We start from the raw sequence: 72,089 nt of genomic DNA on the forward strand, positions 1-72,089 counted from the left end.
TATCTGAGACCTAAATGTAAGACCTGAAACAAGAAATTATATAGAAAAGATATATAAATACTAAACTTATGGACCATGATCTTAGACAGTTTTGTGTTTTTGTTTTTGTTTTCATTTGACCTCAAAGGCAAGGAAAGCAAAAGCAAAAATAAATGAATAGCACTATATCAAACTAAAACACTTCTTCACAGCAAAAAGAAACCACCAAAACACAAAAATGCAACCAACTGAATGGGAGAAAATATTTGCACACATCAGCTCTGATAAGGGATTAATATCCAAAATATATAAATAATTCATGCAACTCAACAACAAGAAAACAATCCAATTAAAAATAGGCAGAGGACCTGAACAGACACTTCTCCCAAGAAGAATACAAATGGCCAACAGATATATAAAAAGATTCTCAACTTCACTAGATATTAGAGAAATGCAAATCAAAACTACAATGAGATACCTCCTCACACCTGTTAGAATGGCTATTATTAACAAGACCTGTAACAACAAGTGTTGGAGGGGTTGCAATTTGGATTTTGTCCTAAACTTTACTCTTTCTCAGTTTAGATCAATCACTTGTTTTACTTTACCACAAAATTACATGTTCCCCCTGACAGAAACATATTTAGCATGCCTTTCATACAAAGTTGCTTCCTCTACCATTGTACAACTCCAATTAAATCCATCTACTTGGTCTATGTAATTCTACCTTCATTGTGGTGGCACGAAATGAGCAGCATAGTGAACACACTAAAATAACTCTTTCATCTGTTAAGCAGCTGGCAAAGCTGTGGGAGAAATTTTGCAACAGATGTTGGTGGCAACTTAGTTTCATTATAAAATTTCATGTGAGAATTTTTAATTTTTTTGTACAGACTGAAAAATAAGGCTGTTTTTCTTATATTTATTTAATAAAAAATGTATTTTTACAATATTTATTGTGTACCAGTGTATAACTATCATAACTAGACAAAGGTACTTAACATCAGATATCTGATAATCATATTTTTATTTATTAAAAGATTAATAACTTATCATCTATAACTTATCTTTAATCTGATTATACCAGCATCATTTAGCACAGTGCCTTTCAGGCACTGCTTAATTATTGACACAGAGTCTCTCACAGAAGTTTATAAAAAATTTCATCAACTTTTTGTTGGCTGAATATTTAGTAAGATTTTCAATTCATTATTAATTACTGAAATGACAATAGAGTTGGTATTACATAAGAATTAATGAACCCTGGGCGGCTGGTGTGGCTCAGTGGCTGAGCGTTGACCCATGCACCAAGAGGTCACGGGTTTGATTCCTAGTCAGCGCACATACCCAGGTTGGGGGCCAAATCCCTAGTGTGGGGCATGCAGGAGGCAGCCAATCGGTATTGTTCTCGGTCATTGATGTTTCTATCTCTCTCTCCCTCTCCCTCATTTTGTAAAAAGAAATTTAAAAAAAAAAATTAATGAACCCTGGCTGGTGTGGCTTAATTGGTTGAAGCATCATCCTGTGAACCAAAAGGTGGCAGGTTCAATTCCCAGTCAGCACATACACATGTTGTGGGTTTGATCCCCAGTCAGGGGTGCATGTGAGAGGCAAGTGATGAATGTTTCTCTCTCTCACTCAAATAAAAAAAAAAAGAATTTGATAAAAATTAAAGGACTTTTTTTTTGTGAATTGTAAATATAATTAGGTAATAGTAATGTAAATGTTAATGTGAGTCCTATTAAAAGCAATATCTACTCTATGATTACGTTGACTGTATATTCTAACAAAGAAAGTCATTCCAGAACATATTTGATATTTAAACAAATATGTGTTAGGATAAAATAATTTTCACCTTTCTTTTTTCATCTAGGAAAAGGTATACAGCTCCACTTATCTTTTATGGCATCCATTCTACCCTGATAACTTTTGTAGGGATTTACATTTTTACTTTTACAGACTTCTAAGGTAGTAAGAATATATTTCTAACTATAATAAAATGTAATTTTTGCTTTGCTTGACATTTACAAGCTTTTAGCTTATAGGTTTCAACTCTAAATGAGATGAATATTAAATGAACTACTTACTAAATTAACATTATCATTTATTTTAACATGGGGGATGTTTTCTAGTCAGCATAATTTCACTTCAGTAAAATAAGTATTACTCAAACATATTTTTACCATTTGGACATAGCAATCTGGGAAATATTTGCTATGTTCAGCTGTTATTTTGATATGCACACTGTATTAAATTTTAAATTTTAATTCACTGTGAGTTTATTAAACCACATGCATAGGCTGATAACCTCAGATTCATGCATTTATCTCTGAGTCAAGTGGTGCTTTGCTTGTTTTGGCTTACGTCCTTCTCCCAGACCAAATCCAGGCGAGAGCCACAGATGAATGATTAAAAATTAAACACTGAACATATTTAGCAATTCATTCCTGTATTACAAATTTGAGGTAGATGAAAATAGTTTGGAAATGTACTTAGGATTTTCATAAAAATATATCAAAATAGTTTTTTATTTATTTGGTTAAGTCTGCTTTCCCTTTTACAAAAGTTATTATGTGAAACTATGCTTAAATTTCTTTTCTTCTATATTTATAGCTGTCATTCTTCTACAAAAAACACTATTCATTCTTTATCAGGGGTTATTTGATTACCCTCTAGTAGAATTATTTGTAGAAAGGCAAGATAAACACTTATAACATTCCCCTTATTTACCTACTTTCAGAGTAAAAAGATGATGTAAAAACTATTTTAATATTCAAAAATGAGACTTTCATCTTTGATCTCTTTTTGTAATATTGTTGCACATGCATGAATTTTTTTTTGCACAGTGCATTCCAAATATTTACATCTTTTCTTAATATAAAAGTTTCCCTAATTGAACTGTGAGGGTCGATTAAATTTGTTTTTATGATGTGGACAAGTGTTCATTAGTTTTATTCCCTGGCACAATATTCCCTTGCTATATTTTCTGCCCCAAATCTAGATTCAGTCATTTCTCCACAGAATTTGCAGCACTTCAAATGTATTTCTTACAAAAACACCCCATTAATGATTTTACATTCTGTATCATTTAGAATAGAAGAGAGAATCGGGGGGTTGACTCTCAGTGATTTACCACAACAAAAGTTTATTTTTAACTCATTTATTTTATTTTCTTTCAGTCCTCACCCGAGGATATTTTTTCATTTATTTTCAGTTAAAGTGGGTGGGAGAAAGAGTGGGAGAGAGAGAGAGAGAAACATCAATGTGAGAGAGACACATTGATTGGCTGCCTTTTGCACCACCTTGACCAGGACTGGGGGCCAAACTGCAACTGAGGTATGTGACCTTGACTGAAATCCAACCCAAGACTCTGGTCCAAGGGCTGACGCTCAAATTGCTGAGCCAAATCGGCCAGGGCTTTCACTCATTTCTTATATACTACACAGTTCAGCTGTCCTTTGTCTACAGAGTTGCTTACGTACCCTGAGTGATAAAGGCTCTAAAGTAGTTTAGCTGTATTGTACAGAAAATAATTTCTCCACAGACACTATGACTATTGAGCAAATTAGCTATTGTTTCTCAAATAAGCTCCTAAATGTATATGCAGGAAATTATACTTTTGCTCAGAGTTCTATGGGCACAGCTCATTATATGGCAACTTGTTTCACGGTAAGGAGAAATGCACATTATAGGAAATGTATACATCGCCGCCATTTCAAACTTAGCTTAAAATCCACATAAGTGAATAAAAGTGTTGGCTTGAAGAAGTCATGAGAGAATGTCTTTGGAGATCATTGTGGGAGTGCAATCATGCATTGATTAGACAAATGTATTTCGCCTGTGAAAGAAAAAAATGCACACAATGCATGGCATGTCTCTTGGATTTGAGGATCAGAGAAGACTGGCATGTGACCAAGGCCATAAAAATCTAAAACTGAGAAGCTTTAGTTATTGACTACAATTTTAAAAATAAGAGAAAGAAGGCTTCATGAAGAATGAAATGTGCCTTCATTTAATAAGAGGGCCAAGGATACAGGAGACTTTCAAATGAATATAAGTATCCTTTTTCTGTGTTTACATCCTTGTTTCACTATATATATATATATATATATATGAAACATATATAGTTATATATATGGTTATTTTCATTTAAATTTGTTTTCTTCATTTTACAATTACAGTTGACTGTTGTGATATACTTTTTTTAAGAAAATGTCCATTTATGTAATTTTTTAAATGTATTTGCCATGTTTATTTGTATTATCTCTTACAGATCACTCTAACCAATGTAGTTGACCTTTCTCAAATATCAAACATTTTTTATACTGATCCATAAGAAAGATTATCAAAATGGAAGTAAGTCATATGCATTGTGTGATATATCAGTTATACGACTTGGGAAATAGCCCTGCAGATAATGTTTTTTCAAGTGTCAATTTTATGTTTTCCCTAAGAATTAATGATATTTAATTGAAACTGCCTGTTTCCCCAAATTCTATCCTAAAAATATTGTTAATAAATACTGACTCAATAAATGCAGTTTTCATTCCTTAAAAGTATACATTTAATGTTAAATATTATTAAAACATTGTTTTAAGTTTAATATATATGTTTATGTATACTACCTAATATATAACTGGACTTGTGCTATTTCATTACTGATTTAATTGCTTTAGAAATCAACTATCTTATTAATTTTCTTGAGACTGTTCAACAGTGTGTATATAGCATCACTTTGTTATATGTATTGTTATTTAGCTGGAAAATAAATCATTAGGTTTGTTGAATTAGATTTCAATGTTAACCATTTATAAAGAACTAGAAGCTTTTAGTACTTAAAATTTCTTGGATGTGTTGTGTCTTCTGGTTGGGCCAACTTAATAGTGTAGGAGTGTTTTCACTCATCCTGTGCCATTATATTTATAACCAGCCTTCTAAGACTGTGGAGCACGTGCATTAATAAAGCATGTCTTGGAGCAATGTATTTGTTTTCACAGGCGGAAATCAATTCACCTTGAAAGCACTGCTAATATAGGATGAACAACTTTAGAGATAAGAAGATCTATCCTATTAGCAATGAAAAAAAAATAGGCTCAGAGAGTTATAAATTTAAAAGCAAGTATGTTTGCTGGTATTCAGTGCCTCTATACATCTTTAACTGGTTAAGCTATTAGTATATTAGATGGAAAGTAAGATGCTTTGAGTGCCAGAGAGACAAACTGGACACTAGTGCAAGAGAAAGAAAGGTAAGTCACGCAGGTCAGTCAGTACACCGAACAAAGGAACATACGAAATTGTATTCGTATGACTCAGATGCAAAAAGCAGTTTGACATTCAGAAATAACTTAATGCACAAATGAGTTTCAATAAAAATTAATTTACTAAAGAGAAGTATGCGCACAGTTTATTGGAGGCATTTAAGAATATGTTTTTATTTCTTTTTACCATGTAAATAGAGTCATAAAGAAAATATCAAGATATTAGTCAGCACTGTCTTGAATACATCAGCTGGAATATTACTGTGTAGCTATGTAGTTATGTACAGATGGTCTTCCTTCCAAACACATGTAACCATGTTCCTGCTTCCTTTACCACTCTTAACTAATTCCCCAAAGACAATATAATATTTTCTTAAACAAATTTAAGCATAAATTGAGTGAAATTAACACTTTAAATGGATTTCCATACTCTGGTTCACTATTACCTAAATCAGTTTAATAATAACATTTTAGGAATAAATCATATTTGAGATGAGAATTAAATCTCATGGAAAATAAGTTCTATGTTCTACAGTAGTCATAGAGCCATCTGAACTACTATGATTTTTATTTTAATTTTCAGATAGCATGGGAGGGAGGAAGGGAGGGAGAGGGAGAGAGAGAGAGAGAAACATCAATATGTCTCAGATTGACTGGTTGCCCCCCACATGACCCCAACCAGGGTCGGGGACGAACCACAACTGGAATATGTGCCCTTGACTGGAATGGAACCTGCAAATCATCGGTCCATGGCCAACGCTCTAACCACTGAGCCAAACCAGCCAGGGCTGAACTATTATGTTCTTAACCAACTCAAGTGTAGTTTCTTCTCCCCACTCCCTCACCCAGAGGAAACCTTAACAGCAGTATAAACCAGAATTCACACAATGTTTCTATGAAACCTTCAGAACAAAAGCCAACGTTATAACAAATTTTAATTTGCATTAATATAAATACATATTTAATTCTTTCACATAGTAAATATTTCAAAATCTGGAGTAAATGCTATAAAACATATCTAAATTTTCAATACTTCGGATAGATATTGTCAAACTGCTGTCCTCAAGTTTTATACAAATTTGCAATATATTAAAATAAATAACTCTTCAGTCTTTATTTGATATCATTTTATTATGGAAAACTTCTAATAGAGACCATAGTGGAAATAATTTTATAATGAACACCATTTGGTAACCAGCTGGATTCTACTATTATAATATTACAACACTTGTTTTACCATTTATTTACCCATCTATTATTTTCATCTCTTTCAATATAACTTACTTCTTTCATGCATTTGAAAGTAAAATGCATACATAGTACAAATGTTTTCTTTAAAAATTTTTTTCCCTTTATTGATTTTTTACATAGAGAAGAAAGGAAAGGGAGAGAGAGATAGTAACACTCATGAGAGAGAACATCGATTGGTTGCCTCCTGCATGCCCCCACTGGGAATCAGGCCCACAACCTGGGCATGTGCCCTGATCTGGAATTGAACTGGCGACCCCTTGGTGCATGGGTCGACACTCAATCACTGAGCCACACCGGCCGGGTTATAGTACATACATTTTCAATAAATACTTCATCCTTTATAAAATTTACTAAAGTTCAAGTTTTGTTTCCACTGTAATATTTGCATGTAATTAAATGTACTGTGCTTTGACGAATGTATGCACTATATGTCAAGAACTGACAAGGGTCTCAGATTTTTATTTTAGTTGCAGGACAACAGATTTAATGGATGTTGGTGGAAAACATAATAGTCATTGTTTGGAGTAAAATAGTTGTTTATTATGGCGACAGCAACGTCTATAGAGCAACGTTATTTGTTCTGGTTCCCTGAGCGCAGATCAGTCTCTAAATGGACGCACATAGAGGGTCGGTGAGTTTGGCACACATAGTGAGGTTCATTAAAAGAGAGGAAACCTGAACTAAAGAAACCTCAAACTTTTAAAGAGGCTGCTAGCAAATTTTTGCACAGATGGAGATATTATGTTATTATGCTGGACAGAAAACAAATCTATCTTCTCTGAAGATAGAGATATTATCTGTATTATCCAAGGCTGTTGCTATATTAACATTGTTTAAAAGATAGTATGTAACAAAACAGTATCAAACTTTTGTTTAGAAAGTAGGCAGAAATGGAAGACATCCAAGCAGAATTGTTTCTTATAATATGTAATCCTTGGTTCTATACTGTATTGATTTCCAATGAATTGCCTTTTATACATATATACCTGTGTGTGTGTGTGTGTGTGTGTGTGTGTGTGTACATATATATATATGTATAATATGTGTATATGTGTGTGTGTATGCCATTTATCAACCACTCCAATTAATCTGCCCAACATGATTTGAGATTTTTAACAAACTGTTTGATTTGTGTCCCGCACTAATTAAGTCTCCTATTAATAGATCTAAAAGCAGCAGGAGGGATCCAGTTTTGACCATATCTATCCCGCTTGGGGTCCAAGTAAAAACACCCATAAATGATCAAGACTTACTTTAAAAGTCTAGGTGGTTTCTTCTTAATTTTCTGTATAAACTTTCCACTTGGTCCAAGGTAATTACCCAGGTATGGCAGTATGCATTTGTAATTACACAGACTTCACTTGGCCCACAAAGAATAAGTGTGGGTGCTTCCACCCTCCATAACTCCTCTAGCCAGTGAACTGGGGTGACTGAATGCCTTCCAGGTTGAGATGGCTTTGTTTAAACACATTTGTTCTCTCACATTCACTCTTTAAGTGTCACTGGAATTTAGGGAGGGGAGCAAGTTAAATCTTGGATACTGCAAAAAAGTGCAGTCCTAAAGATGTACGTGATATGCTTGAAAAAAAAAAAAGTGTTTACAATTTTTGGAGTGTGAGTAGAAACCACATCATTTATGAGGAAAAGGCCCTAAAGATGCCTTTAATTCCAGAAATCAGCCACAGCCTAGGACCCAGCTGTCATGGGCGGATACACACCACCTGTCATTGCCATTTTAGTTTATGTGCATATAGCAGAGACGTCGCAGGTCCTGGTAACTGTTTTAGAACAGGTGTTCAGAAAAGGCAAGTTTTGTTTAAAGTAGAGGCCTTGACACACAGATGCAGGGAGCTCGTGCTGTCTCAACTCTGAAGGAGTCAGTGTCATTGCTTCCCCTAGATGTCCCCACGCTGCTACACCGCAGCATAAACTGTGCACCAAAGGTGCTTTTTACAACAAAAGAAATAGAAAAAAAAATGAATGTTTTTTTTTAAGAAGTCCAGAAATCAACTCACAATTTCTTTAAATACAAAACATGTAAAATATTTTATGAAACGACTATATGCACCCATTAGTCTCCATCTCCTTTTATTTTTTATAAATTTTGTGAAACTTTTTACATGTAGATTCTACATATACTTTATTCAAGTTATAGATAATAACATCAAAATTCCAATAACCTCATCCTACTTTCTGTATTCTGAGCTTGCTTGGATTTATGACTTGGTCTCTGCCCTCAAAACTAAAAGTTAACAGCTATTTATTCACATAAGTCCTCTGCACCACTCTCTCTATTTGCTCTTTGTGAATGCCAATCACCTGCATGCTCTACAGTTTGATATTTTCCACAGATTTTGGATACACTGTTCTGTTCTTAATGTTGTTCGTTTTTTCATTCTTTTCAATCTTTTTATTTTAGAAGAGTAATTCCTTTTGACATACAATCAAGTTCACTATTTTTGCTTGGGTTTGTCTAATCTACAAACGAACCCATAAAGCACACTTCTTAATTTATGTTACTTTGTTTTTTGTTTCTAACAATACATTTGATTCTTTCTTAAATATTTCATTAAAAAGAGACACACAGAAAAAAGGAACAGAATTGAGAGCCCAGAAATAAAATCACTTTTATATGGGCAAATAATTTTTGACTAAGGAGCCAAAAATATCCAGTGGAGAAAATAAAACCTCTCCAATAAAAGGTATCGAGAAAATTGGGAAGACATGTGCAAAAGAATGAAACTAGAATGCTCTTTTCCACATATATAAAAATTAACTCAAAATGGATCAAATACCTAAATATAAGACCTGTAACAATAAATTACATAGAAGAAAACACAGGCACTACACTTATGGACCTTAGTCTCAGTGAGGAGTTTATGAATTTGAGCCCAAAAGCAAGATAAAGAAAATCAAACATAAATGAATGGGTCTATATCAAACTAAAAAGCTTCTGCATAGCAAAAGAAACTGCCAACAAAACAAAACAAAAAAAAAACCCACCTGAATGGGAGAAGATATTTTTAAACAACAGCTCCAACAAGTGATCAATATCAAAAATATAGAAAGCACTCATACATTTTAACAATAAAAAATAAACAATCCAATTAGTACATGGGCAGAGAACCTGAACAGACACATTTCCCAAGAAGACATACAAATGGCCAACAGATATATGAAAAGATGCTCAGCTTCACTGGCTATTAGTGAAATGCAAATCAAAGCTACAATGAAATACCAACTCACAACTGTTTGAATGGCTACTATGTACAAGACAAGTAATAACAAGTGTTGTGGAGAAAAAAACCCTTATTCACTACTGGTGGAAATGTAAACTGGTACAATCAATATGTAAAACAGTATGGAGGCCAATCAAAAAATCAAAAATAGAATTACCATATACTCCAGCAACCCCTCTTCTGGTTATCTAACCCCTAAAACTTGAAAACATGTATTTGCAAAGATATATGCACCCCTATGTTCATTGCAGCATTATTCAACCAGTTCCCTCCAGATGCAGAATTTGATGAATACCACACCCCACCACCACACATTAAACCTTTTATTTTCTAAGAGAGATAGAGAAAATGGATCCTAGCATAGTTTAGCAAGACTTCCCCTGTTCCAATCATCATCATATGGATCATTTCTGATATTCCCTTTCAGAGCCTGATGAGGAGATTCCAAAATGGCGGTGGAGTGAATGGAAACTACAGAGACCATCTCCCAGGACCAAACTGAAATTACAACTAAAATAAAGACAAATCATTGGGAAAAAGCAACAGAAAAGCAGCTTGTGAGGACCATATAACCAGGGACACTGAATCAATCCTGGTAGGATTGCGGAGGTGCGAGAGGGGGCTAGGAGCCCATGGACAGCAGTGGTCATAGCTGTGAGCAGTGCAATTGGGGTTAAAATCCCAAGCGCATTCCACAGCACAGAGTGCCCAGACAGAGCATTAAAATAGCCACAGCCACTCACCTTCGGCTCTGGCTGAGGGAGGGTAGACTGGACTGGAACTGTGTGGGGACACTCAGGATTTGGAGGGTGCACAGAGTTTTTGCTGAGTTGCAGCCACACAGGACGGTGGCCATCTTACTCCTTTCCAGGGCTCTGGGGAGAGAAGGCAGCCCATTTGTCAGAGATTCAACACCACCCAGGTGGGCCATTGAAACGCAAATTGAGGCTTCTTAACAACCAGCATCTACCCCACTCTTGGTAAATTCCTTAACACTGAACACCTGAGTAAATTTTTCATTCAACTAAGAAACCAAGGCTCTTCAAGCAACCTAGACTAATAGACTCCAGGCAAAAAGCGAGAGAATAACTGAACCTTTCTGGGGCTTGCAAATCTACCCAGCTGTGTTTAACATGGGTCCTCCCATGCTCATCCAAACCCAATAGAGGGAGCCACAAACAACAGAACACAAACATCCACAGGGAAAATTTGGCAGGCTCCAAAACCCACGAGATAGCCAAAATGGTAAAACAAAAAACCAAATCCCAAATGAAAGAACAAGAGACTTCTACTGGAGATGAAAAAAATAAAATGCAGTTAAGCAAGTTATCAGAAGTAGAATTCAGAGCCATGATCTTCAGGAAGATCAACAACATGAGTAAGGACATCAACACCATGAGTAAAAACATGGAAACATTGAAAATCAACCAATTGAAAATGAAAAACCACCAAGAAGAAATGAAGAATGTCATAGCATAAATAAAGAACACATTGGAAGTATTAACCAGCAGAGTAGAGGAAGCTAAGGACCGGATCAGTGAATTAGAAGAGAGGGTAGAAAAAAATGAACCAATCAGAAAACTGAAAGAAAAAAAAAAAACAATTAAAAAATAGGAAGACAGCTTAAGAGAACTGTGGGACAACTGGAAACATAATAATATTTGCATCATAGGAGTCCGTGAAGAAGTAGAAAATGAGCATGGATTAGAGAATATATTTGAAGAAATAGTGACAGAAAACTTTCCTAATTTGGTGAAGGAAGAAGGCATTCAAGTTCAAGAAGCACAAAGAGCCCCAAGTAAGAAGAAACCAAACACACCCACACAAAGACACATAGTTATTAAAATGCCAAAAATTAAAGACAAAGAGAGAATCCTAAAGGCAGCAAGAGAGAAGCAACAGGTTACCTACAAAGGAAACCTTGTAAGGCTTTCAGCTGACTTCTCAACAGAAACACTACAGGCCAGAAGGGAATGGCATGAAGTAATCAAGGTCACAAAAAACAAGTATCTGAATCCAAGACTACTCTATCCAGCAAGGTTATCATTCAAAATAGAAGGTCAAATAAAGGCTAAGGGAATACATTAGCACTGAACCAGCACTGCAAGAAATGTTAAAAAGACTGCAAGAAATGTTAAAAGGATTGCTGTAATTAGTAGAAGAAATAGGAAGAAAAATAGAACCACACTAAACAAAAATGGCAATAAATTAGTACATATCAATTATCACTTTAAATGTGAATGGTTTGAATGATCTTATAAAAAGACACAGAATAGCTGACTGGATAAGAAAGCATGACTCACATATATGTTGTTTACAAGAGACCAACCTCACAACCAAAGACTCACATAGGTTGAAAGTGAAGGGATGGAAAAAACTCTTCCAAGCAAACAGAAAGAAAAAAAAACAAACGGGGTAGCAATACTCATATCTGATAAAATGATTTCAAAATGAAGGCCATAACTAGAGACAAAGAAAGCCACTACATAATATTGAAAGGATCTATCTGACAGGAAGATATAACCTTGGTAAACATATATGCGCCCAACATAGGAGCACGAAAATATATTAAAAATTTTCTGGGGGACTTCAAAGGAGAAATCTACAGCAATACAATTATAGCAGGGGACCTCAACACCCTGCTAACATCACTGAATAGATCCTCTAGACAAAAAATTAACAAGGAAACACAGACTCTAAATGAAGCACTAGGCTGCATGGATTTAATAAATATCTACAGAGAATTACACCCCAAAACTGAAGAATTTACATTCTTCTCAAGTGCACATGGGACATTCTCAAAGATAGACCACATGTTAGGGCACAAACTAAGTCTCTACAAGTTCAAGAAGATTGAAATTATATCAAGTATCTTCTCAGATTACAATGACATGAAACTAGAAATCAATTGCAACAAGCACATGCAAAGACATTTGAACACATGAATGCAAAATAGCATGTTATTAAACAATGACTGGGTTACTGAGGAGATCAAAGAAGAAATTAAAAACTTCCTGGAAACCAATGAAAATGAACACACAACACAAAATCTATGGGATGCAGTTAAGCGTTTCTGAGAGGGAAATTCATAACACTACAAGCCTACCTCAAGAAACAAAAAAATTTTCTAATAGATTATCTAACCTCACAACGTAAAGAACTAGAAAGCAAACAAAAAGAAGACCCCAGAGCAAGTAGAAGGAAGGAAATAGTAAAGGTCAGAGCATAAATAAATGACATAGTTACCAAAAAAAACAATTCCAAGGATCAATGAAACAAAGAGCTGGTTTTTCAAAAAAATAAATGCAACTGATAGACATTTAGCTAGACTTACCAAGAAACAAAGAGAACCAAAATACACATAATCAGAAAGAAAAGTGGAGAAGAAACAACTGACAACACAGAAATACAAAGGATTGTTAACAAATGTTGTGAATAATTATATGGCAACAAATTCGACAATGTAAGTAAAATGGACAAATTTCTAGAAACCATTGTCTTCCAAAACTGAACTGGGAAGAGATAGAAAACATGAATAGACCAATAACAACGAAGGCAATTGAAGGTGTAATGAAGACTCTTCCAGCAAACAAAAGCCCTGGCCCGGACGGCTTCACAGAGGAGTTTTACCAAGCATTCAAAGAAGAACTAACACGCATTCTCCTCAAACTATTTTTAAAAAATTCAAGAAGGAAGATTTCTAAACTCATTTTATGAGGCCAGCATAATTCTCATTCCTAAACCAGAAAAAGACATTACAAAAAAAAAAGAAAACTACAGGCCAATATCCCTGATGAAAAAAGATGCCAAAATCCTTAACAATATATAAGCAAATCAGATCCAGCAATACATCAAAAAAATTATTCACCATGACCAAGTGGGATTTGTACCAGGGATGCAAGGCTGGTACAATATTCGCAAATCAATAAATGCGATACACAACATAAACAAAATGAAAGATAAAAACCACATGATCATATCAATAGATACAGAAAAAGCTCAACAAAATCCAGCACCCATTTCTGATAAAAACGCTCAGCAATTTGGAAATAGAGGGATGATATCTCAACATAATAGAGGCCATATATGAAAGTCCTACAGCCAATATCATGCTCAATGGGAAAAAGGAAAAGCATTTTCCTTAAGCACAGGAACAAGACAGGATGCCCACTTTCACCACTCTTATTTAACATAGTACTGGAAGTCTTAGCCACAGCAATCAGACAGGGAGAAAAAATAAAAGAGATCCAAGTTGGAAAGGAGGAAGTGAAACTGTCATTATTCGCAGATGACATGATATTCCGAAGGACTCCATCAATAGTCTACTAGACTTAATAAATGAATTTGGCAAAGTAGCAGGCTACAAAATTAAGGTCAAGAAATCGATGGCATTCTTATACACCAATGATGAACTCACAGAAAGAGAAACTAAAAAAAAAAATCCCATTTACCATCGTGGCAAAAAAATTAATATAGCTAGGAATAAACTTAACCAAAGAAATAAAGGACCTATTCATAGAGAACTACAGGTCATTGTAAAAAGAAATAGAGGAAGATATAAAAAAAAGTGGAAGCACATACTTTGTTCATGGATTGGAAGAATTAACATCATTAAAATGTTCATACTACACAAAGAAATCTATAGATTCAATGCAATCTCCATCAAAATACCAATGACATATTTCACTGAACTAAAACAAATATTTCAAAAGTTCATATGAAACTAAGAAAGACCTCGAATAGCCACAGCAATCTTGAAAAAGAAGGACAAAGTAGGTGGGATCTCAATACCGGATATCAGGTTATACTACAAGGCTATTATAATCAAAACAGCCTGGTACTGGCACAAGAACAGGCATATAGACCAGTGGAACAGAACGGAGAACCCAGAAATGGACCCAAGACATTATGCTCAATTAATATTTGATAAAGATGGCAGGAGCCTACAATGGAGTAAAGACAGCCTCTTTAATAAATGGTGTTGGGAAAATTGGACAGCTAATGCAAAAAAAAAAAAAGAAACTAGACCATCAACTTACACCCTACACAGGAATAAACTCAAAATGGATAAAAGACTTAAATGTGACTCATGAATCTATAAGAATCCTAGAAGAAAATGTAGGCAACAAAATTTTGGACATCATACGCAGCAAAATTTTCACTGATACATCACTTAAGGCAACAGAAACAAAGGAGAAAATGAATACATTGGATGACATCAAACTAAAATGTTTCTGCATAGCAAAAGAAACAACCATCAAAATGGAAAGGCAACTCACTGTATGGGAGAGCATAATTGCCAATGATACATCAGATAAGAGGTTAATTTCCAAAATATATAGAATGCTCATACCATTCAACAAAAGGAAGACAAAGAACCCAATTAAAAAAATGGGCAGAGGAACTAAATAGACACCTCTCTAAACAGGACATACAAATGGCCAATAGACATATGAAGAAATGCTCAACACCACTAATCATCAGAGAGATGCAAATTAAAACAACAAAAATATATCACCTCACACCTGTCAGAATGGCCACTATCAATAAATCATCATACAACAAGTTTTGGTGAGGGTGTGGAGAAAAGGGGACTCTGGTACACTGCTGGTGGGAATGCAGACTGGTGCAGCCACTGTGAAATACACTATGGTGTTACCTCAAAAAATTAAAAGTTGAACTGCCTTTTGAGCCAGTGATCCCACTTCTAGAACTATATCCTAAGAAGTCTGAAACACCAATCAGAAAGAATATATGTACCCCCATGTTCGTAGCAGCACTATTTACAATAGCTAAGATCTGGAAACAGCCCAAGTGTCCATCAGTAGACGAATGGATAAAAAAGCGGTGGCACATATACACAATGGAGTACCATGCAGCTGTAAGAAAGAAAGATCTCTCAATCTTTGAGACAACACGGAGGGACTTGGAGCGTATTATCCTAAGTGAAACAAGCCAAGCAGAGAAAGACAAATATCACATGATCTCATTTATAAATGGAATATCATTAACATAATAGTCTGAGGAACAGAGTGGACCCAGAGGTGTGGAGGTAGGGTACAGACTGACAACCCTCAGGAGAGGCGGTGGGGCTGTGGGAGGAGATAAACCAGAGAACTTACATGCATGTATGCATAACCGATGGACATGGACAATAAAGCTGGGGATCGCGTTGTAAGGAAGGGGAGGAGGGTGTCAATGGGAAAAAAAGGAGAAACATCTGTAACAAAGGAAAATAAACAGAGCCTGATGGAGTTTCTGGGAAAACAGCTTGCAAGATGACAAGAACTGCCCGATGACTGTGGCGCTCTCTGAGTCACACTCTCACAGCAGTCAATGCTGATAAGCACCCATAAGCAATTCATAAGAAAAATAACAAAAACAAAACACAACTTTGTTTAATCTTCCTCTGGCTTACCTGGCTTCTGGTTGTGTGTGCCTCAAGTGGGTAAATGATAGGGCTCTGTTTTGTTCCTGCATGTACTTGTCTCTAAATTCTGTGATGAGTTTCCCTGTGACAGCATTCTATATAGGTCAAAGCAAATCATTGGTTTTTAGTAGCTCATTTTTTTTCTTTTTGTTGTTAGAATCAGATAAACATCTTTTTAGCTTGTGACTTCTCCAGGTTGAAACCAGAAGTTATTTTTTTTACTCTTTGAAGAATTAATGGTTTTATCATAAAAGGCCAACTGAAGTCCCCCAAAATATTTTATCAATTTAGTTAGATAAGGTTTTCAAAATACCTCTAAATTCCTTATAGGAAGGTGTTTGAATGAGTCAAGTATAGATATCAGAAGTTGATATATAAGATAATTGCAGTTTTTGAGTTAAGAGATGGTGGTGGTTTAGAAAAAAAATAATAGTTGAAATAGTATGTTTGAATAAATATACACTGAAAAGATTTATGATATATTTGGAAATATAATTAAAAGACTTTCTGACAGATCATTTATGGAGAGTGGAGGAGAATGGGATGATGAAGACAGTTTTCTGTGACTAAAGTGGTAGTATTTGAAAATATAGTAAGACTGGATAATTAGTTTGGGGAAGCAGAATATAATTAGTTCATTTGAAAAATAGTCTTGGGTTCACTGCTTCCACACAAAAGATAAGGCTATTATTCTCATCCTCTTGTGATTGGCTAAAACCAGCAAAGGTGATAATTCCAGATCAGGTATTTAATTGTCAATGAAAAACACTCAAGAGGTCTTTGTACTGATTTCAGAGAGAGAAAGGGAGCGGGATCGACAGATAGAAACATTGATGAGAGAGAAACATCCATCAGCTGCCTCCTGCACGCCCCCTACTGGAGACTGAGCCCAAAACCCAGGTATGTTCCCTGACCAAAATTGAACCAGTGATCTCCTGGTGCATGGAATGACACTCAGCCAACTGAGCACACTGGTTGGTTTAAGAGCTCTGTTTTTGTTCACTGGAACAGTTATTAATCAAGTTAAAGAATGTGCTGCTCTGTGAACCTAGGTTTTGGAGTGACTATGATTTATAGTAATGTCTATGCACCCTCAATGTACAAGTAGCATTAAAAAAAAAAAAAATCAGAGTTTGTCATTTGAAGCTGCTCAGATTTTATGATGTCTTCCCCTGTAATAGCATAACCTAATCGACAATGACTTGTCAAGCAAAAAAAGTCCATAGTTTAGATTTGCACATTTTAAGTTTGGATATAGAAATATCTATCTTGCAGTTGGATGACTAAATGCAGAAATCACAGTGGAAGCATGATTTTGAAATAAATTAGAAAATTGTTGAAATGTAGATTTTTAATGTCATGAAACTGGACAACATTGCCTAATGACAGTTTAAAGAAAGAAGAGGAGGCAGGACCTGTGAATATTAATAAATCTAAATGTAAAAACGAAGGTATCTGATAAGATGATAAAGATTAGAGTATATTTTATGGTCCACAGGTTGAGAACAGAGAGTATTTTAGAAAGGTGGGAGCAGCCACCAAATTCAAGAATTGCTGAAAATGTCAAAAAGGTAGGAATTAAATGTCACTTGAATTTAACAGCATTGAGAATATTAGATACCTTATAAAAAGTGTTTCAGAGATAAAGAAATAAGTGAGACTGAAGCAAGGAAAATAAGGTGAAAAATTCAAAGAGATATTTATCATTTTCTGTCAAGCATATTAAACACCAGTGAATATCTGTGTATATTTATATTACATTTATATGTACATGTGCATTTATATTTGTATCATACATGTGTGTGAATTTACAGATGTTATTTGTGGATACACATGTATAAATATATGACATAAACTTATATGTTTATATATGTACATATATGTGAATTTACATATATAAAAACTATAGTCTAGCATTATTTTATAATCACATATTTCCCTATATTCTTTGTAAAAATATATAAATATGTGAATTACTTTGCTCAAGTTACCCAGTTAGTAAGTAGTAAAGTAAAATGTAAAATTAAGAAATCTGCTTTTTTGAAAAGCAGTAGTGATTTGGTTACAGAAATTTACATGTTTGGGTTTATATGTGCCATTTGTTTTATCTTTTTCTTTTTTTTGTACTTTTTTTTGCTTTGCTTTATGAAATACTTATGAACTATAGTTTGCATTGAGAAAGAATTTTTTATAACTTTTTAAATTATTTTGAAATTATACTTTAACTTTGTTTATTATTTATTTATTTGAATTTTATTTATTGATTTTAGAGAGAGACACAGAGAGAAATATCAGTTCGCTGTTCCACCCATTCACACATTCATTGATTCATTCCTGTATGTGCCAGAACGAGGGATCTAATTCACAATCCTGGCATATCCGGACGATGCTCTAACCAACTGAGCTACCTGGCCAGGGCAAAATTATGCTTATTTTTAGTTATTATTAATTTATTCTTAATTTTTTTATTTCTTCCTTTTATGACTTTTGTGATTACCAGTACCATAACTGAATCCATTTATTTTGACTTGACATGTACAAAACAAGCGATAGATTTTTTTAGGTAATTCTTCACACTCTCTGGTAATAAATGTAATCTTACTTATAAAAACAATTTCTTATAATATCTGTACCCTCTTCAATACCACTATAAAGAATAATCTTTTGAAATATAATAAATATGAAATTATTGGGCAGTTTAATATATTCTGTTCTTTATATTAATAGGCTTTATGATGCTATATCTAAAAGAAGAATCTTTTATCTTGACTTCAGACTTATTCACATACTAGTTAATCTGATATATTAATATTTTACTTAAGTGTTATATATCATTATATAGTATTGTGTTATATACATGTACTTATATTTGTAAATATGCTTGTATTTATATTTAAATTTTGAGACTGTATATTTGAGCATGCATTTTGGTTTTCTTTAATATAATATAAACTGATTCAATATAAATTTAAGTATTAACAACTTTTTTACCTCAAAATCTTCTAAAATAGGGATGTGTTGTTCTATATTTTTACTAAATTTTGATGCAAATCTGATTTTTATTTGTTCATAAATCACGTGTGTTTGGTATCAAATTATTAGGACTTTGATCTCATAATTTAAAGGTAATCTCTTTTATAATATGTTTAATTTATATTAATTTTCCATGAGTTGTTGTTTTTTTTTTTTTTTATCCTCATCCGAGGACACTCTTCCATTTTTTGTTCAGATAGAGTAGGAGGGAGTGGAGAGAGAGAGAGAGAGAGAGAGAGAGAGAGACATCGACGTGAAAGGGACACATCAAGTGGCTGCCACCCACACGACCAACCAGGCCCAGGGACAAACTGCAACCAAAGTACGTGCCCTTAGCGGGATCCGAACCCGGGTCTCTCTGGACCGTAGGCCGACGCTCTAACCGCTGAGCCAAACCGGCCAGGGCTTCCATGAGTTTTGAGTCAAATATTTTGAGATTTTCTTTTATCATTGAGTTCTGTCTCAACTATACTTACTCTTTATTCTACCTAATGCAATGTATAATTCTTATTTGGATGTGCATGTCATCTCCTCTCTATATATAATACTATATGTCTCCTTAGGTGAATCAATCAGTCATGAGGAATATTTTCTAATGTCCACATATTTGTAGGTAGCAGTGTTCCTAAATGTTATACCACTACATAACAAACATTCCCCATATCCAATTTACAATAAGATTTTCTTCAGTTTCATTTAAGTTTTCACCTTAAGCATTCCAAAGTACACAATATTACTAATAGTCTGTCCAAGGGATTGTAAGCCTTCACTACAGTGTAGGAAGATAGGTTAATAAAAGACAAGGGAGAAAACTGGCTAACCTTAATTAAACCAGGAAATGACAGCTTCCCAGAGACTCCAGGGGAAAGCCCCATTGTTTCAGAAGAGGAATTAACATCTCTACCTCCTTCCAAGTAAGCAGGGAGTACAGCTTTACAGTCTCTCAAGGGAACAACAGTTGGCTGGTTGTTCGCTGGATATGGGTAGCTGGGGTCAGAGAAGGGGGAGGGGTAAACAGTAAGGTGGAAATTCCTTGGCTGAGTGCATGCAGTAGAAGCCAAGATGGCTCAGGGTAGGACCTTCTCCAAAGTATATGCCGGTAGAAGCCAGATGATGAGGCAGAATTATGAGATGTGCAGTAGGAGCCAAAATGATGACCATGCAGGGGAGGAGTCTAGCCTGGGGAACTCTGGGGAAAGGATCAGATAGGGTAAGGACACAAAACCCAGCAGATCCAGAAAAGTTTTTGGAGAAGGGGAGGGCCCAACATGGCCCCAGGAAAAACCAGAAAACAGGTTTGACAGTTTGAAAGAGCCTGCTTTCTTCCAAAACCAAGAAAATACATAGAGGTTTAGCAAGGACCTGGGCAGCTGCAACTGGAGATTGCCCACTCTCCACATCCTTAAGGACATATTATTTCTTTACCCTCAAACAAATCTTGCCATTATGTTTAAACTTCTCCCATGCATGAGTCCCTGACATTGTTTTCCCCCTACTGCACAAGGGCCCACTTTCTCCAGAAACAGCTTTCCCTTCCCATCCTCCAGCCCCAACCTCAGTATCTTGCCCCAAACCACTCTCATGTTTTAGGCAGTTTTATGGTAATACAATCTATATTTGTTATCTGTTGATGCCCAGTGACTTTTAACAATAAATATATATTAGCTCATAGTTTCAGGGGGTCAAGGTTACAGAAGTGACTTAGTTGGGTGTCTCTGACTCAAGAACGACCATGAAATGGAAGTCCAGCAGTCGACCACAGCTGCAGTGTCACCTGGATGTGGGATGCAGAGGGATAAACATCCAGGCTCACTTACATGGACATTGACAGGCCTTCCTCCTTTGCCAGGTGGTCCTCTTCCCAGTGCTACTTCACAACCAAGTAGCTGATATCCCTCAGGATGAGTAAAAGAGTCTGAGAGAGTGCACGTAATAAAAACTTCAGCCTTTTGAACCTAATCTTAGTAACATCCCACTGCTCTGTCATATCACATTCATTGGAAGCAAAACCTTAAACCCAGTCTGTACTCAAGGGGACAGGATTACATAAAGTTGTGAATGCCAGTAGACAGTAATCACTGGGGCTATTGTAGAAGCTGCCTATGACCAAAAGAAAAAAGAATGTCTTATTGTACAGATATTTCTGCTTCACCTCAGGGGTCAGTGAAAGAAAAATAACATTCTTTTACATGTTATTTATATAAAACAAATTTATCCTTTTTTAGTTATCAAAGTAAGAATATACTCCTAATTCTCAATTTAAATATAGAACATGTAGGCTATGAAGAAATTCATCAAAGATTTTGACATTGTGAAGTCTCATAATTTCAGAATTGTTTAATTTCTCATACTTTATGTTTATTTATTGGTATATTATAAAGAAATAAATAGAGTATACTGTAGTGATGACTAGCCGCATTCTGTTTTAGATGGGCCTACTGTTTGCTGGAAAATAAAATAAGGTGGTGGGGAATGTATTGGTAAAGTATTAATTATATTCTATTTGTCTGAAGTATTTAAACCATTTCTACCATTATGGGTTCAATTGTGTAAATAAACTATTTACTAAGTAGTAAAGCATATTATCATGAAGTTATAATGGAATTTAATTAAATTATCACAGACATTAAAAATCTATTGTTGATTTTTTAGGTAGTAGCCACTTCACTTGGTTTCATGTCCTGTGTAATGTAATGAATAAGCTACTTTTTTTTTTTTTGTCATGACACTTCTGGTAAGATATATAAAAATATCACTTAGTCAAATATTTTGATACCTTTTAAATATATTGCTTGAAGTTGACAACTTCATTGATTACTGCTTTTGGGTGTGACCCTCTTATGCACCTTCTGCAATTCATCAAGCATGTTGATGAGAATACCATGTGAGATGATGCCAAAAGGTCTTAGTGTAATACAGATTTGTTAGATTTTTTTTCTTTCTTCTTATCTAAGAAGCTTGTCATCTTGTCATCTTGCATGAGCAATGCTTTCAAGTTGAATGAATTTGAGATAGGAAGAACAAATATGCCGCCAGTAGCCATACTTTATAAAAGCTTGACTAATGCTTAATGCTGAATGTAGTGGAAGGACTGCTGACATGAACTATTTCACCTTGTAGAATTTAATTCTTCTTTTTTTTTTTTTCTGTCCTTAGTGGAGATTGAGAATGAAATCTTCACCCACAGCACACAAAATTTACAGTTCCTTAAGCAAAAGGTGCTGACCATAAATTCTTTCCTCATTACTCTTTCGATTCCAATGTCCTGGTCACTTACATCTATTGAATGCATTAGGCTTTCAGTATGATGCATATTGGTGTTCTTGTTTGACAGCCGGAGCTGACATATGAGGACATTCTGGAGACCATTCAAGGGCTGATGCCCTTGGGTGAGGCTGAGAGGTAGATGACTTTCAGTATGTGGAAATTGGTTTATATTTCTTTTGGAGACCATGGAAGTAATCATTACCCTAGCTTTGTAAATATCTACCATTGTAATGGATAAACAAATAACTAACAACACAAACTGATTCTCCAGCAGGACATGTAACATCTAAAGAAAATGATGTTCCAAGTTTTTGATTATGTAAAAATTAGTGATATGCGAAAACAGATGGTCAATACATATCTGAAAAGTTGTTCTCATTAGTTATCAAGGCAAGACATTTTACATGAGATAAAATATCACTATATGCCATTAGGTTGGCAAAAATAATTAAATCTATCTATCTATCTATCTATCTATCATCTATCATCTATCTATCCATCCATCTGTCTAATCTATCTATTCATACATCTTTCTGGCAGTTTTTAAAGCTAATGGATATGAAGATGAAGTGGTAAATAAGTTTTCATAGAATCCTACTGGAAATAATAACAAAAACAAATTGTTTGAAAAGCCACTGGGCAATGACTATTGAAACATATGATTTGGCATCCCTGTCTTGTTTCTTATTTCATAGTTATAAAAACACTTATATATAGGATATTTAGCATATAGTATAAACTATATACCATTAGGCATAATCTCACTAGGTATCAGTTACCTCACTCCATGTAATGTAGTACATGCATGTTTAAGGAAGATAAGGTTTTAGAATTTTTCACATTTTCTGAGGATGATTTCAAATGAAAATTTGACATGTCAAAATTTCATAAGAACAACTAAAATCATGTATGAAAACATTCATTATGAAGTACCTTTATCTTATACATAACAATTTTAGAAATTGAAGAAACAAGAAAATGTTTGGGAAAAGTAAGCTGTTCAAACCATATTTTACTTTTAAAGACCAAAATTAAAACCCAAGCCAAAACAATTATTTAAGAAGGTAGCCCATAATGCATTTTATAACATAAATATAAAAATTTACACACAAAAACTTGCCCATAGGAATACTATAAACTGCCAAAATTTTAATAATTATAGAAGAAAGATTTTATAATTTCTCTAAGTCATGAATAATGGGAATAAAAGACTGCAAAAGAGTATTTTTCAAAAAATATTTTTCTATCACATTCTATTGATTAGTGATATTATTAAATTGCTACTTCTAAATAAAGTAAAATATTCAGACATCCAGAACATTTAAATATTTGCATCACAGTGGAAAAAATTAGGTGTTAAATATGATTCCTTGGTTATTAAATGATTTCAGTCTCCTACACATCATAGTGAATCTAACTAAAAAATATTTATAGGTACTGGCCAGTAGAGCATTGTCCTGATACGCCAAGGTTGTGGGTTTGATCCCTGGTCAGGGCACATAAAAGAATCAACCTATGAAAGTACAAATAAGTGGAGCAACAAATCAATATTTCTCTCTCTCTTCTCCCTAAAAATCAATCAATAAATATTTATAGAATTCAGTAACAGTAAACAACAATGCCATGCAATTGTCATGGACTATACAATGAATGCAGTTGAAGATATATGTGATTTAGGAATACAAACATATATGTCTTTTACTCAACTACTTTTTTGTTGTTGTTGTTAATCCTCACCTGAGGATATATTTCACCATTGAATTTTAGATAGAGTAGAAGTGGGGGGGGGGGAGAGAGAAACATCGATGTGAGAAAGACAGAATGATTGGTTGCCTCCCACACAACCCCAACTGGGGCCAGGGATCAAACTTGGAACCCAGGCACATGTCCTTGATTGAGAATCGAACCTGAGACCCTTCAGTGCTCTAACCTCTGAGTCAGAGCTCAACTACTTTTTTATTCAGAAAATAATTATAGTACAAAAATTGAATATGATTATTGCTTTAAGAACAAAGAAAACTATTTTTTAATAAATTTTCTTCAGCCAAAATTAAGACATAGGACAGAATAATTTTGATATTACATAGTAATTTTAACAGTTGCTCAAACAAAATAGAAAAACTAATACATATTTCAAGTCTTCTTGTAAATAAAATAAATTTCAACAATGAACTACTTGCTTAACAATAAAAATGTAACAGAACTTATTAACAACCAACATTTATTTTCAACAACAGTAGTTTGTTGGCTGGTACCTACAGAAAAGTAATCAAGCACATTGCCTTGAAAATACAATAATTTCTGGGTTATATCTCCTATGATGTCCTCCCATTATTCTACTCTGAATGGAATGCTGTAACTAATATGCAGCTATTCAATGGTAACATTAAAAGTATTTAATATGCTATACAAACATTTCCCCAAACTATAAGGACAAGACCATAGTGCTAAATCAAATCAGTTACCAGGTCCTAAGGAATCATTGGTAAGAACTCAGAGTCAGGGGAAAGTAGATGGTTTTTTTCAACTCAAGGCCAGTGGTATTTCTACTATTTTGTAAACAGGGATAGTCAATGAAGAACCAGTTTGCATATTCATTTAGAAAAATTGAAACAAGAAAAGAAATTATTTATTCTGAAATTCAATTATATTGATATATCTACATATCTAGATCTCAGGTATAAATGTAAATTTTCATTCAAGTCTGAAAACTTATGTATATTCAAATAAGTTTAGAAACATAGAGTATATGAAAGAGTATATTTTTAAAGCCTTTTAAAGAATGTAGATGTTAAAATAAACTTCAGTTTTTAAAATTGTATAATCAAAATTATACAAAATTTATTAACATATTTTTTAATTCAGAAGTTGTGTGAACTGTGTATTTAACTTATGGTATCACCAAGAGCAACTGCAGTAGACTACACTGGCAAAATTAGCCAAAGATATCTTGTCAGTCACCATAAACTGAGTTTTGTCTTCTACCGAGTACTGAAATTATGTGGTAGAGGACTTCTACACCAGTGCAGGTGATAACAGTGCTAAGAAATTAATATTCCTGTAATATAATGCCCCAAATTATAAAATCTTAATAAGAAAATAAAGATATTTTTATAAAATTCATATTCAATAATTTATTTTAGCCATTTATTCTATGGTGTTGATATCTTGTGACTCAGCTTTTGTGAGATTAACAATCAGTCATTTGGTGACTTGCTACTATGTACATTTAAGGCAATCTTATTTTCCCATGATGTATTTTTAAGAAACTGAATAAAAATATAGAGAAATGTATAAAATGTAATCTACTTTCAAATTGAGAAATTGCAAAAATCTCAAATGTTCATGTATGTAGAGTTGATCCACAAACAATGCAGGAATTAGGGGCACTGACCTCTGCACAGTTGAAAATGCATGTATATGTTTTGACTCCCCCAAAACTTAAGTTGCTCTTCAGTACCAGTGGGGGGTTGGTTCCAGAAACTTCCATGGATACCCAAATCCACAAAGCTCAAATTACCTATATAAAATGGCATAGATCAATGCATAGAATCAGCCATACATTTCCATGGATCTCCAATAGTGGATAGACAAGAAGTATTTATTGAAAAAAACCTGCATATTTGTGGACCCACATTGTTCAAACATGCACTGTGCAAGGGTTAAACGTATATGTACACCACACACACACACACACACACACACGAGCCATGGAGGTATACTCAGCAACCTTACATCTCTTAAGGAGAAAGTCTGCTAAGAGGACTGCAATTAGCTGACAGTATCTAGCCTCTGCACCCTCAGCTTCCATTCCAGTGTTAGGCTGCTCCCAGTCAATGACACAGTGTGTTAGGAAAGTTTTCTGTCACTATTTCTTCAAATATATTCTCTAACCCTTGTTCATTTTCTTCTGGAACTCCCGTGATGCGAATGTTGTTATGTTTCCAGTTGTCCAACAGTTCTCTTAAACTGTCTTTCTGGTTTTTTTTAATTGTTTTTTTCCTTTTGGTTTTCTTGAGAAGGCAAGCTGAATAAGACCCTCGAGCCTGCCGGACACAGATGATCCCCTTATCTCTCAGGATTTTGTAAGAAGGTGAGCCAGGTGCAGCCCCTTAGGCAGGGCAACGACCCCAGCCATGGTTTTTGTAATGTAATTCCCATACATCTGCCAACACCTAAACTACAGTGGAACTGGAAGGCCCCAAATGCCCGGAGGCTTATCATGTATAAAAGGCGGCTGGAACCCAGGCTGGGGCTCAGCCTTTGGAGGTGACTCCACTGGGACAGCACCAGTGTGCATTAAACCTTTTCTAATCCTCTGAGTGCATTGCAATCTGTCTCTTCCCGCCAACCAAACTTCTGCCACAACATTTGGTGCTTTGACTGGGAAGCCGACAGCCGCACTGGCCATTTGAGCCACTGTTGTTGGAAACTGGTGGAAAGAAGCCACTGATTTTGGGATCCTGCAATGGAAAAGAAGGCGAGCCACTGGTGATTTCACTGGACCCTGACCCTCGCTGGGCCTGACTGTAGTCAGCCACTGCTGTGCTCTAACAAATTCCAGGGAGGATAGAAAAGTCTGCCAGGACATCAGATTAGTAAGTGTCCCCAGGGACACAGGACCAGGTTCAGGCCCACCTCTAAGGTGGAAGGGGAGCTCGATCACCTCCGGCATAGATGCCACACAGGATAGGGAATTCCTGGGTGGAAGTTTAAATTATGTGTGATTGTGTGTGTGAGTGACCGTGCTCCACAACGCCTGTTACGGAGCCTGCATAAGGCCCAACTTGTGCGCCTGTGGCAACCTCATACGGCTAAGGGCAGTATCAGGTTTTAGGGGACATTTGGCTCCACCAGCAAACCTGATCCAAGTCAGGGGCTCATACTGACCTGCCAATGCCAAGAGGCACCTAAATCCCTGCGAGGGGACCGGCTAGGTGGATGAAACAAGAGTTTCCTCCTGTTTGTCTTGTGACACCATTCACTGAGGTTTGCTTAACCATCTTAGATATCCTTATGGGGGGAGGTTCCTCTAAACCCACTGTTCTGGAATGTATGATAGCTCTGGCCAGTTTTGGGCAAGTACCTCAATTGCAGTTTATCGCCAGCCCTGGTCAGGTCGTGTGGGAGGCAAGCAGTTTGATGATAAAGAGAAAAGTATCTGCCGGTGAGGAATTAAAAAAAAGAGAGAATTTTATAGAGAGGTTCTCAGGAGATAATGGGGTCAAATTGACCCCTGGAAAATTGTGCACCCTCTGTGAATTAGAATGGCCCACTTTGGGTGTGGAATGGCCCTCTGAAGGCACTCTTGATGTCCCCACAGTCCAGGCCATGTATAGAATAGTCACCAGAGACTTTAGCCATCAGATCCATTTCCCTCCATAGACCAATGGCTGGAAATAGCCCAAATCAGGCCTTCTTGGGTCTGATTCTGTGTTACTAGTCAGGGACAGTGTGAGATCCTTGTGGCATAAGGTGAAAGGAAGACTTCACAGTGAATTAAGCGGCCCCCTGTATTACAAGGGGGTTTAGAAGAGGCCCCTCCACAGCCACCACCATGCACCCCACTACCTAAGAATGGGAAACCTCACCTGCCCAATAGCCCATCTCCATCATCTCACCCCCACAACCGGCTACTGTGCCGCCGGAGCCAGTGGGAAGATATCTCAGGTCAGCAAACCAGAGACCACAACTTCCGGCAGCAATGCAATTGCCACTGCGGGAGGCAAGGGGTCCACAAAGAATGGGCCCTGATGGGACCGTACAAGATGGGGGAGCAGTCTTCCAGACTCATCGCCCCACCTGGGTCAATTGTAGCGGATTGTCACAGGAGCCAAAAAGTGGCTCCAGAGCCAGGCGCCAGCTGGACGTCTAGAGATAGAAGCCTGGGCACAAGAGGCCTCACCTGATGAGGACCCCTCAGGGGGGCCCACAGACACAGAGAGGGGAGAGGGCTGGAGAGAGATAGACCAAGGCACAGAGGCGAAGCTAGCGTTTGGGGTGGACAGAGAGAGGCCAGTGGAGCTGCAGGAGACAGAGGCAGGGAGAGACAAAGACACAGGAAAGGAGGGTTTGCAGGAGCCAGACCACTAGGCACCTCTCGCAAGCCAAGGGGCAAGTTTTCTCCATTTCGTCTGAAGGTCCCCAGCCCCTCTAAAACTCTGCCTCTGACCCTGGCACTAGTCTGAGCACCAGGTTGCAGAGAGGAGCTTTCCACAAAGCCAGGGTGTGAAGGAGGTGGTGCCCAGCAGGACCCTACCACGTCCCAGCCAGACCCACATCCCAGGAGGGGCTGAACGGGCAGCTGGCTGTGGGGAGCCCAACCCCATCTGCTGCTCCCCACTGTGACCTTCCCTGGGCTGGTGTGGCTGCTCCAGCTGCTGCTGGCTTCCCTCCTGCCATCAGCTTGGCCGGTGTGGCTCAGTGGATTGAGCGTTGTCCCATGGACTGAGAGGTCCTGGTTTGATTCCCAGTCAGGGCACATGCCCAGGTTGTGGGCCCAATCCCAAGTGGGGGGAATGCAGGAGGTGGAAAAATGAGCACCCCAACTGCCAGCGAGGAAAACCAGGAAATCCTGCTCCATCCAGATGCTATCGGCCAGACTTCGGTTTCCAGATCATCCAAGGCAAACGACTGCTAGGGGCCGAAAGGAAACAGGCAGTCTGCGCTATTCTGGTTGGTTCCCACTTCCGGTGGACAGGTTCGAGAATTCCTGGGAGCAGCAGGGTTCTGTAAATATGGATCCCCGGATTTTCTGAACTTGTAAAACCCTTCTGTGAGGCCCTGAAAGGAGAAGAATAGGTGCCCCTTGTCTGGGGCCCCGACTGAGAAAGTATTTACCAAGCTCATGGTGGCACCAGCCTTAGAACTCCTGGACATCCCTGGGAGTCCTAAGCCAGGAATTTGGGCCTTGGCAGAGACTGGTAGCTCACCTTTCAAAGCAAATTGACCAGGTTGCAGCAGGCTGGCTAGTCCCCTCTCCCAGGAGGAGGAGATTGTGTTTCCTGAGAAACTCAGTGGCAGCATCCTGCCTGGTTTGGACATCCCTGCTAGGCTGTGGTACCAGTTCCCTGCCTTTGGGGAGACACTGCTGCTAGGGCTGGAGCGAGACCCAGGCGTGTGGGTCCAGGGGCTGACAATACAGTACCTGGGCCAGGCCCCTGAACTTCTGGGTGGGGCGGAGCCGGGCTCCAACCTCACTGGCACTGTCAATGGAGATCCAAAGTCGGTGTCATCTCTGCACTGGGACGAGGGAGCCCTGTTAGTGGTGCTGCAGTATCAGGGGACCAAACTCTACATCTAGCCCCTGGAGGAGGCACTTCTGACTGCAGGGGGGCCCGAGGCTCACATCCTCCAGAAGAGTCTCCTCCTGAGAACCCCAGGCCCAGACCCCTAAGAGCCAAACTCTGCTTCCCTGAGTAGATTCATGGAGACCCTGGTGGTCGCAGATGAAAAGATGGCAGCGTGTCATGGCACAGGGCTGAAGTGCTACCTGCTCACAGTCATGGTGGCTGCAGCCAAGGCCTTCAAGCATTCAAGCATCCACAACCTTGTCAGCTTGGTGGTGACTCGGCTAGTGGTCACCAGAGAGGAAGGGCCCTGGGTGGAACCCAGCGCCACCCAGACCCTGAATAGCTTCTGTGCCTGGCAGTGAGGACTCAACACCTCTGAGGACTCGGACTCAGATCACTTTGCTGTTCACCCGTCAGGACCTGTGTGTGGTCTCTACCTGTGACACCCTAGGCATGGCTGACGTGGGCACCGTGTGTGACCCGGCTCAGAGCTGTGCTCCATGTGTCGGTCTGAACAGGCCTGGGAGCGCCTGTCATCACGTCATGGCTCACATGGATCCCAAGGAGCCCTGGTCACCCCACAGTGCCCACTTCATCACAAATGTCCTGGCTTAGACAAGCCAGAGGCTCCCCTGCACCTGCCTGTGACTCTCCCTGGCGAAGACTATGATGCAGAACTATGGGCCCTAGAGAGGGCATTAGAACTCAGCAAAGACAATCACGTCAACATAGATAGATTCACGCTATGTCTTTGCCTCCCTACAAGGAAAGAGGGCTCCATACTGCAGGGGGGAAAGGAATAAACCAAAGTGAAATCCTGAAGAGGTTGGAGGTGATCTGGAAACCAAGAAACCATCGGGCAGACACCGCAGCTAAAGAAGCTGCAAGAGAACAACGGCCCCATCAGAAATCATGCTGGCTCCAGAACTACCTGCAACCCCAAAATACACGCCCAGGAAGGAGCAGGGGCACAACAGGATGGGGGGAATATAAGGAAGGATGGTGGATCCTCCCAGACCACAGAATCTACGTGCCAGAACAATTAGCCCATCAGTTAGTCCTCCACCAACATGAACTCACCCATCTGGAAAAAAACTGCCCTAGAAGCCTTATTAAGCCGGTACTACCTGATTGCACAACTTTCATCCTCTATGCCTCGGTCTCCCAACGCTGTCTCCTCTTTGCTCAAAACAACGCCAGACAAGGCCCCACTGGGCCCACCGGGATCTAGCGCTGTGGCCAAGCACCCTTTGAAGATCTAGAAGTAGATTTCTTGGAAATAGGACCCATTAAGGAAATAAACATCTCCTGGTTTTCATCTGTACTTTCTCAGGCTGGGTTGAAGCTTTGCATGCGGCCTACCAGCCCCCGAGTTCAGGGAAAGTAGAACGCATGAATTGGACCCTCAAACCAACCTCCCCTGCACTTATATACTGCCCCTAGCTCTCCTGCCAGTACATTGTACCCCTCTGGCAAAGACAGGGCTTTCCTCTTTTGAATTATTGTATGGGAGACCTCTCCCACTGATCAAATTTAGAGGGTATATCAAAGAACTGGAAAATTTGGAAATCCAAAAGCAGCTATAAAGACTAGGAAAAACCATTCTTGAGGTACATAAGTGGGTAACTGATAGAATACCCATTTCCCTGGGAATAACTGTATACCCTCACAGACCAGGGGCCAAGTCTGGATAAGAGACTGGAAAAGGGATCCCCTCAAACCAACCTGGGAAAGGCCCTATTTCCTTATACTAACCACTCCCACAGCTCTCAAGGTTGCAGGTCTGAACACTTGGATTCACCGTTCACCAGTAAAGGCAGCTCACCTGCCACATGGCAACCAACCTGCCCGGTGAGTGACCACCAGCCAGATCAGTCCTGCAGGTAACCCTTAAGAGGACAGTGAAACCTGCTGATCAGTCTATGGCAAGTGCCTGAGGACTCTGTCAGTAGAATCAAGGGTCATCACCTGCTGGACTGATCCCAACACTGGACTCTGTATCCTTAGTAGCCTTACAGGGCAAAATAGAAGGGGGTTAGACCTACTGATTGCTAAAAAGAGAAGAATATGCTTCTTCTTAAGTGGGGAATGTGCTTTTAATCAGAAATAATTAGAGACAATTTAATTAGAAATAATTAGAGACATGGCCCAGCAGTTAAAAGAACGAATACTGGGCATCTTGAGTACTCCCATTAGCTGGTCCTCTTTTTCTAGCACTCCTGGTTGGCCCTTGTATTCTCAACATGTTAACTCATTTCATTTCCTCTCACTTAGACCCCCAAGTACTCTCCTTTGGATGGTGAAGAACTCTAGTTGCTGCATTCCTCCCCTTCAATGCCCCTATTTCAACAGGAAGCAGTCAGAGAGATTGTCACCCCCCTTCCTCACACAGCACTAAGGGAACTTCCCATCCAAAATGTCCTCTAAGTCAACTAGGAGCAGCTTGAGAATCAAGAAGGGGGAATAAGGAGGCAAGATGGATATGACCCCCTGCCCCTGCTGGACACAGAAGATCCCAGGAAAGGTTCAGTTATCCTCTAGCTTTTTGCCTGGAGGTCTTCAGTCTCAGTTACTTGATGAGCCTTTTGTTGTAGCCCTCAGCTGATTGAAAACCTCCTCAGGTGTTCAGCATAAGAGGCATTCCAGAGGGTAGGGAAGATGCTGGTTGTTAATGAGCCTCAATTTCTCTGGCCAAGCTGTGTGGGGATAAATCTCTGTGGGAGGTTTCTCTGGCCAAGCTGTGTGGGGATAAATCTCTGCTGCCAAGCCAAGTCTTCATCTTCTCACCATAAACAAGGTTCATGGTATGGTCCCAGTCAGTCAGGTATTTTTTATTTTTTTGTTCATTGTTCTTTATTCTTTATCCCCTAAAAGATTCCTGCCTTGTGCCCCAGTTCTCTGAAAGGATTATCCACTACATGAAGTGTTTGTACAGTTTGTTAGCATCACCTAAATTCTCTCCTTTAATCGTTTTTTTAACAGTTGGTTACAGGCTAATTGTTGTATGTGTAGAGTTTTGTTCATTCAACCCAATTCTGAGCACTTCTCATTTCTAGGCCACTGTTACGGGCTTAACAGCAGTGATTTAGCAACGTGAAATCCTTGTTCTCTTAGACCTTGCATCCAATCTTAAAGATGTATAAAACACAAAGAAGCCAATTAACAAAGTATTTCAGATGCCTACATGTAATAAAATAGAACAAAGCAATATTATGCAATTCCATGGGTAAGGGTAGAGGTTAGAAAGGCTTCTGAGAAAGAGCCACGGGTGAATGAGAAGAGATCAAGCATTCCAGGCAGAGAGAAGAGCAATGCAAAGGCCTGAGGCAGAATGATCTCAACATATTCAAGGAAGAGTTAGAAAGCAATGATGCAATCCTTATTTAAATCAAGTGCCATTCAAGTATAATTGTAGTCTTTATGGTTTCTTTTCTAAAGAGGCTTATAATAACAATGGGACATGATACTGGATATTAGAAGGAAATCACATGCATCTGCACTTGACAGACTTCAATATGCGCTTGCTAGAGTATGAGAAGACTGGTTTTCTTCACAGCCACTGTTCTGAATCAGGAAGGTAGGAAATAAAGTAGTCAACAAAACACCAAACTTGACCTCTTTAAGGCAGAAATCCTGCTAGGACAACAGCTATGAAATGATTAATATGCTTTACCAAGTGTGTGGAGTTATATATAATTTTTACTGCTTTGTTCTTCTCTGCCCTCTATTTTATCTACATGACTGCTTTTGGTTTGTTGTTTGTTTTAAAAATATGTGGGGTTTTTCTCTTTATTGATTTTAGAGAAAGAGGAAGGGAGAAGAAGAGAGAGATAGAAACCTCGATGAGCGAGAACTTCGACTGGTTACCTCCTGCATGCCCCTCACTGGGGATCAGGCCCACAACCTGGGCATGTGCCTTGACTGGGAATCAAACTGGAGACTTCTTGGTGCATGGGGTGATGCTCAACCACTGAGCCACACAGGCTGGGTGAGAATACATGTATATTTGAAACAGATAATTATGAAGTTAATTTCTCTGTTCTTAAAACTATAATTTAACAAATATAGCCTAAAATGTCACTAGATTTTTTTTTCAGATGTGTTGAATCATCCAAGTTTTTAGTAAGTTACGCATAAATAGAGAAAGTTAACATGTCTGTCTCTGTCAAACAATGTTTTATTTGAAATTATAAAACAAATGATAACATTACTGTAGAAAAATATCGTTACCTCTTTCTAAACTCCATGAATGATGTTTTGCCTCACTTCTCAAATATATTTTATGCCCATCTAACCTACTGTTTCTCACTTTTCCCAATTGACTGTAAGTCTGAGATTTCTCACACCTGGCAAACAAGAGCTCCGGCCATGGTACAAATAATATGTCCATCACTTGGCCAGCCACAAGAAAAACCTTCAGATCTTCTTCTACAAGAAGCCAAAAAATGGAAGCCTCTAGCAACTCCCAAGTGTAATTTATGTTATCAGGGAACATACTAAATATAATCTTTAAAAAGGAGGTGCTAGATATATTGAGCCTTGAAAAATAGATTTAAAAAAAAAAAAAAGACAGAGAGAAATGAATTTTCTCTGATGATCTGTCAGTTTAACAACAGTGAGAACTACATTCACTGTTTTTGTAAATACACTAAATTAGACCGGAGAGAAAGTTGCAAGGGAAAATTAGAGATCTATCAAACTCACACCAGCCTACCTTAATCTTAAAATTGTTATTGTTGTTGTTATTATTAAAATTTGTACAGCATATCACATGAAACATTTTCAAAATCCACAGTAAGTTTTTAACTTTTATATTGAAATGCATAACAACAGAATGACCCGCCTTAGTTCTTATGCATTACAAGTATATCAAGCAAAATCTTTTTCAACTCCAGCAGGAATCACAGGAAGCAGCCTGGAGCATGTAGAATAATGGGCTAATAATGTTCCCTTGATATCCTGTGGAGAAATATGCTTTTCCCAAGGTGTAGATGATTCATTCTAGGTTGTGACTTCAATGGAAGAAACAAACATGCATGTACCACACATATTCCAGGTAATCATTCATATCCACAAAATATTTTATTAGGGTAGAGGAAGTATAAGTTCTGGCACTTAATATAGACATGTCAATTGAATTGATAAGTTTAAAATGTCCATGAATCAGTACTTGAAAAACTAAATGCAGGTAAATATGTATATATTTATACACACACGCACACATGCACACATATTTTTTTTCTAACTCCAAAATGACTTTATTTTATTAAATCAGTTAATTGGATATAAGAAAATAAACATTTTATTATATGCCAAATAGTCATTTTTACCTGATGTTTCATTACATTTACAAAGGGAAATTTTTAATCAAACTTAAAAAAAAAACCTATTTACACATGCCCAAATATTTCTTAACTATAATAAAATAATTTCTGGTGAAATTAATTTAGTTTGCTCTTTAAAGTTAAACATTCAGTTAATTTATTTTTCATAAAATGTAAAAATATCCCTGATATAAAATGATATAGATTTAATGCCTAATTTTAAGCTTCACATACTGAAAATTAGTTTTAAAGAGTTTATTTAATAAAGGTATAAAACATACTTTATCAGTAGAAATTTTAAATTCAAATAATTTTTCTCATTAAATTTAAATACATTCTACATCTTGACAATACACTGACTTTTTCATAGCACAAGGCAAACATGATTATTAATTCAGTTGAATTTTGCTAAGTAGTTGACATTTTATATAGTCATTCTTCTAAATTAAAAAAACAAACAAAAAACTCCAGGCTGTCCAATTGTAATTTTTGCTCCTGGTGAGCCAACATTAGATGATTAACTGAAAAAATATGAAAACCAGTAATAAATTTACAATAAGAACAGTTTAGCCACATTTAGTATTCCACAGTTCTACAAATTCTAATATTAGGCGCAGTTTTGAAAAGTTTAACTATCACCACTGCAAAGGCTTATCAACCCAAATAGTATGCCTTTTTCTAATTGATCTGCTCAAAGAAGATGCTGCTTATTTTCCTATTTCATACATCTAGAAGGTATTACTTTTGCTAGTTCATAGGGAAATCCTATATACCAATATAACAACATTTAACAAAATTTTAAATACATGTATAGTATCTTATTAGGTTAATTGATGATCTTCACATACTGCTTTTCTCTTTCAACATTTTCTTTTAAGTTCTGCTTGAGTGTTGAATGGTCCTGACATTCTTTGTTCAATATATCTTAATGGGGTTTTATGCACTATAAAGGCTTGAGAAATTATAGTGACAAAAGAAGAAGACATCATTGCGAGGAATGTAACTTGTACTAATATATGTCAGGCCTGATTTACCCACTCATATCAATATGTCAAGAGTGTTCAACCAATTGCTTCTGGGTCCCTTATAAGTGGTTCCTAAGTTTAGAGGACGCATGGCAACACAGAGTGAGGAAATTGGCTGTTAATACATTAATAAGTTTCCATTACTACTAAATGCTTTGTAGAACCTCACTGAGCATTTTTTGAGTACCATTTCGAAACAATAACAGAATAAGAGAATGTTTGAAAAACTCCAGACTTTGACTGTAAGGTGATAATACAGCATTGGATATATAATAAACACAGAATTCGGAAAACTGTGTTATTTTAGTGCATTTTGTATGTTTCTGATCCAGGCAGAAAGTTTCTTCTCCTTGTACACAATAATAGCATTTTGCTTAGGCTCTTTCTTGTCAACTCTTAGACAGCTGTAATGTCACAGAAAATATTATTTGATGGAACAATTTCTATTTAGGATTGAAGTAAGAATAACTATATATAGAGGTGATTCTTGCTCTCTGAAGGAGATCAAGGTTTTCTTCCTTCACTTCCTAGATCCTTCCCTAATGAGAAAGAATGTAACTTGTACTAAGAAAAAACAGAGACCAAGATAAAGAAACCAAATGTCTGGCTGATTAATTCATTGGATTGTTATATGAAATGTTGTTTGGCAATTGCTGTCTTTTCTTGAGATCTTATTTGTTTAATCTTTATAATGTTAATTATAGAGAAAAGTTGTGCTGTGGAATTGGGGTAAGAAGAATCCAAAAAGCCAACTTTTCTTATAAGAAATAGACCAGCGGTTCCAAAGGAGTCCTGAGCCTTACCTATAGCTGAGCATACTAGGGCTCAGGACCCAGAAGAAAAAGTTGGGGCTAAAATTTTATAATCCTAATCCACATGCCTTAGTCCATGAGTATCCCTGTTCTGTGTAAACTTCCTTAGACATCGTCTAGTTTGAGCTGTAGCTTTTGAAGGAATTCAGAATTCAATTGGAAACATTTTCAGTAATAAAAAATATAATTACAAAATACAGCCAGAGCCACCCCTCCCCCGATCTTTAATGTTTATCTCAAAGCACAATAATAGGTCTTAAGCATAGTTGTTGAGCACCCGCTGTTTAATACTGTCAACACTCAGACTCCCCTTGACAGGATTTATAGTATATAAAACATTTCTGAATTGTAGCCTTTGAAAAAGTATTCTATCTGCTTATTAAGCAGCATAGACATGATTGGCTATGGTCTCCTTGAACTACCCTTTCTTACAATGTTTCATACCCTATTGTTCTAGCCACCCCTGCCTCCAGGCCATAACTCTTCACCTACCAGTGCTGTTGGTGCTTCTTCAGTATTCCCACTTAACAAGGAGCTCCAAGGTTAGTTTTCTAGCCCTAAGTTGAGGAAAATTTTTCTCGCATACAGACAACATATGGACTTGTCCTACTAATTTTATATTCTTACAATAACCTAGTCCAAGCCACATAATGCCATACCTGGGAAACTGCAATAATTTTGTAATTAATTTTTCTGCATCCATATTCTATTTAATCAGAGAAGTGTTAAAACTGAAAACAGTAAATTGTTTTTACAGAACAAATTTGATCATGTTGATGCCCCGTTCATTGCTCTTAAAGTAATAAACAAAATCCACAGCAAAGCCTGACTCTTAAAAACCATGCGTGCTTATCTGTCATCATTCTATGTTTTAAACACATGGGCTTTTATTAGCGCCTCTAATATGCCATGTTCCTCGATGCCCGAGTGATTCTGCCCAGGCTGTCAGCATCCTTTTCACACCTCACTTTCATTCTTCATTTATCAGCTCAGGATTTGCCTACTCTGAAATGTCGATGCCTCTTTGAAAATATATTTCTCTATTACACGACTATATAAAACACTGACATGCATTTTTTGAGGAAGATTTTTGTCCCATATGTAATAAAGGACTCTTAAAACAGAGAACTCTATCAAACAATAATAAAATAACAAACAGCTAAATTTTAAAACATGCAAGAGGTCTGAACAGACACTTCACCAAATCAGATAAACAGTTGGCAAACAAAAGCAGGAAAAGGTGCTCAGCATCATTTGTGGTTAGAAAAGTGCCGACTAAAATAACAATGATATATGACAACATACTTATTAGAAAGGCTAAAATTATAAATGAAGAACAACAATAAAAAAAAAACAATACCTGAGAATACAATTTCTGGAGATTGTGTGGAGCGATAGTTACTCGCATTAACTGCTTATGGGTATACAGACCTCAAACACTTTGAAAGAGTTTGACAGTACTAACAAGTCTAAGTACAGTCTTATAGATGATCTGACAATCAATCACACCCCTAGGTATTTCTGCAAGTGAAGTTAAAACTTCTGTCCACACAATACTTGCATGTGAATGTCTACAGTAACTTAATATATTATAGCCCCAAATTCAAAGCAACAAAATATCTTTCTTTTTTTTTTTTTAATCCTTACCTGAGGATATATTTTCATTTATTTCAGATAGAGTGGGAGGGAGGAAGAGAGAGAGACAGAGAGAAACACCGAATGTGGGAGAGATACCTCAATGGGTGCCTCCCACACAACCTGGACCAGGGCCGAGGACCAAACTGCAACCGAAGTACTTGCCCTGGACCAGAATCAAACCCATTGCTCTTCTGTCCATGTGCCGATGCTCTAACCACTGAGCCAAACCGGCCAGGGCAACAAAAGGTCTTAATAAAAATAAATAAATAAGTAAACTGTGGCAAATTCATACAATAGGAAATTATTAGGCACTAAAAAGAAATAAGCTATATACCTATTTAAAAATATGGATGAATCTTAAACTTACACTACTATTGAAATGAGACAGTCTAAAGTGACTACATGTTATAATTCCAAATATATGACATTCTAAAAAGGCAAAATGATAGTAATAGTAAAAGATATATATTAATAGATATCATTGATTTGTGAGGCATGGAGGTGGGTTGAATAGGTGAAAACATTTTTTTTTTTTTTGTCAGTGAAACCACAGTTGGCCTTTGAACAATACAGTAGTTAGGGATGCTGACCCTCCTGCCTGCCCCAGGAATTGAAAATCTGCATATAATTTTTAGCTCCCCCAAAAAACGTGTTCTTTGTTTTATCCCTAGTGGATTGGTTCTAGGATCCCTTATGGATAGTAAAATCCATGAATGTTCAAACCATATATGTGTGTGTGTGTGTATCTTTTTTTTTTAATCTTCACCCTAGGATTTTTTTACATTTATCTGCAGACACAGTATGAGGGGGAGAGAGAGAGAGAGGGGGGGGGAGAGAAGCATCAATGGACATCAATTGGTTGTGTCCTACACATCCCAGACCAGGGCCAGGGACCAAACTAAGGCACATGCCCTTGAGCAAAGTCAAACCCCATGACTGGTCCATGGGCTGACTCTCTAACCGTTGAGCGAACCGGCCAGAGCTCAAGCTCTCTTTATAAAATAGCATAGATCAATGCATGCAGTCAGCCCTCCATATCCGCAGACTCCCAACTAAAAATCAAAAACAGTACATGTATTTATTGAAAAAAATCTGCACACAAATAGACCCATACAGTTCAAACCCACGTTGTTCAAGGATCACCTGTACTCTGGGAGTTGCTATAGTGGTAATAGGTGACACTGTGATTTGTCAAAATCCACAGAATTTTACAGCACCAAGAGTTAAATTGAGTCTCTAAAAACTCTTAAAAAGTCATTTAGGAAATGAGGATATCAGGGTAGAATGCAGAATGTAATAAAACAATTTATTTGTATTGAAAATGTATAAAAGAACCTCACTGAAGGAAGTGAAGGTAAATAGTGACCTGAGTAACTCTGGAAATGAACAGGTTCTCGGGCTGTAAGACCAAGCGCAACTTGCCAGCTGTTGAACATTGCAACAGACTTTCCAGGATCCACTAATATTCACCACCTTCCTTGCACCCCACTTGTTAACTTTAATTCCTGGTAATGTCCTTTATTCCACGGCATGAACTGACTTACTTTAGGTTAACTCTAGTCCCAGCAGGCACGTACCACAGTTAATAAACTTACTTTATAAATCAATTGTCCCAAAAGTATCCATCACATACAATTTTTTGACATATACATTGGCTGTCATCTATTTCCCTGTTCTTATGAGTTTATGCATTTTATTTTTTTCATTGTAGTCCCTTACTTTCATTTCAAGTAGCTTGGACATGAACAGAGAAAAGTGTTTTTAATTGTCCAAGTGAATAGGTAGTTAAATTGATTATTGATCATATTGGAAAATAATTTTATATACCTGGTAAAGAAACTACTCAAGATTTAGTTTTTTCCTCAATATCTTGATGTTTTACCATTATCACCTTTATTTATTTATTTTTACCTTTCCAATTTCCTTTGCTTTTAATGTATTTTTATTAATTGATTTTTATTTATTTATGTATTTGTATTATTTTATTGTTGTTACAGATGTTTCTCCTTTTTTCCGAATTGACACCCTCCTCCCGATCCCCCCCCCACCTGTCCCCAGCTTTGTTGTCCATGTCCATTGGTCATGTGTACATGCATATAAGTTGTGTGGTTTATCTCTTCCCTCCTGCCTCACCCCCTCTTCTAAGGGTTGTCAGTCTGTACCCTACTTCCACATCTCTGGGTCTACCCTGTTTCTTACACTGTTATGTTCATTATATTCCACAAATAAGTGAGATTATGTGATAAGTGAGATTATGTGATATTTGTCTTTCTTTGCTTGGCTTGCTTCGCTTAGGATAATATTCTCCAGGTCCCCCCATGTCATCTCAAAGAATAAGGGATCTTTCTTTCTTACAATTGCATACTACTCCATTGTGTATATGTACCACTGCTTTTTCATTTATTTGTCTACTGATGAACATTTAGGCTGTTTCCAGATCTTAGCTATTGTAAATAGTGCTGTTGTGAATGTGGGAACACATATATTTTTTCTGATCGGTGTTTCAGGCTTCTTAGGGTATGTTCCTAGAAGTGGGATCACTGGGTCAAATGGAAGTTCAATTTTTAAATTTTTGAGGTAACACCATAGTGTTTTCCATAGTGGCTGCACCAGTCTGCATTCCCACCAACAGTGTACTAAAGTCGCATTTTCTCCACACCCTTGCCAACACTTGTTGTTTGATGATTTGTTGATAGCAGCCATTCTGACAGGTGTAAGGTGATACCTCATTGTTGTTTTAATTTGCAACTCTCTGATGATTAGTGATGTTGAGCATTTCTTTATATGACTCTTGGCCATTTGTATGTCCTGTTTGGAGAGGTGTTTATTTAGTTCTCTGCCCATTTTTAAATTGAGTTCTTTGTCTCCCTTTGGTTGAGTTCTTTGAACACTCTTTATATTTTGGAAATTAACCCTTACCTGATGTATTATTAGGAATTATGCTCTCTCATACAGTGGGTTCCCTTTCCATTTTGATGGTTGTTTCTGTCACTGTGCAGAAGCTTTTTAGTTCAATGTAGTCCCATGCGTTCATTTTTTTCTTTGTTTCTGTTGTCTTAGGTGATGTATCAGTGAAAATTCTGCCATGTATGATGTCTGAAAGACAACAAATTTTGTTGTCTACATTTTCTTCTGGGATTTTTATGGATTCACGAGTTACATTTAAGTCTTTTATCCATTTTGAGCTTATTCTTGTATATGGTGTAACCTGATGGTCTAGTTTTATTTTTTGCATGTAGCAGTCCAATTTTCCCAACATCATTTATTAAAGAAGCTTTCTTTACTCCATTGTATGCTCTTGTCATCTTTATCAAATATTAATTGAGCATAATGTCTTGGGTCAATTTCTGGGTTCTGGGTTCTGTTCCACTGGTCTATATGCTTGTGCCAGTACCAGGCAATTTTGATACAGTAGCTTTGTAGTATAACCCAATATCTGGTATTGTGATCCCACCTCCTTTTTCAAGACTGCTGTGACTATTCGGGGTTTGTTTTTGGTTTCATATGAACTTTTGAAGATTTGTTTTAGTTCTGTGAAATATGTCATTGGTATTTTGATGGAGATTGCATTGAATCTATAGATTGCTTTGGGTAGTATGGACATTTTAATGATGTTAATTCTTCCAATCCGTGAACAAGGTATGTGCTTCTACTTTTTTATATTTTAATCTAGTTCTTTTTTCAATGTTGTATAGTTTTCTGCAAATAGGTCCTTTACCTCTTTGGTTAAGTTTATTCCTATGTATCTCAATTTTTTTGCCATGATGGTAAATGGGATTGTCTTTTTAGTTTCTCTTTCTGTGAGTTCATCATTGGTGCATAAGAATGCCATTGATTTCTTGACATTAATTTTGTATCCTGGTACTTTGCCAAATTCATTTATTAAGTCTAGTAGACTATTGATGGAGTCCTTAGGATTTTCTATGTAAAATATCATGTCATCTGTGAATAATGACAGTTTCATTTCCTCCTTTCCATTTTGGACCCCTTTTATTTTTTCTTTATGTCTGATTGCTGTGGCTAAGACTTCCAGTACTATGTTAAATAAGAGTGGTGTAAGTGGGCACCCGTTTTGTTCCTGTTTTTAAGGAAAATACTTTTAGTTTTTGCCCATTGAATATGATGTTGGCTATAGGTCTTTTATATATGGACTTTATTATGTCAAGATATGATCCCTCTATTTCTACATTGCTAAGCATTTTTATCAGTAATGAGTGCTGGATTTTGTCAAATGCTTTTTCAGCATTTATTGATGTGATCATGTGGTTTTTATCTTTCATTTTGTTTATGTGGTGTATCACATTTATTGATTTTCAAATATTGTACCATCGTTGCATCCCTGGGATGAATCCCATTTAGTGAATCATTTTTTTGATGTATTGTTGGGTCCTATTTACTAGTATTTTGTTAAGGATTTTGGCATCTATGCTCATCAGGGATATTGGCCTGTAGTTTTCTTTCTTTGAAGCGTCTTTTTCTGATTTTGGAATTTGAATTATGCTGGTCTCATAAAATGAGTTTAGAAGTCTTCCTTCTTCTTGAATTTTTAAAAATAGTTTGAGAAGATGGGTGCTGGTTCTTCTTTGAATGTTCGGTGAAACTCCCCTGTGAAGCCATCTGGGCCTGGACTTTTGATTGCTGGAATAATCTTGATTACATCTTCAATTTTTCTAGTTGTTATTGTTCTGTTCAAGTTTTCTATCTCTTTTTTTTTTTTTACATTTTTTTTTCTTTTATCCTCACCCGAGGACATTTTTTGTTCAGATAGAGTGGGAGGGAGAGAGAGGAAGAGAGAGAGAAAGAAACATCGATGTGAAAGGGACACATCGAGTGGCTGCCACCCGCATGACCAACCAGGGCCAGGGACAAACTGCAACCGAGGTACGTGCCCTTAGTGGGAACCGAACCCGGGTCTCTCGGGACCGCAGGCTGACGCTCTAACCACTGAGCCAAACCGGCCAGGGCAAGTTTTCTATCTCTTCCTGGTACACTTGTGGGAGACTATGTGTTTCTAGAAATTTGTCCATTTCACTTAGATTGTCGAATTTGTTGCCATATAATTGTTCATAATATTTGTTAACAATCCTTTGTATTTCTGTGGTGTCAGTTATTGTTTCTCGTCTTTCATTTCTGATTTTTTGTATTTGGGTTTTCTCTCTTTGTTTCTTGTTGATTCTAGCTAAGGGTCCATTAATGTTATGCATCTTTTTAAAAGCCAGCTCTTTGTTTTATTGATCCTTTGAATTATTTTTTGGTCTCTATCTCATTTATTTCAGCTCTGATCTTTACTATTTTCTTTCTTCTACTTCCTCAGGGGTTTTATTTTTGTTTGGTTTCTAGTTATTTAAGTTGTGAGGTTAATAGTCTATTACCAATTCTTTTTGTTTCTTGAGGCAGGCCTGTAGTGCTATGAACTTCCCTCTCAGAACTGCTTTCGCTGCATCCCATAGATTTTGTGTTGTTGTGTCTTCATTTTAATTGGTTTCCAGGAAATTTTTAATTTCTTCCTTGATCTCCATGGTAAACCATTTATTGTTCAATAACATGCTATTTAGCCTCCATGTGTTCAAATGTCTTGACATGTTCTTGTTGCAATTGATTTCTAGTTTCATGCCATTGTGATCTGAGAAGATGCTTAATATGATTTCAACCTTCTTGAACTTGCAGAGACTCAGTTTGTGTCCTAACATGTGGTCTATCTTTGAGAATGTCCCATGTGCACTTGAGAAAAATGTAAATTCTGTAATATTGGGGTGTAATTCTCTGTAGATATCTATTCAATCCATTTGGTCTAGTGCTTCATTTAGAGTCTGTGTTTCCTTGTTAACTTTTTGTCTTGAGGATGTATCCAGTGATGTCTGCGGGGTGTTGAAGTCCCCTGCTATGATTGTATTGCTATTGATTTCTCCTTTGAAGTCCGCCAGAAAATTTTTAATATATGTTGGTGCTCCGATATTGGGTGCATAAATGTGTACCAAGGTTATATCTTCCTGTTGGCTAGATCCTTTCAATATTATGTAGGGACCTTCTTAGTCTCTAGTTATAACCTTCATTTTGAAATCTATTTTATTAGGTATGAGTATTGGTACTCCAGATTTTTTTTTTCTTTCTGTTTGTTTGGAAGATTTTTTTTTATCCCTTTACTTTCAACCTACTTGAGTCTTTCGTTGTGAGGTGGGTCTCTTGTAAACATCATATATGTGAGTGATGCTTTGTTATCTAATCAGCTACTCCGTGTCTTTTTATAGGACCATTCAATCCATTTACATTTAAGGTGATTATTGATATGCACTTATTTATTGCCTTTTTTGTTTAGTGTGATTATATTTTTTCTTCCTATTTCTTCTACTAATTACAGCAGTCCTTTTAACATTTCTTGCAGTGCTGGTTTGGTGCTAATGTATTCCCTTAGCCTTTTTTGTCTGGAAAGCTCTTTATTTGCCCTTCTGTTTTGAATGTTAGCCTTGCAAGGTCAAGTAGTCTTGGATTCAGATCCTTGTTTTTCATGACCTTGATTACTTCATGACACTCCCCTCTGGGCTGTAGTGTTTCTGTTGAGAAGTCAGCTGAGAGCCCTATGGGGGTTCCTTTTGTAGGTAACCTGTTGCTTCTCTCTTGCTGCCTTTTGGATTCTCTCTTTTTCTTTAATTTTTGGCATTTTAATTACTATTTGTCTTGGTGTGGGCGTGTTTGTGTTCTTCTTACTTGGGACTCTCTGTGCTTCTTGAACTTGAATGCTTTCTTCCTTCACCAAATTAGGGAAGTTTTCTGTCACTATTTCTTCAAATAAACTCTCTAAATCTTGCTCATTTTCTTCTTCTTTGGGGACTCCTATGATCCAAATATTATTATATTTTTAGTTGTTCCACAGTTCTCTAAAGCTGTCTTCCTGTTTTTTAATTGTTTTTTTCCTTTTGGTTTTCTGATTGGTTGATTTTTTTTCTAACCTGTTTTCTAATTCACTGATCTGGATCTCAGCTTTTTCTAGTGTGCTGTTTATTTCTGCTATGTCATTCTTCATTTTCACTTGGTTGGTTTTCAATATTTTGATATCTTTACTCATGGTGCTGATGTCCTTACTCATGCTGTTGAGCTTCCTCACAATCATGGCTCTGAACTCTACCTCTGATAATTTGCTTAGCTGCATTTCATTTACCTCATCTTCAATATAGTTCTCTTGTTGTTTCATTTTGGATTTGTTTCTTCATTTTGGCTATCTCACTGGGTTTGGAGCCTGGCAAATTTTTCCTTTGGGGTTGTAATTCTGCTGTTTGTGGTTTCCTCTTCTGGTTTGGATGAGCGTGGGAGGGCCCACGTTAAACACCACTGTCAAGTCTAACTTTCCTGGGTAGATTTTCAAGCCCAGGAACGGTTCAGTTATCCTCTAGCTTTTTGCCTGGAGGCTATTAGTTGTGGTTACTCAAAAAGCCTTGGTTTCTCAGCTGAATGAAAAACTACCTCAGGTGTTCAGTGTAAAAGGATTTCCTGAGGGTGGGACAGATTCTGGTTGTTAATGAGCCACAGTTTGCATTTCAATGGCCCACCTGGGTGGGGTTGGATCTCTAAGGGAGGGGCTGCCACCTCTCCCCTGAGCCCTTGGTGGGAATAAAATGGCCACCATTCTGTGTGGCTGCATGCCCTCCAAAACTTGAGTGTTCCCACAGAGTTCCAGTTCAGTTTGCCCTCCTTCTGCCATAGCCCAAGGTGTGTGTCTGTGGCTATTTTAGTGCTCTGTCCTGGCCCTTTGTGCTGTGGAGTGGCCTTGGGATTTTAACCCCAAGGGCACTGCTCACTGCTAAGACCACTGCTGTCTGTGGGCTCCCAGACCCTCTCTCACTCCTCTGCAATCCTACTAGGATCAATTCAGTGTCCCTGTTTATATGTTCCTCGCTGGCTGCATTTCTTTTGCATTTTCCTGATGATTTTTCTTTATTTTAGTTGTAATTCCAGTTTGGTTCTGGAGGATGGTCTATGTAGCTTCCATTCACTCCACCACCATTTTGGAATCTACTATTACCTTTAAAATAATTGTAATATGCTAGTATTATTTAAATAATCATAAAATATTTTTGTTATGCAAAATATTTATGTATCCTTGGATATATTACTTGACCCAATTAAAGGGTTCTTTTTTTTTTTTTATCCTCACCCAAGGATATTTTTGTACTTATCTTCAGATAGAGCAAGAGGGAATATGGAGGAAGAGAGACACAACGACATGAAAGAGACACATCAAGTGGCTGCCACCCACACGACCCCAACCAGGGCCAGGGGCCAAACCACAACTGAGGTATGTGCCCTTAGCAGAATCAAACCTGAGTCACTCTTGTCCACAGGCTGATGCTCTAACTGCTAAGCCTGACTGGCCAGGGCTAAAGACTTCTGAATCCTTCTTTCTCCTTTCGCTTTCATTTCTCTTCTCTTGTTTGTCTTCATCCTTTTTTTAAAAGGTAGCATCTTACTATACACTCACATTTGTATATTATAATTTGTTTTTTAAAGATTTAAAATTGTTCCTTAAAGATTATTCTTGATACTCTTTCCTTAAAAATATTTTTAAAGTCTTCAACAATAATCCATTGATTTTTTCAGTTCCCCAAACATTTACTAGAGCAGCAGATGCACACCAAAAAGAAAAAAGAAAGCATAAATAGTAATTGCATTTAGCTATGTATTAAAATAAAAATTATTTTCTAGAGTGTTTTAGTTTAAGAATGCAAATAACACTTTTTTCCAATGAACATGATATATACGAATATGCTAAGTTAATATTAATAAGTGATAAGAAAACTCTGTGAGAAGAAAGAGAAGGAGAAGAAGGAGGAAGAGGAGGGGAAGAGGACAAACCACAAAATATATGAAGCAAAAGCTGATAGAGCTGGAAGGATAAATAAAAAAAAACTATAATTATAATTGATTAATATCCATCTCCCCTCAATTATTAGAAAAATAAATTATAATCAGTTGACTTCATAATATAATTAGTAAGAATATATAAGAACTGAACAACAATATCAACCAATAAGATTTAATTGACATGATAGAACACCCCACCCAACAACAACAAAATCTAGCCTGGCCAGTGTGGCTCAGTGATTGAGCATCGACTCATGCATAAAGAGGCTGCCAGTATGATTCCTGGTCAGGGCACATGCCCAGAATGTGGGCCACATCCCCAGTGGGGGCTATGCAGAAGGAAGCCAATCAATGTTCCCTCTCATCGATGTTTCTATATCCCTCTTGAGACCTCTCCCTTCTTCTCTCTCTAGAATCAATAAAGAAAAATAAGTAAAGATAGAGACTGTCTCATTATCTATAAAAAACTAACAAACAAAACAACAAAATCTACACTTTCTAAATGTCTCCATAACATGTGCCAAGATAGATTATGTCTTAGGCCATTAAACAAATCTGAAGAAATGAAAAGAAACAAAAATATTTTAAGTAATTGTTGTCTCCAACCACAATTAAATCTAAGTAGAAACCAATACGATAATGTGAAAATCTCAATTTAACTAGAAACAAAACAACACAATTATAAATAACCCAAGTGTCAGAAAGAAAGTTTCAAAGAAAATTAAAAAACACAGATGACTAAATTAAAATGAAAATACAAAATAATAAAATTTGGAGAACATAACTACATAGTTAAAGCAATGATCATATGGACATTTATGGTCTTCAAGTTGCACATTAGAACAAAGTAAAAAATTACAAATAGTCTTCCAAATCAAGAAACTATAAAAAAAAAAAGTAAACGCAAAGCAAGCACAACCAAAAAATGATGTTTGTGAAAAGGTGGGAGGATGGGAATGCCTTAAACCATAAAGAAGAGAGGTATCAAGAGTAGGCAGACACAGCCTCCAAACCATGATTTTCCACTGACTTCCATGAATGAAAATGGGATGGTGAATTGGAAATACAGAATCTCATGTTGCAATGCAGGTCTGAGAAAATCCCAGCCAGAACAATGGGAGGCCAGGAGAAAACAGTCTTTTAGAACATCATATTCAATGGGCAAAAACTAAAAGCATTTCCCTTAAGAACAGGAACAAGAGAGGGATGCCCACTTTTGCCACTCTTATTTAACATAGTACTGGAAGTCTTAGTCACAGCAATCAGACATGAAGAAAAAATAAAAAGGATCCAAATCAAAAAGGAGGAAGTAAAACTGTCATTATTCACAGATGTCATAATATTGTACATAGAAAACCCTAAAGACTCAAAAATCTACTAGACTTAATAAATGAATCTGGCAAAGTAACAGGATACAAAATTAATGTCAAGAAATTGATGGCATTCTTATACACCAATAATGAATTCACAGAAATAGAAACAAACAAAAAAAAAACAATCCCATTTACAATCACAGCAAAAAAAATTAAGATACCTAGAAATAAATTTAACCAAAGAAGTAAAGAACATATTTGCAGAAAACTACAGGACATTAATAAAAAGACATAGAGGAAGATATAAAAAAATAGAAGCACATATATTGTTCATAGATTGGAAGAATTAACATCATTAAATTGTCCATATTATCCAAAGTAATCTATAGATTCAAAGATATCCCCATCAAAATACCAATGACATATTTTATAGAATTAAAACAAATACTTTAAATGTTCATATAGACCCTAAATAGCCACAGCAATCTTGAAAAAGAAGGACGAAGTAGGTGAAATCACAATACTGGATATTGGGTTATACTACAAAGCCATAGTAATCAAAACAGCCTGGTACTGGTATAAGAACAGGCATATAGATCAATGGAACGAACAGAGAACCCAGAAATTGATCCAAAACATTATGCTCAATTAATATTTAACAAAGATGGCAAGAGCATACAATGAAGTAAAGAAAGCTTCATTAATTAATGGTGTTGGGAAAATTGGACAGCTACATGCAAAAAAATGAAACTAGACCATCAACTTACACCATATACAAAAATAAACTCAAAATGGATAAAATAGTTAAATGTGATTCATGAATCCATAAAAATCCCTGAAGAAAATGTAGGCAACAAAATTTCAGATATCATATGCAGCAGAATTTTTACTGATACATAAACTAAGGCAACAGAAACAATGGAGAAAATAAACACATGGGACTACATCAAACTAAAAAACTTCTGCACAGCAAAAGAAACAACCATCAAAATGGAAAGGGAACCCATTATATGGGAGAGTATAACTGCCAATGATATATCAGATAAGGGGTTAATTTCCAAAATATAAAGAGTGCTCATACAACTCAACAAAAGGAAGATAAAGAACCCAATTAAAAAATGAGCAGAGGACCTAAACAGACACCTCTCCCAAAAGGACATACAAATGGCCAAGAGACATATAAAGAAATGCTCAACATCACTAATCATCAGAGAGATGCAAATTAAAACAACAATGAGGTATCACCTCACACCTGTCAGAATGGCTACCATCAACAAATCATCAAACAAGTGTTGGCGAGTGTGTGGAGAAAATTGGACTCTAGTACACTGCTGGTGGGAATGCAAACTGGTGCAGCCACTATGAAAAACAGCATGGTGTTTTCTCAAAAAAATTTGACCCAGTGATCCCACTTTTAGGAATTATACCCTAAGAAGTTTGAAACACCTATCAGAAAGAATATATGTACCCCTAGGTTTATAGTAGCACTCTTTACAATTGCTAAGATCTGGAAACAGCCCGTGTCCATCAATAGAAAAGTGAATAAAAAAGCAGTGGTATCCCTGGCCTATTTGGCTCAGCAGTAAGAGCATCAGCCCATGGACCAGGGAGACCCGGGTTTGGTTCCCGCTAAGGGCATGTACCTCGGTTGTAGTTTGTCCCGGCCCTGGTTGGGGTCCTATGGGTGGCAACAACTCAATGTGTCTCTCTCACATAGATGTTTCTCTCTCTCTTCCTCCCTCTCTCCCTCATGATTTTTCTGAGGATAAATGCAAAAATGTCCTCAAGTGAGGATAAAAAAAGAAGGCAGTGGTACATATATGAAATAGAATATTATGCAGTTGTAAGAAAGAATGACCTCTTATCCTTTGCGAAGACATGGAGGGACCTGGAGAGTATTATGCTAAATGAAATAAGTCAATCAGAGAAAGACAAATACCACATGATCTCACTTATTTGTCAAATATGATGAACAAGGTGAGCTGGTGAACTAAATAGACTCAGAGACATAGAAATGAGTATGGTTCAGACTGACAAATCTCAGAGGAGGGGACGGGGGGGATAGATGAGATAAACCAAAGAACATATATGCATATATGCATAGTCAATGGACATAGACAACAATGCTGGGGGGTTGTGAGGGTGGCATGTGGAGGATGATGTCTGGGGGGGTGGAAGGAGAAACATCTGTAACAAAATACATAAATTAAAATTGAAAAAAATATTTTTGAATATTTTAACATTTTAAAACATATTTGATTTATGTATCATAATTCATTTTCTAGTCATGATTGTGTATTGGTGCTAGTTATTATCTAAATAAAGAGTGTGATTAACAAAGTCAGTAGAGAATAAACATAGTGATTTTGATAGTTAATTTTATGTGTCAAATTGGCTGGGCCATAGTACTCAGATATTTGATCAAATCTTCTAGAATGTTTTAGGAAAGCCAGTTTTAGATTATATTAACTTTAAATCAGTAGATTGAGTACAGCAAATTATTCTCCAAAGTTTGGGTGGGCCTCATTTAATCATTTGAAAGCCTTAATAGAAAAAGACTGACCATGGAAGGAAAGAGAAGTAGATCACCTTGGTCCTCAAAATGCAGCTTTTCCCTGGGTCTCCAGCCTGTTGGCCTACCCTGCATATTTTGGATTTACCAAGTCTCTAAAATAATGTGAGCCAATTACTTAAAATAAGTGAAAGAGAGAGAGAGAGAGAGAGAGAGAGAGAGAGAGAGAGAGAGAGAGAGAATGTAGAAGTTGCTTTGGAGTTGAGTAATGAATAGAAGCTAGAAGAATTTTGAGTTGCATGTTAGTGAATTTCATTGAAGAGACTGTAGAAATATGGATGTTCAAGTTGTTTCTGATGAGGCTTCAGACAGAAAAAGGAGTGTGTTATTGAACACCAGAAGAACAAGGGACCTTAATATTAAGTGGGAAAGAACTTGTGTTCTAGTTTTCTGTGGACAGTAGAACTTGTAAGTGATTAACTTGAATTATTTAGCTGAGAAAAATTCTATGCACAGTGTTGAGGGTACTGCCTAGATTTTTCCTTTTGCTCATAGAAGCTTACATAAGTAAAGAAAAACAAATTGAAGATGGGAGTGTGAAGCATAAAGTAAGCTGAACTTGAAGATTTAGAAAATTCTCAACCTACCTATATTACAAAAAATAGAAAGCTGTCCTGCAGAGAACATCAAGGGAGTGGCTGGAAAAAAATTGTATAAAGTGACCATGGATGTAACTCATGAATCCAATCATTACAGAAGAAATGCCTCAACTGAAGAGGACAGAGACAGGAGAAAATGAAGAAAGGCTATTGAATTTCTGAAATTCTACAGTACCAATAGAGCTAGCTGTCTTTAAACATGTTACCCTTCATGAAAAGGAAAAAATGACCCAGAGGTGGTGATTCCACTGCCGTCATGGGTTTAAAGGGAACAGAGTCAGGGAACAGGGCTGTCTTCTCCTTGATTTCTAGGCAGAGCTTTCATTCAGGGCGTTTGGGTAAGGCTACTGCCCAGTGCCACAGGGACAACACTTCTGCCTAAGGCCAGGGAAATAAGGCCACCACCCCCACTAGTGCAAAAGACAATGCTGTTACCCAGGTGGGCCTGAAGGATAGAGCATTGAACCAAAGAAAATTATTCATAACCTTTAAAATATAATGGAAGTTGGCCCTGGCCAGGTAGCTTGTTGTTTACAGCATTGTAGGCCAAGGTTGAGGATTTGATTCTTGGTTAGGGCACATGCAAGAAGCAACCAATGAATGCATGAGTAAGTGGAATCTCTCTTTCTTGCTTTAAAATTTAAAAATATATATATATATTTTCAATTGAATTTGCCATGTTAGAGTTTCAACTTGCTTGGGACTCAGTGATCCTTTTTCTTTCCGATTTCTACCTTTTAGAATGGAAATGTCTGTACTATGTTTATCTATTCTATTTTGGAAATCTAGTTGTTGCTGGTCTCATCAATTCATAGGTGAAGAGGAATTTTGTCCCAGGATGAATCATACTTCGAAGCTCATTGGTCCTTACATAGATATTTAAATGATATTCTGAATTTAAAGTGATGCTGGAATGGGTTAAGGATTTGGGGGCTGTTGAGACAGGGTGAATACATATTACATACAAGAAGGACGTGAATTTTGTGAGGCCAAAGGATGAAGTGTATTGGGCTAAATTGTTTCCCCTAGGAATTTATTTGTGAAAATCCTAATCTCCAGTACCTCACAATGTGACTGGATTTGGAGATAGGACCTTTACAGAGGTAATTAAGGGAAAATTAGGTAATTTTTGTGGGCCTGAATCTAATATGACTGGTTCCTTAAGGAGAATGTGAGAGACGCCAGACATGCATACACAGAGCGGAAAGACCATGTGAGAACACAAGTAGGTGGCCATCTGCAAGCCAAAGACGGAGGTCTCGGAAGAAACCAAACCTGCCAACACCTTGATCTCAGACTTCCAGCTTCCAGAACTGTGAGAAAATAAATTTATGCTGTTTAAGCTACCTGGTTTGTAACATTTTATTTTGGTAGACCTAGCAAATTATTAAAATGACTAAATTGAAATTGTCTGAATAGTAGGAAGTAGCAAAATGTCACAAAACATGCAAAAATTTACCTTATCTTTTTGCCCTATTAAAGATAGTGGTTCCAGCCCTGGCCGGTTTGGCTCAGTAGTTAGAGCGTCGGCCTGCGGTCCGGAGAGACCCGGGTTCAGTTCCCGCTAAGGGCATGTACCTCGGTTGCAGTTTGTCCCCGGCCCTGGTCGGTCGTGCGGGTGGCAGCCACTCGATGTGTTGCTTTCACGTCGATGTTTCTCTCTCTCTCTCTCTCTCCCTCCCACTCTATCTGAACAAAATATCGAAAAATGTCCTTGGGGTGAGGATAAAAAAAAAAAAAAGAAATTATAAAGATAGTGGTTCCAGGCAAATTAATAAATTAACAACTAGTTTAGTCTAAGTCTAAGACAAAATGCAAATTAGTTTTTTTCACGTTCAATGATATGTCATACCAAACAGTGTAAAATATAGTTTGTAAGTAATAAATAAACTCAAAGTATAGAAGTCCATTTATATACACTTACAGAACAAAGGTATTATTGAAAAATTTCTTGCATGAAAAATATATTCTATTTTTTTAATTTATATAATGGATATTTGAAGTGATTATTTGGTACAACATTTCTTTATGTTTGCATGAGATTATATTTGCCAAATTAAAAGACCCTAAGTAAATAAAGGATTTTAAGAGTAAACTATAAGTTTAAATTGCTTTGTGCATTTTTAATTAATGTATTTCAAAGCAAAAACAAATTGCTCAATTTAATTTTTTGATTACAGATAATGAAGTCCTTATTGGCTTTGCCTTCAGAGAATTTTTATTTACAATGACTTTGGATGCAGATAAGCTTGACTTAAATTTTCAGGTCTGTCATATATGAACAGAATGCTCTCAATCTTTATGACAGTAAACTGGGGTTTAAGGTTGATACATTCAATATTACTGTGAAGATAAATACAAATCGAGAGAGAGACACAGAGTTATGTAATAGCAATCTTCAAAGCATAATTTCCAAAGCTTGACAGTCAATATCAGCCTTCCACTAATAAATAGTTGATCATTCTTAATTAAAATTTTCTAATGTATTATGCAAAGCATTTCAGTCTGGCCAATTCCACATTATTATTTAGTTGATCCATCCTTATTCCTTAGTCAGATGTAATCGATCCATAAACTGTCCATGTTCAATTTTGCGTCTTCTTGCCTCTCTTCTAACCTGTATCTGCTAGGTCCTCCTTACTCACTTCTTTGCTTATGAAGGATAGTAAAATATGACCCCTAAAAAGATATCTCTTTGATATAAGAATTATTTTGAGCTACTTATTTTGATAAACTGCAAACACAGGAGAAGCTCCAAAAACATAGAAGTTACCCTTACGTTAGTGAAATTTTTGATGTTGATTTAGCATGAATAGCTTGCTTTATTTTTACTCCTTGAAAGATTGTATAGTGACAGTGCTTCTCATTCATTGAAGTATAATTCTCTTGGTAGATATTTTGTATAACTAGTCCTAGTTGGAATATTAGAAAAGTTCATTTTTTTCACACAGTGTAAAATTTTATTAATAAAGATATGTTTGTAGGTCTGAAATATTTATTTAGTTATATATATGTTCCAAGAAGACAAAAACACTGACATAAGCTTCTAATACCTAAGTATATCATATCAATGATAAAAATTACTTTTCAGCCCTGGCCAGTTTGGCTCAGCGGTTAGAGTATCGGCCTGCGGTCCAGAGAGACCCGGGTTCAGTTCCCGCTAAGGGCATGTACCTCAGTTGCAGTTTGTCCCCGGCCCTGGTTGGTCGTGTGGGTGGCAGCCACTCGATGTGTCCCTTTCACATCGATGTTTCTCTCTCTCTCTGTTCCTCTCACTCCCTCCCACTCTACCTGAACAAAAAATGGAAAAATGTCCTCAGGTGAGGATTAAAAAAAAAAAAATTACTTTTCAAATCAATTTTACTAAACAGACTGAATTACTAAACAGGCATTGAATTAACTTTTAAGCCCAAGATGAAGCCATATCAGCAAACTAAAAGTAAGATAACTTTGGTGTCCTTGTAAATGCTACCCTTGATTAGAATGCAATATATTCAATCAGTCAGTCCCCAAACACCAAGCCAAGTCTTTGCCCACTGAGTAGGCTTTTCATATATGGCTTTTATTATGTCGAGACATGATTCCTCTATTCCCACACTGCTGAGCGTATTTATCAGAAATGGGTGCTGGATTGTGTTGAATGTCTTTTCAGCGTCTATTGATATGATCATATGGTTATTATCTTTTATTTTGTTTATGTGGTATATCACATTTATTGATTTGTGAATATTGCACCAGCCTTGCATTTCTGAGATGAATCCCACTTGGTCATGCTGAATAATTTTCTTAATGTATTGCTGGATCTGATTTGCTAGTATTTTGTTCAGAATTTTGGCATCTATATTCATGGCCTGCAGTTTACTTTCTTTGTAGCATCCTTATCTGGTTTTGGAATTAGAATTATTCTGACCTCATTAAATTAGTTTGGAAAGCTTCCTTCTTCTTGAACTTTTTGGAATAGTTTGAGGAGAATGGGTGTTAGTTCTTTGAATATTTGGTAAAACTCCCCCGTGAAGCTGTTCAGGACTGGGCTTTTGTTTGCTGGGAGAGTCTTGATTACATCTTCAATTTCCTTAGTTGTTATTGGTCTGTTCAAGTTTTCTATCTCTTCCTGGTTTAGTTTTGGGAGACTATGTGTTTCTAGAAATTTGTTCATTTTGCTTGGATTGTCCAATTTGTTGCCATATAATTGTTCATAGTATTAGTTAACAATCCTTTGCATTTCTGTGGTGTCAGTTGTTACTTCTCTTTCATTTCTGATTTTGTGTATTTGGGTTCTCTCTTTGTTTTCTAGTGAGTCTAGCTAAGGGTCCATCAATCTTGTTTATCTTTTCAAAGAACCAGCTCTTTGTTTTATTGATTTTTTTGAAATTTTTTTTTTTTGGTCTCCATGTCATTTATTTCTGCTCTGATCTTTACTATTTATTTCCTTCTACTTGCTCTGGGGCTTTCTTTTTGTATGCTGTCTAGTTCTTTAAGTTTGAGGTTAAATCGTGAATTAGAACATTTTCTGGTTTCTTGAGGTAGGCCTGTAGTGCGATGAACTTCCCTTTCAGAACTGCTTTTGCTGCATCCAGTAGAGTTTGTGTTGTTATGTGTTCATTTTCATTGGTTTCCAGGAAATTTTAAATTTCTTCCTTGATCTCCATGGTAAACCATTCATTGTTCAATAACATGCTATTTAGCCTTCACTTGTTCAAGTGTCTTTGACTGTTCTTGTTGCAATTGATTTCTAGTTTCATGCCATTGTGATCTGAGAAGCTGCTTGATATGATTTCAATCTTCTTGAACTTGTAGAGACTTAGTTTGTGTCCTAACATTTGGTCTATCTTTGAGAATGTCCCCTGTGCACTTGAAAAGAATGTGAATTCTGCAGTTTTGGGGTGTAATTCTCTGTAGATATCTATTAAATCCATTTGGTCTAGTACATAATTTGGAAGCTGTGTTTCCTTGTTAATTTTTTGTCTATAGGATCTATCCAGTGATGTCAGTGGGATGTTGAAGTCCTCTGCTATGATTGTACTGCTGTCGATTTCTCTTTTGAAATCCTCCAGGAGATTTTTAATATATGTTGGTGCATATTGGGGTGCATATATGTTTACCAAGGTTATATCATCCTGTTGGCTAGATTCTTTTGATATGTAGTGGCCTTCTTTGTCTCCAGTTATGACCTTCATTTTGAAATCTATTTTATCAAATATGAGTATTGCTGCCTCAGCTTTTTTTTTCTTTCTCTTTGCTTATAAGCTTTTTTCCCAGCCCTTCATTTTCAAACTATGTGATTCTTTGGCTGTGAGGTGGGTCTCTTGTAAACCACATATAGAGGAGTCATGCTTTCTTATCCAATTAGCTACTCTGTGTCTTTTGATCAGAGTGTTCAATCCATTTATACTTAAGGTTATTATTATTATTATTTTTTTTTATCCTCACTCAAGGACATTTTTCCATATTTTGTTCAGACAGAGTGAGAGGGAGAGAGAGGAAAAAAAGAGAGAGACAGAAACATTGATGTGAAAAGGACACATCAAGTGGCTGCCTTCCGCACGTCCCAACCAGAGCCAGGGACAAACCGCAACCAAGGTACGTGCCCTTAGCTGGAACCGAACCCTGGGCCACTCTGGACTGCAGGCCGACACTCTGGCCGCTGAACCAAACTGCCCAGGGCTAAGGTTATTATTTAAATATACTTATTTACTACCCTTTTTGTTTATTGTGGTTATATTTTTCTTCCTATTTCTTCCACTAATTATAGCAATCCTTTTAATATTTCTCACAATGATGGTTTGGTGCTAATAAGGTCTCCTAACCTTTTTTTTTTTTTTTGGTCTGGGAAGCTCTTTATTTAACATTTTATTTTGAATGACCGCCTTGCTGAATAGAGTAGTCTTGGATTAAAATCCTTGATTTTCATGACCTTCATTACTTCATGCCACTCCCTTCTGGGCTGTAGTGTTTCTGTTGAGAAGTCAGCTGAGAGCCTAATGGGGTTTCCTTTGTAGGTAACCTGTTGCTTATTTCTTGCTGCCTTTTGGATTCTCTCTTTGTCTTTAATTTTTGGCATTTTAATTACTATGAGTCTTGGTGTGGGCCCGTTTGGGTTTTTCTTCCTTGGGGCTCTCTGTGCTTCTTGAACTTGAATGCCTTCTTTCTTTACCAAATTAGTGAAGTTTTCTGTCACTGTTTCTTTAAATATATTCTCTAACCCTTGCTCATTTTCTTCCTCTTCTGGAACTCCTATGATGCGAATGTGGTTACGTTGCCAATTGTCCCACAGTTTTCTTAAGTTGTCTCCCCCTTTTTAAATTGTTTTTTTCCTTTTAGGTTTCTGATTATTTATTTATTTTTACCCTGTCTTCTAATTCACTGAACCAGTCCTCAGCTTCCTCTACTCTGCTACTTATTCCTTGTAATGTGTTCTTTATTTCTGCTATGTCATTCTTCATTTTCACTTATTTGATTTTCAATGTTTCTATATTTTTACTCATGGTGTTGAGCTTCTTCCTCATGCTGTTGAGCTTCCTCAAGATCATGGCTCTGAACCTTACCTCAGATAACTTGCTTAACTGCATTTTATTTATTTCATCTTCAGTAGAGTTCTCTTGTTTTTTCATTTGAGATATGTTTCTTTGTTTCACCATTTTGGCTATCCCAGTGGGTTTTGGAGCCTGACAAATTTTCTATTTAGGTATTGGTGTTTTGCTGTTTGTGGCTCCCTCCACTGGATTGGGATGAGTGTGGAAGGACCCATGTTAAACACCACTGTCAAGTCTTACTTTCTTGGGTAGATTTGCAAGCCCAGGAAAGGATTAGTTATCCTCTAGCTTTTTTTCTGGAGGCTATTAGTCTCAGTTACTTGATGAGCATTGGGTTTTAGCCCTTAACTGAATAAAAAAACTCTCTCAGGTGTTCAGGATAAGAGGCTTTCCAGAGGGTGGGGCAGATGGTGGTTGTTAATGAGCCTCAATTTGCATTTCTCTGGCCTAGCTTGGTGGATTAAATCTCTGAGGGAGGGGCTGCAGCTACTCCCAAGGGCTTGGGAAAGGGGCTGCCTGAGCAAGTTGGCCAGTCTCTTGTGAGGGCACGTCAGCAAAATCTCTCAGTACCCTCCAAATCCTGAGTCTCCCCACACAGTTCCAATCCAGTCTGCCCTCCCTCTGCCAGAACCTAAAGTGAGTGGCTGTAGCTAACTTAGTGCTCTGCCCCAGCTCTGTGTGCTGTGGAGTTGGCTTGGGATTTTAACCCCAAGGGAGCTGCTCACAGCTAAAACAGCTGTTGTCTTTGGGCTCCCAGCACCCTTCTCGCACCTTTGCAGAACTACCAGGTTTGATTCAGTGTCCTTATTTCCTGTCCCTGATTATATGGGTCTTCTACAGCTGCTTTTCTGTTGCTTTTTCCTGAAGATTTGTCTTTATTTTAGTTGCAATTCCAGTTTGGTCCTGTGTAGCATCCATTCACTCCACTGCCATTTTGAATTCTCAAAAATCATGTCTTTATGAAACAAAATTTTTAAATAGAAATTTAGGACTTTAGTGTCATAAAAGACCCAATCCTAATAGCTTGATTTATTAATGTAATTGTGTTAAAAGTATTATAAATGAAAACTGTTATGATCTTGGCAAAAAACAAATGTAAAATCTATTTTTTAAACCAAACATATCTACTAATTGTCACTTTTATTTTTATTTTTATTTGTGTTTACCTAGTACTTGATTATTGTTATTTGTTTCTATTATGCCATTTTAGGAATCATTATTTTAGCTTTGATAATAATTTTCTTTTACCTGTATCACTTATTATATGGTTAGAAATGGTTTTGTTATTTAACATTGATTAGGTATTTAATACAATTTTCTAAAATGTCTCTCATTTTTGTAGTGTGTTCTGACACCTGATAAATGCAAAACAACTTCAAAAGCACTTAGCCATATAAACAACAGTGCTAAAAACATTATTAAAATTTGTGAAATTCAAAGTGCTTGTCACAAACTACAGATTGAAAAATTATCAACCTTATCATCAGTACTTTGTTGCTTGCAAATGATGACTTATCAACAATTAATATGATTCTGGAAAACAATTTGCATGCAAAAGCAAGTTCTGTGTATATGTGTAGAGGGGAATAATCAAGGTAAAGAACAATTGAAAAATAAAAACCAATGTCAGCTTGGTATCAATTTCTGTTGAAAGCAGCTCCAATGTCCACCAACAGAGCCTATGGGAAGCTTTTAGGCATGTACAAAACTAAAGTTTACTTGGTGTTGATTAGTACCCATATAACACGATCCTAAGGACCTATGGAAAAAACACATACAGCTATGTCCAAATAAATCTGGAATCTAAAATTAACTGAGATCCCCCACCCCCCCTTAACTTACAACTTAATTCATATTAGCATTTGGTATATGAATGAAAGTTGAAAATATCAGAAAGGCCAGTAATATATTATAATTAATTCTAACTGAATTTTTTTTAATAATGTAAATGTATCCAAAATGTAACTGAAATTGGTGTAGTGCTGGTGTAATTGCTAAGATTAATTTGGCTAATCTCAACAAAACCTTTGGTAATACTGATTTTGATGATCAAATGGATTGTGAGATTTCACTGAAACCTGTGAAAGACATTTATCTAATAAAAGCTAATTGCCCAGAGGAGGAAATAGCATTGTTTAACAATAAATTAATGGTTATATTGACTTGATCTGTTAATACCTTTAGTAAAGTTCAAAAGTCAATAGTGAAAGGAAAGTAAAAGAATTTACAAACATAAACATGATTATGAACAAACTTGTGCCAGAATGTTTGGTAAGCTAAAAAATTTTAAAACAATACTTCATTGAACAATACAGACCATTAGTATTTTGGAGTTATCCTTTTGCTTTCTTTGTTCTATAAGTGCTATAAAAATGATCATGAGCCCTGACCGGGTGTCTCAGTTGGTTGAAGCATTGTCCTGAACACCAAAAATGTTGGGGTTCAATTCTTGGTCAGGGCACATACCTAGGCTGGGTTCAATTCCCAGTCAGGGCTCGTGAGGGAGGCAACCAATTGATGTTTTTCTCTCACATCAATCTGCCTCGCTCTCTCCCATCCTCTTCTTCTAAAATCAATAAAAATCCTCAAGTGAGAATTAAAAAAAAGATCATGAATGATTTATAACTATAAATTCTGAGCCAATAATCAGAGGATTGACCACAAAAGTAGAACAGATTTACATCTCAGGATTTATGCTTAGAAAAATTCTTAATGTTGTCAAATAAAGACATCTTTCAACAAGTAAAGAGTAAACAAATGTATGACCCACTCCAAATATAAAAATAATGCAACTTTTCAGATGGAATCTCCAAAATTAAAAATAATATAATTCTCTTTAGATAAGAAAAGCAATCATATAACAGTATATAGAATACACACAGAACTTAAGCTGAGTCCATTAGAAAACAATCTTTAGATGTTCTTTCATATCCACATTTTAATGATATAGTGAAACATTTGAGGTTTTACAGGTTTACTTGTTCTGTTTGGATGTGTAGTGATGTGTGTGTGTGTGTGTGTGTGTACACATGTGTATGTATATATGTGTGTGTGTGTAGCCATTTTATTGTAAATAACTAGGTTTTGCTGTCCAATACTGCAGCCATTGCCCACATGTATCTATTTAACTTTATATTAATCAATACTACATATAAAGTAACTGATATTTAATTCTGCACTTCCACAAGCCACATTTCAAATGTTCAATAGCCACATGTGGCTAGTGATTACATGTAGTAGATAGACTTGATTTACAAATGGACTGAAATAAAGTATATTGATCTCTAGGGATGCTTACAAGTCTGTTTATTGAGTCTTGGCCAAGATAAGATCAGTAGAATCTGTTGTGTTGTTTAAAGACTGAAACTCCCCAGGTGCCCCGATGTTAGAGTAGGTAGGTAGATAGATATGAGCAGGGCAGCGACAGGACATATGGATCGTGAGTGAATAAAACAGAAGTGTGGGGCATAAAAAACAACCATCACAGTTAGACAAAAACAATGAGAAAGAAATGCCATTGAAACAACTCCCAGCACCAATAGGGCAAATTTTATAAGACACCTGCAGGCAAACAAATTTCTAGGAAGCCCACAGCTAAAAGATGAAAAGGACAAAAGGGATAAAACAGAATGTGGGAGGGGTGAGAATTAGATTAGAAGCCAGGAGCTAGACCCATTTGGACACTGGAACCTTACTCAAGCTGCCCATCTGAGCCTCCCTCAGATGTACTTGAGCTTACAATAAAACTTTGCTTTCTATTGCTGGTCTCCATCTCTCCTGTTGAATTCTTTCCTGTGGAAGGCAGGGACCCAATCTTGATCCCCAGCGCCGCTGACACCAAGACGGTTTTATTTTTACTAAAAGTTTTCAACTGGCCTAACTTATTTGTCACATTGGCCTGTTCAGGTACCAGAGGACCTGAAAACCCTGCGTGGAACTTATGATTTCAGCTCATGGGAAACCAAGCTTCCTTAGACAGATCACAGAAGTTCATTTCAGTCATAGAGCATAGTTCATGTACAAACAAAAACCCTAGGGAGCTGGCATGTGAGCTCTGATTCTTGCCTGCATTGTTTCTCTTGCTGAATGCACCATATGTGTTGTCTTTAAATAAAAATCTTATGCTCTGTGGGATCCTCTCAAATATCTCAACTTGAAAAATCTTTATATTACTGTATTATTCAATGGTTACAGAATATTTCTATCATCACAGGAATTTCTAGTAGACATTTAGATCTATTTTTATTTTTCTAAATTTAGAAATAATTCATAGATTACCAAAAACAGAATGTGTTTGAAAATATTGGCAACATAAAAATAGCAGTAAATCTGTTTGAGAGTAATGTAAATTTAACATTTTTCTCTTTTATGATGAAACACAATCAAGCAATCTGAAATGAATAATAAAGTAGAAAAGGTTTAAATATAAAATATATTTTCATAAAGATCTATAAAAGAAAGACAATATAACATATTTAGAGAGAAAATATATTGTTTAAGTTGTTAGCTCAAGAAGTAAGTTAGCAAATACTATATGTAAAGTTATAATCACAACTTCCAGAAAACTTAAAACAGAAACCACATTTCCCCCCTTTTGGGGGAGAGAAGAAAGTAGGAAATAAAAGGATATCTAATTGTAAAGTTAGAAACCATGAATGATCTGATATGTCTCCTAGTGAAATGTTAGCCTGCCACAGTTTTATTATCTATACCACCAGAATCATTAAACCTCTTTATCAGAGAATGGACATTTTAATTACTCACAGAACAACTAAGTAGTGCTGGTCCCCCATGCCCCAATTCTCTATGTGGCAACAAATTATGGATAGACCTGCATGAACAACCAGGCTTGTCCCACAGAAGACCCAGTCCAGATGAACTAATTGGGTTAACTAGTATCTAACTTCTGACCTATGAACAAGTTCAGCAGAGAAGCAGCACACCCAGCTGAGCTAAATCTATGAGAATAACTGATGGGAGTTTTAACTCACCATGATTTAGGTGGTGTGTTATGCAGCAAAAGCTAATGTATACATACAAACATTTAGTAAGCAAACGAGGAGTTAATTTTGAGGCATTTTGTGTTTAAATTCTTATGGTGATTATATCTTAACCACAAGTAGATAAGAGTCTAACATTCTGAGGGAAACTATTACTGACCCATGGAAACAACAAATGTATATGGGAGATTGAGTAGGGTTAGAGGCAGAGCTCTCTCTAACAGATGCAAACAGTATGCAGAGGAATATGTGACCCATCCCGCAGGTCAAGCAACGAGGACTCTAGAGGGGGAGTGAGGATGAGGAGGGACAAGAGAGACAAGACAGGGCTCTGATCAAGTCTCATTTATTCTGGGGAGATCCACACTATATATAGGGCAAGAAGCAGAAAAACAAGAACATTTGTTGCCAAGCGATAAGTTTGTGGTAACCAGTGAAGCAATTTCAAGTAAGTATCACGTAAATATCATGAGTGGAACAAAAGATAAACAGAGCATAACTGGCTGAGTAAATGGTTACTTAAAGGAATGCAGAAACATTGTATACAGAGGTATCCTGCCTTGGGACAGGAGATGGCAGAGCAGATTTTAACAAAATGGATGCCACGCAAAAAGTCTCCCACAGGTCCCCCTTTTCTTTAATTTTAAAGCTGAAATAATACCTTGAGGGGACTGTGCCTGTCTTAGGTCAGAAAACTTGCACACGGTGCCAACCTGTCCGAACCCGTCATTGGAATAGCAAGGCAGCATAAGGCCTTGTTCCTGTCTTAGGTGGTGGTTGGCGATGCGTGTGAGTTCCAGTTGCCCGTCTCTGGCTATCCAGTCCAGCGCACCAAGGTGACAAGGTTTTTGGGACTCACTATTTGCCACCTCGGGCATAGTCATAGCTTACTGACTCAGCTAGAGTGAGCTTCTCTGTCGGCCATTTCAGGTCTATGATAATGGACCTGTATAGACTGCATCTTAATGGCATCTATCTGCTGCTTGATGAAAGCCATCACCTTATTGAAGAGGAAATGTCCTAGTGACACAATCAGTAAAAGGCCAAGTAAGGGGCCCAACAGAGGGAGAAGATAAGGCAGCACCCCATTTAGTCCGCTCCAAAAGGGGGTTATTGAAAACCTCTTTTAAGCAGCAGCGTTCCTGCAAGGCAGTCGCATGGGGGGGCCAAATAAGGCCCTCAGGAGCTCGTCAGGGTGTGGAGGAGGCCCCAAACCTCCTTCCACAAGCAGGCAAAGATGCAGTAGTATCTCTGCAGTAAGATTTCAACCTTGCGGTCCATTCCTGAAATAAAGAAAAAACAGGAAAAGTCTCTCAGGGTGAATTTTCGTCCCCGGAGTTATCTATATGGTTATCTGTTATTCCTTTAACTTGATCAATCTGTTTAACCAGACACTCTGGTAGCCATCTGGCAGATTTCATTTTCTTAGAGTAAATGCATACAGAACCTCGGCCCCAGATGAGGACTGGGTCTGGGCCATGCCAAGAGTTAGTCAAGGGATCTTTCCACAATACTGAGGCAAATTGTTTTTGAGTTTCTGTATGCCAAAAGCGATTAGCAGCAGATCACCCGTGAAAAAACAATCCTTTAGATCAACAATGACTTTGAAATAACCCAAAGATATGGCAACAGGTGAGGGGAGTCCTGGTTGTAAGGCTCCCATTAGTACCATAGTCTTATTTACAGCTCTTAAGTCTTGCAATAGCCGCCATTTGCCAGATTTCTTTTTAATGACAAAAATAGGAGTGTTCCAAGGGGAGTTACTAGGGACAATGTGGCCAGCATCAAGCTGCTCCTGTACGAGCTGTTGTGCAGCCATCAGTTTTTCTGCTGTTAGAGGCCATTGATCAACCCACACCGGCTCCTCAGATAGCCACGTGATCTTTTCTGCATGGGTCACAGGAGTGTCAATGGCCCCTATGGAAAATGGCCTAATCCTGCCCTATCAGTCTTTGGGGAGGGCTCTATGGGTTCTGTTATACCCGTATTATTTTTTTCCCAGCCCTTGGCCTGGTAGATATCCGGTTTTCAACATTTGGGTAGTAATAACAGCATTTGGGCTTCCCATTGTTAATCCTAATTGGGATAAGAGGTCTCTATCCCAAAGATTTATAGGCAATCCAGCTATAGCATATGGTTGTATGGTGCCCTGGTTACCTTTCTGATCTTTCCAAGTTAATAGCTTTGAACTTCTCTCTGGGTTTTGACTTTGCCCTATTCCTTTTAGGTGGGTCAAAGTTGTGTCTAGGGGCCAGGCTGTAGACCAGTCTTCCTTTTTAATTATTGTGACATCAGCCCCTGTATCTATAAGCCCTGAAAATTTCTTACCATCTAACCAGAGAGACATTTGTGCTGATATGACCTCTGCCCAGTAAACATCTGATGACCCAAAGCCTTGATCACCTCTTTGTCCTGATACTGCCCTATTTGTGGTGGGCATCAAAGGCAGGAGCAGCAATTGAGCGAATCTTTGTCCTGTGATGACAGTATTAATATTTTTGAGGGATGACAACATCACCTTAATTTCTCCGGAGTAGTCATTGTCTATAACTCTTGGAAGGACTTGTAGTCCATTCATTGTTGAACTGCTACGTCCTATTATTAGTCCAAATGTGTTTTCAGGCAGAGGGCCAAAAATTCCAGTAGGAAGGGCCTGAACTCCCATTTCAGGAGTTAATACTGTGTAGGTGGTGAAACTGAGGTCCAATCCTGCGCTTCCTGTGGTGGCTCTGAGGAGGTTTGAAATGGATTGTTGTTTGCTGGAACAAAACTGACTGCCCCAAAGATTTGTTTGGGTTTGGGGGCCTGGGGCTGGCCCCTGTACCCGTTTCCCCACATCGGGGGTAATTCGTTACCCTGAACATCCCTTTTAGACCTACATTCATTAGCCCAATGTTTCCCCCTTTTACATCTAGGGCAAACTCCTGGAGTCTGAGTGTTTGAGTTATTAGTGGGATTTCCTTTACAATTCCTTGCAAAGTGGCCAGTTTCCCCACAGTTAAAACATTTACTCTTGTTTTGTTGGGATAAGAACTGTCTAACTGTATACCCTTGCAAGGCGGCAGCCATGGCAAGGCCCTGTTGATAGGCAGCCCCAATATCAGAGCATAGGCGAATATAGCCAGTTAAATCAGTCTTTTTCTTATAAGGTCTAATAGCGGCTTGTCAGACGGCATTAGCGTTTTCAAAAGCCAATTGTTTAACAAAATCCATGCCGGTGTCTGCATTACCGAAAATTCTGCCTGCTGCAGTAATTAGGCGGTGAATAAAATCTGCAAAAGGCTCATCAGGTCCTTGTTTAATGTTAGTAAGGGAGGAGCTCATGTCACCCTTGGTGGGCAGTTTCCTCCATGCTCTAGTGCCTGCAGCCTGAACTTGTGCAAAAAGACCTGCATCATATTGCATTTGGGCATCACTATTAGCATAATTTCCTTCTCCTATTAGCATATCAAAATGACATTCATTATCAGCCTGCAAGTTGCGTTTAGCAATGTCCCTGCAGTTCTCTACATATTCTGATTTCCATAGGAGATAGTCTCCTCCAGCAAGTGTCGCTCTGGCTAACGTCTGCCAATCCCCAGGCGTAAGCCAATTCTCGGCTACTCATTCTAAAATTGCCGTAGTATACGGGGCTGTGGCTCCGTATTGTGCTACAGCAGTCTTTAACTCCTTTATTAATTTAAAATCAAACCCGCTATGGTGACGCCAAGCCTGTCCTTGTGCGTCCACTGTTTCTGTTACTGGAAAGGCCTGTATATCATCTGGCTCACCGACTATTTTCCATCGCTATTGATCTATAGTTCCCTCTGTGGGAAACCAAGGGCAAACTTCCTTAATATAATCAAAATACTGACACAAATGCTTAATTTTTACCTTTACTCCTCGTGCCTTGATAGTCTTTCCTAGTCCTTCAACGAACATCTTATCTTGGCTCATTGCTTGACCCATAATCGCCGTTCACTTACCCAAGGGGTGCAGACACAGCAGGTTCCCATGTCGTTCCCTCTTTTCTTTTCCTTCCTGCCGGCCACTCAAACGGCGTCCTTCACTGGATCCCCCATTCTCCAGCCCTGCATTGGGCGACTCTTGACCCGGCCTGCAGGTCGAGCAACGAGGACTCTAGAGGGGGAGTGAGGATGAGGAGGGATAAGAGACCCGAGAAATGGAGACAAGACAGGGCTCTGATCAAGTCTCGTTTATTCTGGAGCGATCCACAGTATATATAGGGCAAGAAGCAGAAAAACAAGAACATTTGTTGCCAAGCGATAAGTTTGTGGTAACCACCCTGAAGCAATTTCAAGTAAGTATCACGTAAATATCATGGGTGGGACAAAAGATAAACAGAGCATAACTGGCTGAGTAAATGGTTATTTAAAGGAATGCAGAAACATTGTATACAGAGATGGCAGAGGAGATTTTAACAAAATGGATGCCATGCAAAAAGTCTCCCACAAATATGGGAGGAAGAAGAATCTACATGGAGAAAGAGAAGAAGTAGAGATACAATAAAATGTATACAAAGCATCAAATGAGAAAAAAAAAGGCCTCATTTAGAATTTATCTGATAACACCATGTAGAATTTGCCAGGTCCTAATAGGCACACGTTATTTTCTATAATAGCATGTTTAAAAGTACTAGCTCTATTTTTTTTTTACACATATACCTTATTCTCTTAGAATTTTTAGTACTCATGAAAAGAGATAAATGTATGATATAAGAAATCAGTCTAAAGTTATTTAATGCATTCCTATATAAATAAATTCATTAATAAAATAATACATAAATAACTGAATAAAAGCTTGTCTGTGTAAGAAACTCATTGGATTTAAGAGATAGTATCTATTAAAAAGCCATCAATTAAAAAATAAAATTAAAAATAATTTCATGTCATGTTGTTTCATATTTTAGTTAACTAGCATGTAATTATGCTAACTATACATCCAAATTTTAATGAGATGAAATTAGTGTAAAATTTAGAAGAAAACAAATACCTCTAATGACAGATAAATAGATATAATAAATTTTTATAAAACATATGAACTCATATTGATATTAGAGTTTATATCTTAGATATTTTCAACATAATTTTATTTTAATCTATAATTTAAAGTATTGCTACACTGGCTTTTTTTAAATTTCCATTTGCTTGGAAAAAATGTCCATCCCTTCAGTTTCATCCTGTGTGACTCTTTTGTTGTGAGGTCAGTCTCATGTAGACAGCATATATACGGGTCGTGTTTTCTTATCCAATCAGCTACCCTATGTCCTTTGATTGGAGCATTTAAGCCATTTACATTTGAGGTTATTACTGAAAGATAGTTATTAGTTGCCATTTTTATTTTATGCCTGTGTTCTTCTCTCTCTCTCTGTTTCTTTTTCTTCTTCCAACAGTCCCTTCAGCATTTTTTTTTTTTTTTTTTTTTTGCAGTGCTGGTTTGGTGGTAGTAAATTCTTTTAGCTTCTTTTTTTTTTTTTTGTCTGTGAAGTTCTTTATTTCTCCTTCAATTTTGAATTTTTCAAGCAAATGGAAATGAAAAATAAGCTGGTATAGCAATACTCATATCTGATAAGATAGATTTCAAAACAAGGGCAATAATAAGAAACAAAGCAGGTCAATACATAATATTAAAAGAATCAATCTAACAAGAGGATATAACCCTGGTAAACATATATGCACCAAATACAAAAGCACCAAAATATATTAAAACTTCTGGAGGACTTTAAGGCAGAGATCAATAGCAATACAATTATAGTGGGTGACTTTAACACCCCACTAACACCACTGAATAGATCTTCTAGACAAAAAATTAACAAGGACACAGAGTTCAGACACAGAGTCCTTAAATGAAAAACTAGATCAATTGGATTTAATTGATATTTACAGAATATTCCACCCTGAAGCTTCAGAATATACATTCTTCTCAAGTGCACATGGGACATTCTCAAAGATAGATCATATGTTAGGACACAGCGTAAGTCTCTACAAATTCAAAAAGATTGAAATATCAAGCATCTTCTCAGATCACAATGGCATAAAACTAGAACTCAATTACAACAAAAACATTAAAACACTTGGAGGCTAAATAGTGTGCTATTAAACAATAAATGGGTTACCAAGAAGATCAAGGAAGAAATTAAAAACTTACTGGAAACCAATGAAAACAAACATACAACAACACAAAACCTATGAAATGCAGCAAAAGCAGTCCTGAGATTGAAGGTCATAGCACTACATAGCCTACCTCAAGAAACAAGAAAAATTTCTAATTGACTTTTTGACCCTACAAATTAAAGAACTAGAAAGTAAACAAAAAGAAAAACCCAGAGCAAGTAGGAGGAAAGAAATAGTAAAAGTCAGAACAGAAATAAATGACATAGAGACTAAAAAAACAATTCAAAAGATCAATGAAACAAAGAGCTGGTTCTTTGAAAAGATAAACAAGATTGATGGACCCTTAGCCAGACTCACCAAGAAACAAAGGAGAGGACACAAATAAACAGAATCAGAAATGAAAGAGGAGAAGTAACAACTGACACCACAGAAATACAAACGATCATCAAAACATACTATGAACAATTATATGCCAACAAATTGGTCAATTTAGGCAAAATGGACAAATTTTTAGAAACACAGTCTCCCAAAACCGAACTAAGAAGACATGGAAAACTTGAACAGATCATTAACAACAAAGGAAATTGAAGATGTAATTAAGAAACTCCCTGCAAACAAGAGCCTAGGCCTGGACGGTTCACGGGGGAGTTTTACCAAATATTCAAAGAAGATCTAATGTCCATTCTCTTCAAACTATTCCAAAAAATCCAAGAAGAAAGAAGACTTCCAAACTCATTTTATGAGGCCAGCACAACCCTAATTCCAAAGCTGGATAAAGAAACTACAAAGAAAATAAACTACAGGCCAATATCCCTGATGATGCCAAAATCCTTAAAATATTAGCAAGTCGGATCAAGCAATACATCAAAAAAATTATTCATCATGACCAAATGGGATTCATCCCAGGGATGCAAGGATGGTAAAATATTCACAAATCAATAAATGTGATAAACCATATAAACAAAATGAAAGATAAAAACCTTATGATCATATCAATAGATGCTGAAAAAGCATTCAACAACACCCAGCACCCATTTCTGACAAAAACACTCAGCAATGTGGGAATAGAGGGATTATATCTTGACATAATAAAGGCCATATATGAAAAACCTGCAGCTAACATTATACTTAATGGGCAAAAACTAAAAACAATTCCCTTAAGAACAGGAACAAGAACTTTTGCCACTCTTATTTAACATAGTACTGGAAATCTTAGCCACGGCAATTAGACATGAAGAAAAAATAAAAGGGATCCAAATTGGAAAAGAGAAAGTGAAACTGTCATTATTTGCAGATGATATGATATTGTACATAGAAAACCGTAAAGACTTCATTCCAAATCTATTGGACTTAATAAATTAATTTGGCAAAGTAGCAGGATACAAAATTAATGTCAAGAAATCGATAGTATTCTTATACACCAATGATAAACTCACAGAAAGAGAAACTCAGAAAACAGTCCCATTTACCATTGTGGCAAAAAATTAAGATACCTAGGAATAAATGTAACCAAAGAAGTAAAGGACCTCTTCACAGAAAACTACAGGTCTTTGAAAAAAGAAATAGAAGAAGATATAAAAAAGTAGAAGTGTATACATTGCTCATGGATTGGAATAATTAATATCACTAAAATGTCCATACTACCCAAAGCAATCTGTACATTCAAAGCAATCCCCATCAAAATGCCAACAACATATTTCACAGAACCAGAACAAATACTTCAAAAGTTTATATGGAACCAAAAAAAAACAAAAACAAAAACAAAAAACCCAAATAGCCACAGCAATCTAGAAAAGGAAAAACAAAGTAGAAGGGATCACAATACCAGATATCAGGTTATACTATAAAGCCACAGTAATCAAAATAGCCTAGTACTGGCACAGGAACAGGCAAATAGATCAATGGAACAGAACAGAGAACCCAGAAATTGACTCAAGACCATATGCTCAATATTTGACAAAGGAGGCAAGAGCATACAATGGACTAATGACAGCCTCTTCAATAAATGGTGTTGGGAAAATTGGACAGCTACATGCAAAAAAAAAAAAAAGAAGCTAGAACACCAACTTACAACAATCAGAAGAATAAACTCAAAATGGATAAAAGACTTAAGTGTACTCATGAATCCAAACAAATCCTAGAAAATGCAGGCAACGAAATTTCAGACATCACACGCAGAATTTTCACTGATGCAATGCATAAGACAAGAGAAACAAAGAAAAAAATGAACACTTGAGACTACATCAAACTAAAATGCTTCTGCACAGAAAAGAAAACAATCATCAAAATGGAAAGGCAACCCACGGTATTGGAGAGCATCATTGCCAATGATACATTAGATAAGGGGTTAATTTCCAAAATATATAGAGTACTCATACAACTCCACAAAAGGAAGACAAAGAACCCAATTAAAAAATGGGCAGAGGAGCTAAAGAGACACCTCTCTAGAAAGGACATACAAATGGCCAAGAGACATATGAAGAAATGCTCAACATCACTAATCATTAGTGTGATGCAAATTAAAACAATAATGAGGTATCACCCCACACCTGTCA

The 72,089-nt window shown here is 37.0% G+C and overlaps 1 pseudogene; it reads left to right on the plus strand.

Moving 5' to 3' along the window:
* Positions 1-8,190: 8,190 nt before the first annotated feature.
* Positions 8,191-30,552, plus strand: LOC118622348 (annotated as a pseudogene).
* The last annotated feature ends 41,537 nt before the right edge of the window (positions 30,553-72,089 follow it).

The sequence above is a fragment of the Molossus molossus genome, unplaced genomic scaffold (assembly GCF_014108415.1).
Source record: "Molossus molossus isolate mMolMol1 unplaced genomic scaffold, mMolMol1.p scaffold_m16_p_9, whole genome shotgun sequence".
Classification (NCBI taxonomy): Eukaryota; Metazoa; Chordata; class Mammalia; order Chiroptera; family Molossidae; genus Molossus; species Molossus molossus.